The sequence below is a fragment of the Mytilus edulis genome, chromosome 10 (assembly GCF_963676685.1).
Source record: "Mytilus edulis chromosome 10, xbMytEdul2.2, whole genome shotgun sequence".
NCBI lineage: Eukaryota > Metazoa > Mollusca > Bivalvia > Mytilida > Mytilidae > Mytilus > Mytilus edulis.
Genome location: NC_092353.1, coordinates 24,484,330 through 24,537,888, shown reverse-complemented (window position 1 = coordinate 24,537,888; position 53,559 = coordinate 24,484,330). Strand labels below are relative to the sequence as shown.

The 53,559-nt window shown below is 32.8% G+C and overlaps 3 protein-coding genes across 4 annotated transcripts; 2 read left to right on the top strand and 1 right to left on the bottom strand.

Annotated features, from left to right (window-relative positions):
* The first annotated feature begins 6,679 nt into the window (after nt 1-6,679).
* LOC139490696 (uncharacterized) lies at nt 6,680-14,841 on the top strand. Its single transcript, XM_071277622.1, has 4 exons — nt 6,680-6,738; nt 9,806-10,621; nt 11,930-12,073; nt 13,718-14,841. The coding sequence occupies exons 1-3, from the start codon at nt 6,711-6,713 to the stop codon at nt 12,070-12,072; spliced, it is 987 nt and encodes a 328-aa protein (XP_071133723.1). The 5' UTR covers nt 6,680-6,710; the 3' UTR covers nt 12,073; nt 13,718-14,841.
* Nucleotides 14,842-16,352: 1,511 nt separating this feature from the next.
* Nucleotides 16,353-19,060, bottom strand: LOC139490695 (toll-like receptor 4). Its single transcript, XM_071277621.1, has one exon. The coding sequence runs from the start codon at nt 19,039-19,041 to the stop codon at nt 16,435-16,437; it is 2,607 nt and encodes an 868-aa protein (XP_071133722.1). The 5' UTR covers nt 19,042-19,060; the 3' UTR covers nt 16,353-16,434.
* A 6,718-nt stretch (nt 19,061-25,778) lies between these two features.
* Nucleotides 25,779-48,629, top strand: LOC139490694 (dentin sialophosphoprotein-like). 2 transcript variants are annotated; one of them, XM_071277619.1, is made up of 4 exons: nt 25,779-25,889; nt 29,486-29,617; nt 31,452-31,636; nt 42,177-48,629. In XM_071277619.1, exons 2-4 carry the CDS (start codon nt 29,519-29,521, stop codon nt 48,400-48,402), a joined length of 6,510 nt encoding a protein of 2,169 aa, XP_071133720.1. In that variant the 5' UTR covers nt 25,779-25,889; nt 29,486-29,518; the 3' UTR covers nt 48,403-48,629. The 2 variants fall into 2 exon arrangements, with proteins under 2 accessions (XP_071133720.1, XP_071133721.1); XM_071277620.1 differs by having other exon boundaries at nt 25,814-25,867.
* The last annotated feature ends 4,930 nt before the right edge of the window (nt 48,630-53,559 follow it).

Sequence of the window (53,559 nt, the reverse complement as noted above, 5' to 3'; positions counted from 1 at the left end):
GATATTCATATGATGAAGACATAATCTTTCAATCAGTTTAATTGAGGTCTGGAGCTGGCATGTCAGTTAACTGCTAGTAGTCTGTTGTTATTTATGTAGTATTGTCATTTTATTTATTTTCTTTTGTTACATCTTTTGACATCAGACTCGGACTTCTCTTGAACTGAATTTTAATGTGCGTATTGTTATTCTTTTACTTTTCTACATTTGCTAGAGGTATAGGGGGAGGGTTGAGATCTCATAAACATGTTTAACCCCGCCGCAATTTTGCGCCTGTCCCAAGTCAGGAGCCTCTGGCCTTTGTTAGTCTTGTATGATTTTAAATTTTAGTTTCTTGTGTATAATTCGGAGTTTAGTATGACGTCCATTATCACTGTACTATTATGCATATTTTAGGGGCCAGCTGAAGGACACCTACGGGTGCGGGAATTCTCGCTACATTGAAGACCCATTGGTTGCCTTCGGCTGTTGTTTGCTCTATGGTCGGGCGGTTGTCGCTTTGACATATTCACCATTTCCTTTCTCAATTTTATGTCATACAAGTGAGAGAATAAGCTACCTATAAAATCAAGTTCAATCCTCCAATTTCTACATAAGAAAATGCCAGTACCAAGTCCGTAATATGAGAGTTGTTTTTATCCATTCGTTTAATGTGTTTGAGCTTTTGATTTTGCCATTTGATTAGGGACTTTCCGTTTTGAATTTTCCTCGGAATTCAGTATTTTTGTGATTTTTCTTTTTTATTAGTTCATTCAATACGTTTAATGTAAACTTTATATAGGTGAGTTGATAGGACCTTGTCAAACTCCTTGTTGTATTGTAAATTTATGACTTATTTCACCTTTCCATTTTATTTTTGAGGACATGTCTGTTATATCTTTGCCTATGGACCAAAGTTTGGAATGTATGCCACATGCACACAGTGTATCTAAAAAAATGATGTAAGAAACCACGTCAAATTCAGTTTGGCTATTATTGCTACCATATATAATAGTTTTAAAGTTACATATTTGGATTCTGCTTTACATTCTAATTCAAGAAAGGCAGCTATGAGCATAGAGAGACCTTCTGTAAAATCAAATTACATGTCTGCCGGAATAAAGGTTTTAATACGGCGTGGTAATAAAACATATTCAAAAAGATTGGTGATTGTTTGTGTCACTGTTATACCTCTGTAACTTTCTACCAATTTGGATCTTTCAACATTTTTAATACTGGGTTGGTAATTCCAGTTTTAAAAAAGTATTTGTTTTGTAGCTATGGTTTGATTAAAGATAGAGATGAAAATTGGTAAAAGAATATTTCTAGCAGTTTTGAGATGTTCCGTGGAGTTGTAGTGGAGTGACCAAACCAACAATTATTCAACTTTAATGGACCACCCTAACTGCAGGCTAAATTATGACTTTTTAGAAAGAGAAATGTTTATTCTTTAATTTTTGCCTGGTCGTAGAATTGAAATATAGTGCAATTTTTTTTTAAATAAGGTCAAAGGCTAGTGATTGAGTTTATCACTATTGTCAATTTATTTCACAAGAGGTTATATAAAGTCTCCCAAAAAATATCTGAATTGTTACTAAACAAGAAATTCATAATGAAATAAACTGTGACACTTCATTTTTAACTTAATTTGAAAATAATGAAACCACCAAATGCATATTTTACGGGGCATTCAGACTAACAACAAAATAGAAGACGGATCAACCGAATCTCAATTTCTTTTTTTTTTTTTTACATCGCATGTACTTCTAAAGATATATTTCTGGATTTTACGGCATTTATAAAAAAAAATCAAAGTCAATTTGGTTTTTGCTTTGAAGTATATTTATTGCCAGTCACAAATATTTCACAAGTCAATTAAATCAAATGAGTTTAAAGATGGACTAAAGTTTCAGCGTATATTCTAGCTCTATGAACTTTTAAGGTTTTATGTGCCTTTGCCTTACAAATTAAAAGCACACATGGACCCCTTAAAAAGAGTGGTTGTATGGGGTATGTTAACAAACAAAGGGCATGACAACTTTCGAAAAACTGACATCAGTCATCGTTTTCATCGTCGTCTTTCTCCAATATTGCTCGGTGAGTGAAATAATTTCTACAACCATCAGACCCTTCACATGAACAAATATTGGCAGACGCAAATTTAAGTTGGTTGCATACACAGTTGTTATTGCAAGCTGTTTCTCTTGTCCGTATACGTACACACAAGGTCTTGAAGGAAATCTACTGATATATAAGTCCCTCAAAAAAAAAAGAAGAGCAAACCGTTTTAACCCTCTTACCAACCAGAGTCTTTGGAAAGTATGATCACTGGTTTAGCAATATGAGAGTTTATTCAAACTTGCGTTTGAAGCATTGCACGTGGGATGTGCTGTAAAAACGTGTTTTTACATGGGGGAATTTTCACAAGACTTGCATCCTTTGTTGCGGCAAACTCCACCCTTAGCTTGTTTAGATCATCATGAAGATACCTGAACTTAACCTTCGGATCATACAATGGGGCGATTCATGCACTTCAAATGTTAACGACGATTCCTAATCTCCCGCTTGAAATGCTCTTCAACTTTATACTTGTTTGGTTTTGTAACTATTTTGATCTCAGCGTCACTGATGAGTCTTATGTAGACGAAACTCGCGTCTGGAGTATCAAGTTATAAGCCTGGTACCTTTGATAAATATTATCATAACTTGGAAGATTGAATCAAGTGCAAATTTCCTCTTAAAGGAGATGAATTATATCACATTTATAACATTTCCTCATGGTACCATCATCATGGAACAGAGCTGAAGGTATGGGAACAAGAGGATATGCCAATATCCTGACTATAGTCACATTCTCACGAACATTGACAAGAACTAAAGCACGACAAACTATTTTACTGGGTTTATATGTGCCTTAAAAAAGTCACCTAATTTACATTTGAGTTTTGAGGTCTTGGTCGTTTCACCGAACGTATTGAGAAGAGACCTCGACATAGGACTGTAGGAGACATGGCTTCCAGACTCATTAGAGCAGCTTACCACAAACTATTTAACCATCTAGTTGCCACGTTGAAGATATTTAAGAAGAGAATCATGAATATTTATTGAGGCTTTCATTTCTGTAGAAATACTAGTATTTATCAATGACTAAGGATGATCGGCAACGTTAATGGATCGGTCATATTTGAATGCATATACCCTATCAAATCAGAGACATTCTTCTTGTCTAGTGTCAATGCCGTTGGCTTGTTTTCTTCGTGTTCAATTTCTGCATCAGTGGCTAATCCCGATCTTGATCTTATTTCAGACCTAAAATGCGCAAGGATGTGTCTTGTAAGCATCCATCGAAGTACTGCAGTTTTTTTCCTTGTCAGTCCGATATGATGCCTCTTCAACATTTAGAATCTTTAATAATAGTTTTATCTGTAGCCATATCACTCCAGATACTATTTAAGGCTCCATGTTTATGTCTGATTGAAAACTCACCAGACATTAAGACAGTTGATTTTACCGTTTCAGACGGATTCAAAATATCCAATATGTAGGCTGGTGTCCACCTAGCATATTCGTCCGATTGGTAATGAAAAAGCATCGCAACATTGCAACAACCATTTGCAGATGTAAAAGTCACTACCCATTCCGTTCAGCCCTAATGTTCTGTAACAATATCTCAACTGTACGAAGAGAAACATATCTCAAAATGCGAAGTTTGGTGATAGTTTACAAGAGTGTGTTCTGAATTCTCCAAACAATGGCAACAAATGATCTTTGAAATTAGAAAAAAACTGTGCAATACTTTCAGCACTTTTGGGTGTTTCAGCAAATGAACTGCGACATACATTTGGTTCAATATTAATTAACGGTTTTCGTCTTAACACCAATTGAAGAATGCTTTAAATTAAACAAAAGAGCCATCTAGCCTCGTATACCAACGTTCATCCCCCAACACGTCTGGAATATACCATTGTACATTTGGGCAACATCATACAATTAATTGTCAAATGTTTGCACTGCATATTGGTGAACGGCGTGTTTTGACATATCTAAAGATTGTTTCATAGTTGTAAATACTATTGTCCTGTCGAGGCTTGGCATCTATAACCGGAACAAAGACGAAATTTCAGATTAAGCCTTTTGTAAGAACCGGTCCAAAATGGAACAATTTGTTCAGTGCTTTCTGTAGAAAATTGAATCGAATCTAAGTTTTTTTGTCTCGAAAGAAGTCGCAGAAATATCAAAGACAGGACAGATATATCTCGGTTTTCGATGAAACAAGACACAATCTCCCATAAACATAAGAATAACGAGGAGGACCATACCGTTCTGTTGTCTTGTCGAAAGGTAAACATGCTATAAGATTGGTATTCGAATCATTCAACGGCAAATATCTTTCTAGTCCCCGTTTAACCTTTATGGAACTCATGTGGGCGTTTGATGATCCGTTTTGGTATTTAAATACAACTCTAGCCATGGAGTGAAATGTATTTTTACCATCGATTGTTTCAGCATTTTAGTCAATATTATCTGCTCCCTCCTGTATATTACGACCACATTTTCTTAATACAGCAATACCATTAGGTACAAAGGACATGTCTTGGATTCTGTCTATTTCCAAACTTGCTAAACTAGTCCGATATCTACGTACTTTAGAATAGGATGCACCAAAACCCTGAGTTTAGATTTTCAATAAAAATTTGAGAGCCAAACTCATGGTGTACTTGTAATTCCAAAGCAAAATGAAATGGGGTTAACAGGTTTATGTTTAAAGCAAGTATGCATTCTGTTATTGTCAGGACTTTTCGCAGTTTGTCGACAGGAAGTTTAGAAACATTACTACAATCTTTAAATTAGCATCAGAATAACGAGGAGGTCCATATTATATGCGTTGAACTATAATGCAAAGTAAAAAATCCTCATTAAAGTTGATTTATAAGAAAAACAGACTTTGAATGGCTTCGAAACTTTACAATAGGAAGTTTATAGATATAGGAAGATGTGGTGTGAGTGCCAATGAGACAACTCTCCATACAAATAACAATTTAAAAAGTAAACCATTATAGGTTAAAGTACGGCCTTCAACACGGAGCCTTAGCTCACACCGAACAACAAGCTATAAAGGGCCCCAAAATTACTAGTGTAAAACCATTCAAACGGGAAAACCAACGGTCTAATCTATATAAACAAAACGAGAAACGAGAAACATTTTAATTCGGAAAATCATGAAATTATCGATATAATATATGTTAACAAATGTTATAACCACTTCTTTAAAATAATACAGAGTGTGCTTTCGCTAAACTTAGTGAAGATGGACAAAAATTAGAGAAAAAAATAAGGAATCCTAGTTTTACATTATGAATAAACAATTAAACTCTGTATAAAATGCAAAATCATATGTCTAAAAACAAAAAACGAAATAGCAAAATTCTAATTTTTTCACATCGTGAAATTTAAAAAATAATCCAAATGTCTTTTTTCTTTCCATTTTATGCAAAACACCGCATGAAATTCTACGACCAGGCAAAAAAATTAGCTTAAGATATTGGCTTTGCAAAAAAAACAACGTTTTAAGCCTGCAGGTATGCCGGTTCATTAAAGTAGTTAAATAAGCACCTTTTTCTTGATTTGTCACTCCACTATTGCAAATTCATCCATAATTTTGCCTGTGTTTAGTTTCCCTATAGCTTCAAAAATTCGATTTCTGATAGTTTGTCTACTTCAGTGTTCAGGTTTTAATAGATAAGACAAATGGCGTAAGTTCTGACAGTACTTATTTCTAGAAATGTATTCTCGTAACTGTTATCTTAACATTTGAATTAACTTGAAATTATTATTAGATTAGAAAAAAAATAGCAGAAACACAGCTCATCCTAAAACCATTCAACAGTTACACTTGTTTCGTCTATTTCTAAAAGACCTATACACAATATAGGTCAGACACTATAGAAATGTATTTTGAAAATCCATTAACGATCATTAAATGTAAGACTCTTTCAGAGTTTTTAGACAAACAAGATGTTGGAAGATGCAAACATATGAAAACCCTTTAATTTAACTGTCAATTCAATAAAATTTCTAAAATGACAGAAAATAACAGAGATTTTGTTATTATTCCAACAATTTTCCAAAGGTACATTTATTTAATATTTTCAAAGTATGACACTTTGTAGTGTAAAATTGTTACACATCATAAAAAAATAACGAGCAAAAGACCATAGGCAACATGATGGCAAGGAAATGTCTTCAAAAGACTCATCATAACCACGTTTACCATTCGATTTTTAGGGGGGATTGGGGCAAAGATAAAATTGGTGGGAAAATGACAGGACAGTAGTTTTTGAGCCCATAAAAGGGAAGGGTGGCAATTTTTTTTTAAAAAAGGATAAAAAGAAGGCAAGAGCGAATAGATAGAAAAACGAAAATGCAGGACATAGATTACAACTAAAAATGCAGAACATGCAGAGACTAAACAAAAATGCAGAACATATTTTTTTATCTAAGCACCCCCTCTCTTTCCCGGCCCGCCTTCCCACCATAAAAATTAAATTTTAGCTCCATTATGATATCAGCATAGTGAATGCAACTGTTAAGGATTGCATTTTTCAAAGCGTACGATTTCCGAAAATCAAATATTATAATACCACTTTCAGAAATCATATGTTCTACGGGACTTTCCTTAATATATTTTTAAAAACCAATCACAATATCACTGTGACATCACTTGACATAGTATGTATACGCCATTTTCAACAGAATTAGGTAAACTTGTCAATAAATATATTGTCCGGTTTTTCTGATTACCACACTTTAAATTAGATTATTAAGGTTAACGAATTACTGAAAGATAGTTCTATCTTGTTTAACACATTTAAAATAGAATCTTTCAAACGGAAAGTAACCCAAAAGTCTCGTTCAAAACCGGAAGTTATTTTTTAAAATATATTTATATTTATTAATATGTATCTTATTTATCTTGTTACAAAGACAATTGCTTCCGTTAAACGGTAAATTAGAATTGCTATTTTGTTTATATTTTTTGCATTATTTTTTGGTAGTCTTTATCGTGTGAAACCCCGAATAAATGAAATATAATGTTCACCTGAAAGTACACTTATTTTAAATATAGAACACAGAATCAGTAAATGTAAACATTGGGATAAAAATAGTTCAAGATTAGAACAAATCGATTTTATATCTATATATCTTATGTATCACATCAACGAATTGGACAACAACTGTCATATTCCTGACTTGGTACAGGCATTTTCAAGTGTTGAAAATGGTGGATTGAACCTGGTTTTATATCGCTTAACCTCTCACTTGTTTGACAGTCGCATCAAATTTCATTATATTTACAATTATGCGTGAACAAAACAGACACAAAAGGTAAAATTGTCAAAATAGGTGTACAGCACTGTGTCAAAATCTCAATTGAAACAAAAACAAACAAATATTTAACAAAGAAGTATGAGACCGAATTTAATTTGATTAAATAATTTGATGAAACTATATATATGTTGGTAAGCAAAGATGAAGTCATAAGAAAGTATAACACTAGACAATAAGGTTGACATGGTTAAACAGCAATTGATAAAAAAAAAAAAACACCAATACATTCATATTGAACATGGATATCGAGATGGTGATAAACTCATAATCTTAGAAATGTTAAATCCTGTTGAGGGGCGGATCCAGACATTTTTTAAAAAGGGGAGGGCAACCCAGGATAAAAAGGGTCCAACCATATGTCCACATTCAAGTGCATTGATCGTCCTAAAAAATCCGTAAAAATGATGAACACTAATCTAAAAAAATAGTATGGAGAATGATATACAATAATTTTTATTGCAGTTACTGTATCGTTTCAAATATTTGATCGATACTACCGTTTTTAAACATTAATATATGCTAAAGAGATCTAGAAGTTCACATATTCAGTATTTTGTCATTTATATTTTTTTTAGATCTTTCCAAGGCAAATTCCATTAATACAGAACTGCTTACACTTGACCTCAAATTCCATTAATAGGTCTTGTAGTAGTTCAGTTATACAAACATTTGACAAATGTAAAAATGAATTCAACAATTTATCAAAATTATTATCATCAGCATTTACATTTTTATACGGTAGATATTATAATTTTTATTACTATCTGTTAACACTAAATTCATTTTGAATAAAATTTCCCAGAAATATTCATTTGATATTTTAATACAAGGCAAATAGCTTATTATGTTTAAGTACAGCTCTTTATAAGAACCAGGCAGAGTGCCATATACATGTGATATATGGGGGGTTCCAGATTTTATCTATAATTGGACTAATAGAAGCAATAAATGAATAAAGCTCAAAAAATAATTTTGAGTGTGAAAATGTGAGTGGTTGCCATGGTAACGGACACACTATTTTTGGGTTGTTAAGCATTGTAAAATCATTAAAAAATCAGCTAAATCACCACATTTTAGAGCCTAATTATGAATAGAATCATGCATTTTTCATTAATGTTCATATGTAACATTTATACAACTTGGTTTAAGCTTCATTTTAGTGAAGATTGCATGTCAACCAAGTTTGTATATTTTTTGAAAAATTTTGCGAAAAAATGCATATTTTCAACATTTCTGAAATTGGGATTTTTTCGAAATTATCAAATTTTCTCAGGTGTTTTTAAAAAAAGTGCAAATGTGTACAGAATAGTTAGCACTGTAGTATTAAAATACTATAAAATTAGAACTGATGTTCAAATCTTGCAAATCAACTTAGAAGATACAATCTAAGGTCACGAACAAAACTAAAAGTGATCATCGCATGAACTCAGAAAACCAGAGACATCGGGTACGTCGACACGGATAGCGTCTCTGTGTTGTGTTTGCCAAAATGGGTGTCTTCCTCCATTTTGGATTTTGAAATACTAGAAAACAAGGTCTAGATCTTTGATGAAATGTTCAAATTTTTATAGTAGTAGGTAATTCATGTGTAAGAATTTTCATTATAATATAGAAAATGCCATGTTTGATCATATTTATGATTGTATTTTACAAAAATAAGAATTCTTTTGTTTGATTCATTTTTTTCCAACTTTGTCAAATAAGGGGAGGCAACTCAAATGCAAGGGCAGATAATTCAGATAGTGTTACTTTTACAATAGAATGTGTTAGGAATTTACCCATTTTTACATGTAACAAGAAAACGAGTCCGGTGACCCCATTTTTTCTTTTTCTTATCTGAAAGCATAATATTGAAGCTATCTTCTCATATTTTATCTCAAAATTCTATGATGTGGTTTGCGTTTTATGGCGGGAAAATGGGTTTTCCATGCATAATCTATACAAAATCTTGACAATTTTGAACAACCTGTAGCATGAAAATAAGTCCGGTGACCCATTCTTTTTATTAATGTTTTTAAACAAGCAGGATATGAACTACATTTTGGCAAATTATTTAAAGATTCTATGGATTATAATTTAGACACCCCATCTACCTTAATCACCATGCGGTGAAACTGGAGAAAAAAATCAAACTTAAAGCATCAATTCATTCATTCATTCGAGTTATGCAAAATATTACTCAGACATGTAGCATCTTAATCTATCTATAAGCAAAAGTTTGGGAAGGGAGAACTGTTCGTGTTGATTATGGTATTCGTAATTACAAGAGTCCTCGTTGAAAAATGTTCACGGATAAACAAACGTTGTAAAAGGTTACAGTACTCAAATTGCACCGAATACCTAGAATTTATTATATTTGTAAAGAAAGTACTTGATCTTATTCAACATGTTCAATAGTACTAGTACATTCTACAAAAGAAATATTTATTTTTTATAGGTAAAAGAGCAATGTCTACACCACTTCAAAGAATCTGTAATGTGTGGATGTTAGTGTATGTAAATTTAAAATTATTTTTCAAAAGGGTTTTTAACTTTCGGAAGACATCAAAATCAAACAATCAAAAGATCAGACCGGGATATGTTGCATCAACTAACAGCTTGCTACGACCAGACGAATTCGAAGGTAGACTTAAGCTATCTTCTTTCATTTTCATACCAAAGTGTCAAATTGAAGTACACTGTAATAAAGGCTCAACCATATGCATTTCCAGGCTTATATCTTTAGTGTTTAACCCAACATGTATACGAAAGCAGTCAAATCCAGGTAATGATGTTCATTTATTGGGAACTAATTCAAACAAAACACGGTATTCCAATCAGGTTATGCAAAGAGACTTTCCGTCGCTATTTCAAAGGGAGTACATAAATGAGAGACATTGTGGGAATATAACCACCGACAAATCCGATGTTGATGCCTCTTCTTTTACAAGACCTTTACATGGGCATGCGTTTAGGCTACAAAGGCGACAGTTTTGTCCAAGATCGCATAGACCTTTTCAGTCTGTTCCGGACGATTTCTTTCATGAGAAAAGGAACATTTTCCAAACGTTCCAAACTGATAACAATAGTCACTACCATTTTAATCATGAACAAATAGTTGATATATTAAAGGAAAGACAGTTTGAACATCCTGAAATGAAATATACATATCGCCGAAGGAACACATTTATTAGTTGCATTGATTGGTATTATCTACAATTCAACACATATTGGTCTGTAGATGCATTTATTAACGCTGGATTCTATTTGAAAGGTAAGATGTAAAATGTTCATGTTCGCATAAAATAAGATATTGCTTGTATGCAATGACTAATAATGTTTTATACAAACTTTATCAACGAAGTAAATATACAACCTCATGAAATGAGTGTCCAAAACATAGCGACACTAGTTCGTTTGCATACTGGTATAATATAAAGGGTTTTGAATTTTACATCAATTTAAACTAAAAGCTGGTAATCGCTGATGAATATGAGTTACCAGCAATTACTGCCAAGAACAAGAGTCTAGCTGTTACATGTGTACATTAGTTTACTCAAGGACTGTAATATGTTAAATGCCTGTACCAAAAGTCAGGAATAGGACAGTTGTTTTCCGTTCGTTTCATGTGTTTTAGATTTTGATTTTGCCATATGCTTTCGGACTTTCCGTTTAGAATTTTTATTTGGAGCTCGGTATTTTTTGTTATTTCTTTCCCGGACTATGAAGAAACAACTTTAAAAATGTGGTGAAGACTATATAACTCTCCTAGCAGATTTTTTTATGATTCTGCACCACATTTATTTTTATGTAGGCTATTTCGATTCTAGACAGAAAATATATTACAGTCAATCCTTATATATTTTAATCTAAATTCTATTTTTGAGGAGTTAATCATAAAAAAACTTTTGATGATTCACGGTCACATGTAAAAAATTATGTCTGTGACAAAAAACAGCCAATCAGATGACGTGTTACGTTAACATAAAATCCACATTTAAATTATTACCTGATATTGCCAACATCAAGATGTTACTTTTACACGTGTTAAATATAAGCTATTCCCAACAATTAGAGTCACTATTTGGAAATAGACAAACCAAATAAACAGTCATAGATCTTTAGCAACCAGAAAATTCGTCTTATTTTATATTTTATTGAGTCTGCCTTTTTCTCAATGGTGACATTTGCACTAAGTGTTGATTTCCTTTGCAACGGATGCATCAATACAAGGAGACTTTTACCCTTTCGACTCGTATGATTTATGAGATTTAAACATCGGGCAACTACTGTTGCATTTTTTGTAAAAAAAATGTCATTCGTTGAATTCGACTAATCGTATATATCAGACTGTTATTTTATAATCAGGGAATGTTTTTATTTTTAGTCGATCGGGATCTTAGGTTAATAGAATTATATATTATAATGGTTTTATATATGTCCAGCGACTAAATTATTTAAACTGCAAGTTTTTGCCACAGAGCGTCAACAGTTTAGAACCTTCTCAATGGTTATCATAGTATACTTATGTTTATTTTTTATTTTGTAAAGTTAGTGAATGACATTTACATAAACATTTTAGACAACCATGGAAATCTGGACTGTTTTAGTTGTGGATTGCAGATAAGACATGACATTGACGATAATCCGTACAGATTTCACCAAAACTATTCTCCACATTGTTTAGCACTGGCGAGAGTTGACAAAGAGGTTGTCATGAAATAAGGTACTAACATCTTTAAACATATAACCTTTATATATATGTTTGGACTGCTTGTTCTAGTGCATAGTAATTAATAAATCCATTTTTGTCATTATAGACCTACATTTCAAAAACAAATGCCATAATATTATTTGCACCACTAAAGTTTTTACATAGATATCTTAAAAGGGTTCACTTCTACTATTCAATGTTTTTGATGGCGTTGCAGCTGAATGAGAGCGGGATTAATAAAAACTGTTGATTACTCTTTTTTACTCCCATCATTCAGGGCCAAAATTCATACATGTTGAACAGATACCATACATATATTAATTAAATACAAATGCCTAACTAACACATGAACAAATAAAGGCTACCCACTTAAATGTTGCATAAGTTATCACCTTAAGATTTTTTTATAAGGGGAAAGTGATGGCTAATTGAATAATTATTCCTTGAACTTACCTTAAAATAAACACTTCCCCTACATCTACTATAAACCTACAATTCCAATACTAAATTTATTTTTTGCAAGACTCGAATTGTACAGCTCCAGCGCAGGACAAAAAAATCTTTAGATTCCTTTTATGTGGAGGCTGGGATCAATGTCAATGTCCTAACATATTTGTATATATATTGATGCCTAGAACGGATTGATAATAACAGTAGGGTTTTTTTTTCTTCTAAAAACCGTGTCAACCGAGACGACTTGTGGAATTTATGTATGCTATATAGTAGCAGATATTTTGCCTCACACTAATTCATTTATGAACTCATTAAAGTGTTTTTGGCCTGCAGAGAAAGTCATTTCACTGAATGCAAATTCTCAATTTCTTCCTGATGTGATTGCCTATTCAAAAACCCAACGCAGCATAAAGAGTTCCCGAAAGTCGGAGATGCCCATTGCTATTTCCCAGAATATCTGAGATGTGACGTTGGAACAGATAACATCAATTAAAAAATGTATCATAAAAAAGAAAATGCGGTCTGATGCCAATGAGACAACTCTATTCAAGAAAACAAATGACACAGATATTAACAACTATAGGTCACCGTTCAGCCTTCAACAATGAGCAAAGCTCATACCGCATATTCAACTATAAAAGGTCCCGAAATGCCAAACCTACAACAATTCGAACGAGAAAACCAACTGTCTCATTTATGAACAAAAAATTTACGAAAAACAAATACGAAACACAGCAACAAACGTCAACCACTGAATGACAGGCTCCTTGCTGCGGACAGACATATATATACAAAATTTGGCGGGGTTAATCATGAACGCGGGATCAAAACCCTCCCCTTACCTAGGACAGTGGTGTAACAGTACAACATAAGAACGAACTATAAAAATCGTTTGAAAAAGGTTTTAACTTATCAGATGGATACAAAAAGAAATACATCTAATAAAAACACATAGTGGACGAGACCGGGTACTTGTACGCCCCAACAACTAAAAGACACGTATTACAGATCTGAGAGTATTGGCAGTAACTGACGGCTAGTTCGAAGCCACTTGCAACTAGTAAATAAATCATGCATCTAAGACTAAATCAATTAAAATTTATACTAGTTTACCCTGATGCTCAGAATTATCTTTTCATATATGTTAACTTCCAGTAACTAGTATATATATCTCTCTCTAAATGCATGTATTCTCTCTTACAGATAATACTACGCCTTTGTGGAAGGATTTGTCGATGTACATATGTATATAAAAACAATATCTTATTTTGATAATGATGAAATATTAAACGAAAAATCTGTATTTTGAATATTTTGTTGTACATAAGCATTAAACGAAAGTTGAGTAATCTTTTACTTTGACTGGATGTTACAAATCTATTTCTGGTTTTTCCTGTTGAAAAAGAGGGATTGTTTTGGTCAAAATGAAATCAAGGGGGAGAGGTCTCATCATGAAATTAAGGTACAAACGTGTAGCTGGAATTTCAAAACCACCACCATTGATATATATGCTTAAGTCTTGTGAATATCACGACCATAAGATGCATTTCATCGCAAAATCATTAACAATTCATTATTCACGATTTCATCTTCTACATCTTAATTTGGTTAAACCCGATAAAACAGAATAAATATACGTAAATCGAATCAAAAGATGACAAATACTGACCAATTGCAGTCATTCATTATATGTTAAACGTCAGTCGTTTATTAATAAGTATTAATTTATATTTTGCAAAGAAACATTATAGTATTGATGTATATGAAAAATGTTTGAACCCATTCCAAAACAATAAATCTATAGAGTATGATCTAGATTTTAGAGCAAATTTAACTGATGTGTTCTACTTTGTTACATGTACTTATAAAAGATTATTATGTTTGTACATAAGAAGGTAATGTACGTCACTACGTGTGTATGCGAGTAAGAATTATATTACTGTACGTGAGAACGAGAGAAAGCAAAAGTTGATGTAAATGGTTTTTGTTTTGTTTTTTTCCTATTGCTTTTGGTAGTGCCTGATATTCATTTTTTATCTATATTGTTCCCTTTTCTTTTTTTATTCAGTTTTGATTAAAAAATAATTGTGGGTGTTTTGGTTGGTTAAAAATTAAATATTTTTGCTATTAAAAGGAAAAATTCAAAAGAAAAAAGAAAAAAAGGAAAGAAATAAAACTATTCTGAATTTATAATTTCTGTTATTAGATTTCGTAAAGTCGGATGACGATTTCAAACATCAAACTTCATGAATTTTAATAAGAACTATATACAATTTGTGTATTTGAACATCTGTATATTTGTTATATTAAACATCTATGTTGGCCTATCTTATCTATAAGCATCAATCATGGTATTATTTACATGTTGCTATATATTATTGATGTATATTACTAACTCCTGTATATATAAATGTGATTACTTATGTTAACAAAGCCAGGATAATGTATCGATATTCGATGTCTTAGACTACATTTGTACAGATTTCAGAGGGGGATTTAGGGGGGTAAAATACCCCCCCCCCCTTTTTTGAGAAAAAAATTTGGTTGACTATATATAGGGAATCACTGAGGCGTGACGGGAGCGGGCCCTCTCTTAGGCAGCCAGTGGGCCCCACTTATGAAAATTTCTAGATCCGCCACTGGATTTCAATAAGATATATAACAAAAAACAAATAAATAAACACACAAACAAACAAACAAACAAACAACAACTTTTAAATGAGTTAATAAAGTTCTTTTTAAATGTTAAAAAAAGGGAACAAGATACATAGTTGTATTCAATAAACGATATAATCAATTTGCAAACCGGGGGTGCTCGAAAACATTGATGTGTTCTAAACACAAATTCATGATTTTCATTTCATGTTCGCCACAAGTTGACCCAGTTAAAGCAGACTATAATACAATATTAATCATCGTTTGCTAAGTGTATGTGCATAAAATAATAGAAAACAAGACGTTTAATCACTTCTTGCGTCCGAAGCGCTTTTCTAGATTTACCATCATCAGGAACGCTCAAAGCCAAACATTTGAAATCCGAAGATGTATAAGTACCGAAACCGTTGAAGAGCTATATGTCAAAAATACCTTAAATAAATAGCCTAAGATGCTTATCATATTTGTTTTTTTATAGTGATTACGATTGTAACACAATGTTGACTACTGTACCCCTATGTTTGACATTTTTACCTTACCATGTATGTTTGTTTTGTTCACATATTGTTGTCAGCATAATGGATTTGTTTGCGACTGCCATAAAAATGAGAGGTTTAGCTTGCTATAAAACCAGGTTTAATCCACCATTTTCTTCATAAGAAAATGCCTGTAGCAAGTCGATCAGGAATATGTCACTTGTTTGAAGTGTTTGAGCTTTTGATTTTGTCATTTCTTATCTGACTTTCGATTTGAATTTTTCTTTGAGTTAGGTATTTTCTTTGTAATGTGCATTTATAGTTATGTCCGCTAGTATATTATAACTGATACCTGACACAAAAATTAAATTCGCCATTTAGAAGAATGAAAACGGTTGATCAATAATAATTGGGATATTCTGGTGTTATTGGGTCTATAAATAGCCTCATCACATTAATTACTGTTAAGACACAAATAAAAAAAAACCAGCATGCACGAAAATTCATCATTTCTATCACAAACATATATAGACGAAACGCACGTCTGGCGTATTAAATTATAAGCCTGATATCTTTTGTAACTATTGATACAGTAAATGTCTTTAATTCGCCTGTATAGCTTTTATATACTATTGTTAAAAGTCTAATGATCCATACCATGACCTAATCATATTTCTAAATCTAAATATACATTATAACACCATTAAACAAGTGATAAAATAATTAGTTTATTTCATTTATAAGATATTTTTCAAAACTCCGATGGATTATTTCAGATATCACAAGATATTATGACCTCAATGCGGTTATGAGTTGGTTCCAGAAAACCTCATTTCCGTACTCGTCGTTTGGATATTCTATGTACGACTGTGATTGAACTAGTTCTAGGATCTGTATAGGCAAGTCACGTGAACGCATTTGTTCATAAAACACTAGATAAAGTATATTCTCATGTCTTCGCTCGTATATGCTTTCCATTTTTGCCATATTGAATTTGTACATACCCCAATAAGAGTTCAGGAAGTTATGGGACATAATGATTACCGTTTTACGACTGTTGTGAATTGCCGATATAATGTTTGTTGCAATGTCATTTCCAGGCAAGAAATTGCGACAATGAAGGCACAGTTCAATTCCAGCTTCTTTCTCCAGTTCTTGTAACAATGTAGTATGGACGAAAATTCTGTCATCATCTGCATATGCTACAAATACGTCATACATGTAATCTTCACGATCGTCGTCCCACATGTTTGGTCTTCGTTTGTAATGCCTGATTTTCACCATGTGATAGAAATATCTAATCTTCCACCTGTATCTATAAACCAATCCACCACATAAAATGCTGATGAATATCAATATAGCGCCAGAAATGCCAACTGCCAATAAATCATAAGAGTAGCAAGCTTTTTCAAGTCCCAAATACACGTCCATTACACTGACTAAAATCTGTTTCTTTCCTCTAGAAGTTTCACATTCGTAGAGGTGTACGTTTTCTAAATGCCTCTCTGTGGAAACCATCCATTTCACAAATTTTATATAATCACACGTGCACTGTAGTGGATTATTTTCGAGATTAATTAAAAAATCAGAGTGACTTTTCAGATAATTTAATTGGTTTCTAGCATATGAATCGATATGCAACAGTTTGTTATTGCTTATGTCCAACATTTTCAGATTTGTCATGTGACTTATGCGAAATGCAATCGTCTCCAATAAATTGTTTTTTAAATTCAAATATTTCATTTTGGACTGTGCCTTGAAAAAATTCAATGGTAAGGTCGGAATTCTATTTTGAGATAAGTTTATTTCTTCAAGGTTATGCAACGTACCAAGAATTTGTCCATCAATATCATCTGATAAAACTGCGCCCAACATATTGTTTTGCACATGAAGTGTCTTCAAGTTCGCCGAATCGACACTAAAGAAACGTGGTGACACAAAAGAACAGAGGTTATGTGAAAGATTTAAATGTTTCAAATGATTTAAATTACTTATAGGTCCTATCCATGAAAAAAAGGCATTTCTACTAACGTCTAAATATTCAATAATATTGTTTGTAACATTTAAATGAATTATTTCATACCTCATTCCACATTCTTTATAAACAATAGTTGTCACGTTTTCAGGAACCGGGATAACCCATGTATACTTGGGTTTTAATGGAACAGGAATAAACCATGTTGGTTGAAATGATAAATGATTATATCGTGCAAGATTTGATGATGTTAAATGGTATTTTTCATCATCAGTATAGCTACTTCTTTCCTGTGTTGCTTGTTGTGACGGACAATGAAAAAAAGATTCACCTGGATTATTAAACGAGTACATCAATGACAAATCAGCAGATTTAATCGAAAGATTAAAAACGTCTTTCATAAATGGTCCAAACGAGAGCTCATTCTTTTTCAAAGAAATATGCTGTAAGGTATTCGGTAAATACGTTAAAGCACCTGTTTCTATTATTTGTATTCGGTTAGCGTCACAGTAAAGTTCCTTTAATGTTGTGTTTATCAACGGCTTCAGAACATCGGTTGGTAAAATTGTATTAAGATGATATGCAAGATGAATCTTGTTTAACTTTAAAACTTTTATAGCAGAGAACTGAAGATCACGTGTAACATTACCAAATCCCTTAAACTGCAAGCAAAAATTGTCTGATATGTCTAGATCTGTGATATTCTTCATTTTGATAAATGTTCCCCTTTGAATTGTTTCAATGTTGCAGCTACTCAAATCAAGTTTTTCTATTTGAATAAGAGATTCGAATGTTTCTGTTATCAAGTTGTGGATACTGCATTTTCCTGTTGATCCGGATACGTCTAGTATAGTGAGATGTTTCAAAGCAGAATACTCTTTCCGAAAAACAAAAACATCCTCTTTATCTGCAATGATATCTATTCGAAGAGATTTTAATGACAAAAGAGACGAAAAATCAATCTGATCTTCGGTGGGTTTGTTTTTCTTCAAATTCAGATGTTCTAATTTTCTCAGAGGAGAAAAACATCCATTTTGGTAAGATGTGTTACCGCTGGACAAATTGTTGCTAGAAATATCCAATGAGTGCAATTCGTTTAAACCCTCAAATGACCGCATCCTTAATACACAAATCTTATTTTCAGATAAATCTAAATTTCTCAAAAAACTATTGTTTTTAAATGTGCCATTTTCTATTTCGGAAATTAAATTTCCCTGAAGAGTTAGGCTCTGAATTACATTTGGGAAACGTGGTATTTTCGTAATGCCTGTAGAGAAACAATTGACGTTGAATAAATGTGTTATATTGTCTTTTTGACATTTGCATGATGGAAAAAAGTCACATTTGTCATAACTCCCTTGGCAAAACATGGTGCAATATCCAGCAAAAATGACGAGTCTTCTCAAAAAGATAACCGCCATTTCAATATACACGTATTAACTACCTACAATATATAAAAAGAACATTTTGAAACGTCTCATTTAATAATTGATCTTTGTTCACCATTACGTTTCAAGTTCAAATAGGGAGGTTATGGTACAGATTTCAAAGACCTGTCCTCATATCCAGACACATTCTTCTAACTCCGAGTTCTTACTCCTAAATACTGTGCGTTTACCTTAGAAGTTGCAAATATTTGTTCTCAAATCTGTGTTGACCAGCCTTGGTTTACACTCATGACCACCTCTTGGAGTCGAGGCACGTGATCACGACAATATCAAAGAGATAATCTCAACCTTAATACTGTTTGGAGCTCTTCATTATATTGCGTACTCTAGTGAAATTAGCGCATACATGAATGCATTTACAAAATGTTCGATTAATTCACCCTATACTTCAAACCCCTACATGTATTGTACCTTCAGTAAATATTGAAGTCTCTACCGCAGTACGTCCGAGGCCAACCTATCGGGGGCTACCACGGGTCTATACTGCGGTACGTATGAGGCCGACCCATCGAGGGCTACCGCGGGTCTCTACTGCGGTACGTACGAGGCCGACCCATCAAGGGATACCGCGTGTCTCTAGTGCGGTACGTACGAGGTCGACCCATTCAGGGCTACCGCGGGTCTCAACTGCGGTACGTACGAGGCCGACCCATCGAGGGCTACCGCGGGTCTCTACTGCGGTACGTACGAGGCCGACCCATCGAGGGCTACAGCGGGTCTCTAGTTCACCCTTTACTTCAAACTCCTAATTTACCTTCAGTAAATATTGAGGGTCTGTATTGAAAACAGAATGTAAAACAATAGACGAAATGATAAGGACTGGAGAATTAACGATTACAAATACAACAAGTATCAAATTAATAGGCAAATAAAGATTGAAATATAGAGTAATACGCATTGTATGAAAATTGAAAAATACAAGAATGAAAACCATAAGTAGACCTTCTTTAAATACAATATCTATAAGTTTTTAAAGGAATTAATTGATCTCTATTCCACTCATTAAGATTCATGTACATATGAATAAGGAAGAAACCGTTTCGTGTCGTCGATAAAACATGGGAACAAAAGTTAGATAGCACCAGTACAAAACGTCACAATGCATTTGTGTCATCTTTACTTAATCTATTGTTACTTAATACTTGATTTATTTTATTCTAATTGTTCAAATATTAATAAAATAATAACTAAAAGTAAAGACCCTGATGATTTAGCACAATGCTTATTTTTATTCAAATTTTGTCATAATACTTTTTTTTTCAAATTCTATTCAATATAAAAAAAATATATTCTATCTTTTTATCTTATATTAATTGAATGAAGGCAAAAATTAGTTTACAGATTACTCGTTTGATAAGGACATTTTTTGGTTCAAATTGCAGTGTCATTACAACATTAAAGAAAAATGTCAAAAGTCTAAATTTGTAGGGAGTTATTATTTCTTTTCACTTATAAATGGAGTATATATTTCCCAGTTGATGCTATATTCGAGGGTTTGCATTTCTATCCGGATTTCCTTTATAGACAGTGGTCGCTAACAAGGAAGCTATTACTCTGATTTGTCAGATCCATTCCAAATAATTCTAAAACTGTTTAACGTTGTGTTGTTACATTTATCACCATTTGATTGGAGGGCTGTGCCATCACAAACATATAGAATCCCGCACATTATGAACAGTTGCACGTTAAGAGTCTTGAACATGTAATCATTCCGTTCCGTGGTCTAGTATAAATCAGGGTATAACATTTTGATATGTTCCAAATTTCTCATAATGGGGCTTTTTATAGATAATCATACAATATGGGTTTTGCCCATTGTTTAAGACCGCATAGTGATCCGTAATTGATCACATATTGTCGTATACAAGTCGGTTGTCATCAGTGAAGTATCACAAGAACTGTTGGTTGGTATTACAATCATGTCAAGTTTCTTTCATTCAGACATCGCTATAATAAGGTAGAAATAAAAGGTAACATTAGGTTACCGACAATTTTATCGTGTATCTTTATAAATTTATGTTAAATAGAACAATCGAAAGAAAAACAATCTGAGCGCTACATGTTCGTTGATAGGATTATAATAATCCTGCGATTTTAGCATAGAGAGATATAAATTAATAAGGGAACGACCATTAAACTTCAAAGGAAGCGGTATATGGTGTTTTTTTCCTAAAAACATTATTGTGAATACATTTGACTTACAAGAAATCGTCATTATCTTTAGATTCGTAATGTTTACACATTTCTGACAATCACTATCATTGACAAGGACCCAATACCAGAACAACCTTAGTGACCGTGAGCTGGACATTGAAGGATATGTGTCTTTCTTTTTTATAATATAAGGTAGCCTTCTTACAGCAAACAGATATACAACTGTCAATTATAGATTGATACAACCACATCACACTTGATAGAAGATTAAAGTTAAATAGAAACGCGGATTTTAAAAAAAGCAAAGATTTTTGTGTATCCAAAAAAATAGCATATGTACAGGAATCGTGAAGGCAACTTTAGAAGAGCGAATATACATCTTGATACATATGTATCTTACAACTTGGATAATCAGATTTACACTTTAAGTCCATTAAACATGACAATACAAACAGTTAGAATATATAAGTGTATCATCCAACGGAACGAATGAAAAAGTAATGACGAGTTGGCTTGTAAAAACATTGCGGAGTATTTTTGAAAATTATTATATGCTTTGAATTAAATTGCCTCAGGAATATTACCCTTGCTACATTTGTGATACATGAACCGTGGTAATTTATCCATGCTAATAATTTGTGTACAAATTTCTATATTTTTCTTTAAATTTTTAAGTACAATTTAAAACGTTTACCTTTTCAATGTTTGTCCAACAATCAGAAGCCGTATACGTTTGTGTAATTAACGTGAACTATGTGGTTGAAGGAAGCTGATGGGGAAGTCGTCACACCTCTCTGATTTCTTAATTATAAAAATATGTTTATCTTTTTATCATATGCATTGTTTAATCATATTCATTGCATGTAAAAATTCCAAAAATGACAATTCATTAGTATAAAATTTGCAAATATATCGTGGATATCACAGTAGAACATTGTAGAAGGAAGTAATAGTTTCTTGTTTCCCTTGTTCTCTCGTATAAACAGTATAACAAAAATAACGAACTCCAAGGTTAATTTAAAAAAGGAAGTCCGAAAAAACGGACAAAATCAAACGTTATCAGCCAACGGCCAATTGAAAAACAACTGCTATAATATTGACTGCTAACTTGGTGCAGGTATTTATAGAAGAAAATGGTGGGTAATACCTGGTTTTATAGCTAGCTAACCTCTCACTTGTAAAACAGATGCTTTTAGTTATGTTATATAGACAAACTTATGAGAACAACCCAAACAGAATTGTTAATGTGCCTATTATTGAGATTCAGCAATCAAACCTGTATAACACATATACATCACAGTCGTACAACACAACTGATTTGAAAATTTAAGCAATCATACACATTGATCCAACAAAAACGCCACCAAAAACATTGTTGTAGTTGATAGTAAATTTGAAAAAGACGCCTACAAAATCTTTTTTTTTTTAGTTGAATGTAGATTGACAAACTGTACATAGTATACATTTTCTCGATAAAGTAAAATGTATCCGTAAAATACACTGATTAATACAAGAGTAAGCAAAATAAAAACACATATAAAGTCTGCCTCATATCTTGACTTACATCTAGAAATTGACAATGAGGGTTGTTTAAAAACAAAACTTTACGACAAAAGGGGTGATTTTAGCTTCCCAATTGAAAAATTTTCAATTCTATGTAGCAACATTCCAGCAGCGCCTGTATACGGAGTATACATCTCCCAATTGATACGATATTCCCAAGTTTGTATTTCCTATCATGCTGCTCACATGGAAGCTATTAAAAAGTTGAAATCATCCCTTGATAAATTATACGGACGCCATCACGAGTTGGTTGACCGTTATGGAATACCCGTTTCACAGATGATATCGGATATGTTCCTATGTCGTAACTACAATCTCGTTCCCTTTTCACAAATGTGACCTACCAAGTTAGACTTTTTACCGGTTTTGTAATAACATGAACAACACGACGGGTGCCACATGTGAAGCAGGATCTGTTTACCCTTCCGGAGCACCTAAGACCAACCCAAGTTTTTGATGGGGTTCGTGTTGCTTAGTCTTCAGTTTTCTATGTTGTGTCTTGTGTACTATTATTTGTCTGTTTGTCTTTTTTTCAGCCATGGCGTTGTCAATTTATTTTCGAAATATTGGTTTGAATGTTCCTCTGGTATCGTTCGCCACTCTTTCATATACTTACGGACTATAACAAAGCAACACTAGAATATTTTTTTTTAATTCCGTTTTCAAACAGGCATTTTTTGTTAAATAAATGTAAAAACATAAATTGTATCCATTTTTAATTGTCTGAAAAGAGTTTACATATTCAAAAGCTAAACTGATGAAATCGATTTGAAAGTTCAAATCATGCGGTATGCAATGACTGCTTGCAACCAACGCCAAAATGATGGTCAGAAAGCTCAAGGCTATTAGTTCTGTTTTGTACCTTCTGATTTTTCCTCTGTCTCATGCATTGCATTGTGTTTTAGCATTCAATAAACTCATCATGGATGCCAGGATTGAAATTTTATACTTACGCCAGAGCGTTCAAGTGGTTTAAACTTTGGTGCTTCAAATGTTTTACTGCAGTCGATTCTTTGGCATTTCAGTATACGGGAAACATTTTTGGCATTTTTTTTTACATGAATCTGTCTGCCATTCATTCGTGGATGTGTTTAGCAGTTGACGTTGCTGGTTATTTACTGGTTTCATTCTTTTTATATTCATACTAACTTTTAGCAATTACTTTTTATATAAAGGACAGTCTAAATTTGACAAGTGCACGGAATGTCACGACTAGTCAGTTTCACTGATATTGAAACATGGTCTTATATATATATATTAAAAAGCAACAGCTATCCAAAGGAGTTTAAACTGACAAGCGTACTAAAAAAAACTATCCGGGAAATAGTTCGCGGTAAGAAGTTCGGAGTGGCTATTTGTCCGGCTAGCCGGACGAATAGTGCCAGGGCTATTTGTCCGGCCATTGTAATGCGCATGTCATATCATGTGCGTTCGGAAGTGCGTGTAATATTATCTTCAGTAACACCAGGGGGCCGCGTGTAATCCGATCACTGATTTTCAATTTTAAGATCATGGCTGAAATCGGCAATATCAATAGTTGTGATAAATTTTGCAGTTTTTCGGAATTTGACAATGGAATACGAGTTTGAACTTCAAAGAATCAGTAAAATAATCTTATAAAAGGGACTCAAAAATAATTGAAATCTCAAGGAAAACGGGAAACTAGTAAAAGTTAATTGATAGGAGAACTATAGTTTTACAAATTTATTTGACTTACTACAGCTGTTTAAATGGTGCATGGAAACGACTTTTGAAGCAAGAGGACTTGAGAAAGGCCTTTACAATAGCATGTCTAACTTAATAAAATTTAATTATATTCCGAAAATGAATCTTGCATGCAGCCCTTGAAGCTCGAAGCGGGATAAGAAGGGAAAAGGGGGTGAGGGAAGGGGGGGTTGAGGTTAAAAAAAAGTGGATATATGATTATAAAAAGCCACGGTGGGGTAATGAAATATAAAAAAAATGCACGAGTCAATCACGACCCGGCCGAGTTTGTTTTACAAGTAATTTCTTCTCTCGTCTTACAATGTTAAGCCATAGATGAAGTAATGAATATGGAATATATAATAATGACTATCATATAACAGTAATATGAAGAAAACAACAATGATTTCAATTACCAGTAACAAGATTGGGCCCTAACAATAAAGATAACAAACATTTGTTACCCCCTGGTGCTGCTGAAGATAATATTACACGCACACACATATATAGTGACATGCGCATTGTATTGGCCGGACAAATAGTCCTGGTAATATTCGTCCGGCTAGCCGGACAAATAGCAACTGCCTAAGAAGTTAGTTTCAAAGGTTCAAACAAAAACCCATTGACGCTGCACTTTGAAAATAAAAATGTATAAATTATAACAATTGATATTCTGAAACCTAATTTATTACAATAACAGTGGCGGATCCAGAACTTTTCCTTAAGGGGGGGGGGGGGGGGGGGGGGGGGGGGCGGTGACTGACCAGTCACCTAAGGGGGCCCGCTCCAGTCATGCTTCAATGATTCCCTATATAATCAACCAGGCCCCCCTGGACTCGCCTATGAATAAATTATAATAAATTAATAGCATGTATTTCTCTCTTTGTCAGTTTTTAAGGTGGTGTTTTATATGAATTTCATGTAAAAAGTGAAATCACAAAAATACTGAATTCAGTGAAATTCTTATGTAAAAATTGTTAGATTAAACCAGAGACATATAATACAATAAATATGTCTCTGATTAAACCTAGTTTTATAGCTAACCTCTCACAGTAGTCTCAGGTTTAATGATTTGTTCATGTTCATGTGTATAGTTACACCCCGGGCACCTAATTTGTAAAACAAATATTTTTATCTTTATCTTTATTACTTATTTAGCTCTTCATATCATATGTTTATTATGGAATTTTTCTAACAATCAATACATGCACTGTAAGTAAACTGAGTTAATGTTTCAGTCACGACTTTGTTCTGCTGATTTGCCGGAGATTTATATCCTACTTCGACTCGAAATTTTTATTTTCAAACCAAAACCAAAACATGGCGGTAACAAGAAAAGTAAAAACAAGGAACGAAGTCAAGATAATCAACATGTTTGGTAACACAAATTGATGTTAATGGTAAACATACAAGAATATTTAATATTATGATCCATACATTGCAAAAGATTTACAATGAATATATCATTCCTGATCATTTGAAATTGCTGAAGTGGGATTTCCAACAAGTTTTAAAATTCATCCTGCAGTCTTCTTCGTATAAATTATTCACTTTTTAAATTAAAGTCCAACAGGCATGACAGCTTGATTCGGCTTTATTACATCGATTGAGTTATAAGATAATCTCTTTTATCCTTTCTTACATAAGAAATTCTACAATTATTTGAAGTGCAGCCTTCGCATTCATGGACAGTTATTGAATTGGCATTTCTAGGCTACACGTCCCCACATCTGTTTTTAATAATAGAATTTCATTGGCTCACACCACACAGCAAGCTATTAAGGGACCCAAAAATTACTAGTATAAAACCATTCAAACAGGAAAACCAACGTTTAATCTATATGAGAAACACTTACATGTATGAATCACATTAACCCTCTTGCTGCCAGTTGTTTTTCAGGTTTGCATTTCATATAAAAATACGACCGCTCGACGTTTGTGATGTGACATGCCAAACAATGACATCATTCATATATATGACGTCATGTCCAAAATGACTGTTACATTTGTGAGATATTGAAGAAACATACATGTACATGTATCACACTTTTTTATTTTCGATCTTTTATTAAGATAAAGCACTGATGAAGCTTACATAAATTAAAACATGGACATGTGTGTCCCTCCGGCAGCAAGAGGGTCATACCTGTCAACTGACCCGTATTCTGCGGGTGTGACCCGAGATTTTGAGGGATCACCCGGAACACCCGCCGGGTCATTGAAATAACCCGGGAATTCCGAAGATGACCCGATTTCACCCGAATTTCTTAGCCTTGAGATTGATTTCATAAGTAATATTCCTTTGAAATACCGGCAAATTCGTAATTCTTCCATGAACAGGAAGTTCATCTAGCTATGTAAACTGTCAAATTAAGTGACCCATTAAGTGCATGGCTTCACTTGACAGCTTTGGTGTCAAACACACGGTTAATTAACACCAATTACCTTAGCTTTAGGTCGTAAATAAATTGCACCATCGGTTACAAACTGAACTAGAGTTACTTTCCCTTATATGTCACCGTTTCAAAATTATTCCTTATATTTACGTTTTATGGGTGAAAAAGATTAAATCATTCAAAATATAAAATTCAAATACATTTGTACATATTGAAAAATAACTATTCATTATTTTTATACTTTTATACAATTTTTAAAAAAAGTTGAAAATTATTTTTTACATTTATACTTCCTTTAACTGTATTACTATATTTTATCATAGTCTAATTTCCTTGTTGAAGAAAAACTATTATGGTTAAAGGCTACATAGTGAATAGTAGCAAACATTGAAGAATTACATTAAATTCTAGTGTTTGCTGATTGTATTATTTTTTCTCAAAAAGTAAAGCACATAAGACTGAGTTACACAAATTTATAAAAATCTTGAAAAGTGCAATGAAATAACATTTAATAAGATTTAAAATGACTTAACAAAGTGAACATGCATTGATGTTTTGGTATCTTTGATATACATTATAAGAAAATGTACCATAAATACTGAAATTCAGCTCGAAAAAGTTCGTACACGTTATGACCTGAGATTTGATTCTTCCAAATTTGGAGCTGAATCCAGCTTGAATGTTGTGTCCATACTTGCCCCATCTGTTCAGGGTTCAACCTCTGCGGTCGTATAAAGCTGCGCCCTGCGGAGCATCTGGTTAAATACTGTAAATGTTGTGAATTTCCTTGACTGTTAACTGTTTATTTAATTCCCCCTCACACTGATTTCTCTGGTTAGTACGTCCTTCATTTGTTATGTAGCTGTCCATAATTACTGATTTTTCTTTTTCCTCGACTAAGTAACCGTAACTGTTGGTGTGAAATCTGGGTGGTCCTGTAGTTTTGATATAAATCGCTTAGTCATCCGAATCTTCCGATTCACTTATATATATAGGTCTTCACTGAGGACTGTAATTTCTTCTTGTTTATTTTCACAATGTGGTTTGGCCAAATTTGGGTATATATATTTTGATGGTCCTGCTACTATCTTGAATTTAGGTGTTAATTCCATTTTTGTTCAAGCTTCAACCCATGGTGTCCACTTGACAATTGGTGTAGCTGCTTCTTTCGATGTTGCCGTTTTCTCCATGTAATCTGTATCTAGTTTGTCTTGATGCTTCATTGCAATATGCTTTTTCGCTGCATGTTTTCTTGTAAAATTTGCTGGGCAGTGTAGACACTCGTAAATTGTAATGGTGGGTTCGTGATAACAACGGTTATGTGCTGACACTTACGAATTTTTTCTCACATTTGAGGCATTTTATTTTTGTCTTTAAATTTTTTCCACTGGAATTTCCAAAACATTCTGCTTGTCTTGGTGTGGTCTTTGTCTTTGCCATCTCAATTTCTTCTATTTAAACCCCAGGGTTCAGCGTTTCCTAATTTGTGTATGATGCTTTCTTCAGTTCGTAATCTTATGTTTTTGTCTTTTTTCGTTGTTATGATTCCCTTAATACATGTAGTGACGTTCTCTGTATTGTGATTTTCAGACGTGAAATGGTTTGATGCTGGTTTGTACTCGTTGTGTACGTTGATGTCATTGAAGTGGCCCCTAAATCTTTCTTTTAAGCTGTTGCCTGTTTGTCCAACATATTGTTTTTTACACCTTGTACATTCTATTAAATAAATCACGTTGATGGTTTTGCATGTTATTTCATCCCTATTTTTTATATTGTATTGGTTTGACGTGCTTTAATTTTATACTGTCAGCAGCTTCTTATTTTGTATAAATATTTATAAAACTTCTGAGTAGTAATCAATTTATTCACTAATTGCCATAATGACGTGTACATTTCACATTTCATTCCTGATATGATGGGATTTTATTATGAAACCCAATGCAGGGACACATAGCCTATCTATGCCAATTGACTACTCGTCCCCACATGCTGGGTTGTCATGGTTGTGCAGACACTTCCTTAAAAAAAGTAAAGAAAAAATATAATCATAGTATAATACATGTACAAACAGATAAGAATGTTTATAGCATGTATTGTCATAAAAAATTGCTGTCATTCATGATCAGTATTCTTAAATTTAGTAAAGATACTCTATCATCCTTGTCAGCGGGTTTAAAGTCGGTGCAGTAGTTACAATATCATGATTGTAGTGATTTTGATATAACCCACAATTTTATTTCAGAATCTATATATATTTTATTTTCATCTTTTAAATAAAAAAAAACAAACCAGAAAGCTTTTTTCAACATGGTCGAACTTTTGCAAACATATTATTCAAGAAACAGGAACTTTAAGATTTTTTTTTTTTTTTTTGTTATTTTGGCTCTCCATAGCTAAAATATATTCATTTGTCTCCCTTTGATCGCAAGCAAATGGTTTTCTTCAAAGTTTAAATATATTTTCAGAAGAGACTGACAAGGAAGTATACGGGCAAGGTTATTGGACGGGCTGAAAAACTGAATACAACTGAGTGAGATCTTTGTATGCTTAATTTGCTAGTACAAAAATGTAATTGTTCTTTGTTTTTTATCCTAATGTAGAGTGCATAAATAATTGAAGTTGCTGTTTAAATCATGGATATAGAAGAAGAAAGTTCCAATTGTGGTATTCTAGATTTGTATGGTGATTTGATCACAGATGAAAATATTCAAAAGCATGAAGACTTTGAAGAGGTAACCTAACATTTAAAAAAATATATATAAATATATAAACACTAGCTATAGATCCATCACATGAAGCAGAGGATAATTAAGAACTACATGTATACTGCACATACATAGAAACTTCAAACTAGTGTAGAATGTACTTGTACTATAGTGATTTGACATACATGTATGTATTATACATTTTTGTGTAAGGAATGCGACATGTATACATGTGCATTTTGTGAGTGCAGTGTATGAAATTATTTGATGCAGAAATTGGTTGAAAATACATTCACACAACAGTCAGTGTAATTAAATTTCATTGTATTGCATAAAAAAGTCAAAGGACAGCATCATTTGTGCAAATAAGCATACTGGTAATCTAAATTATAAAATAATTTAAAAGAAAACTGCCACCTCTGATCTTTTCTGAGAATCTGGGTAAAGGGGAGGTGAGACAGACATTTAGTTTTTTGTCGAGCCTGCAACTTTTGTTGCAGAAAGCTCGACATAGGGATAGTGATCCGGCGGCGGCGGCGGTGTTAGCTCACTTCTTAAAAGCTATATATTTTAGAAGGTGGAAGACCTGGATGCTTCATATTTTGTATACAGATGCTTCATGTTATGAAGTTTACGTCAGTCACATGTCCATTGTCCTTGACCTCATTTTCATGGTTCAGTGACCACTTGAAAAAAAAGTACAGATTTTTTGCAATGTTAAATTCTCTCTTACTGTAAGTAATAGGATAACTATATTTAGTATGTGCGTACCTTGCAAGGTCCTCATGCCCGTCAGACAGTTTTCACTTGACCTCAACCTCATTTCATGGATCAGTGAACAAGGTTAAGTTTTGGTGGTCAAGTCCATATCTCAGATACTATAAGCAATAGGTCTAGTATATTCGGTGTATGGAAGGACTGTAAGGTGTACATGTCCAACTGGCAGGTGTCATCTGACCTTGACCTCATTTTCATGGTTCAGTGGTTATAGTTAAGTTTTTGTGTTTTGGTCTGTTTTTCTCATACTTTATGCAATAGGTCTACTATATTTGTTGTATGGAATGATTGTAAGGTGTACATGTCTAGCGGGCAGATGTCATGTGACCTTGAGCTCATTTTCATGGTTCAGTGGTTATAGTTAAGTTTTTGTGTTTTGGTCTGTTTTTCTCATACTTTATGCAATAGGTTTACTATATTTGTTGTATGGAATGATTGTAAGGTGTTCATGTCTAGCGGGCAGATGTCATCTGACCTTGACCTCATTTTCATGGTTCAGTGGTCAAAGTTAAGTTTTTGAGTTTTGGTCTTTTTATCTAATATTATATGTCATAGGTCTACTATATTTTGTGTATGGAAATATTTTATGATCTATATGTCAGTCGTGCAGGTTTTATTTGACCTTGACCTGGTTTTCAAGGTTCATTGCTCAGTGTTAAGTGTTTTGGTCTGTTTTCTTAAACTATAAGCAATAGGTCAACTATATTTGTTGTATGGAAGCATTGTTAGCTGTACATGTCTGCCTGGCATATGGTTCAACTGACCTTGACCTCATTTTTATGATTCATGTTAAGTCTATGTGACAGTCGACGTCGTAATAAAGCTTTAGATTTAGGAGTATCAACATAATATCAATGATTAGTAAAGAAGGCGAGACATTTCTGTGTGTGCACTCTTGTTAATGATAACCTAAATTTTAAATCAAATGTAATAAAAAAATAGTTGCAGAATTATTGACTGTTACTGTTACCAGTCATGCCAGTGGTGCAGTATAACTTGCAATTTTAGAAGTGTTTATGAGCATGATGATATTAACTAGTATTTCTACTACAGTTCTTTATTGTGTTTAATTATATTTTTACAGCTTGATAAAAACTACAAAGAAGCTTTAGATAGAATAACCAGCTTAGAAAAAGATTTGGATGAAAGTCGTAATACTGAAATGGAGTTAAAGAAGAAGATAGAGACACTAGAGAAGAATTCGTCAGCTTTATTAATAACTGCCAGAGCAGAGCTACAGAGGAAAGACAGGGAACTAGCTAGTCTTAGGTACCAGTAATCCATAGATAATGGATACAAAAAATCTTACAAAAAGAGTCTGCTTTTGTTTGTACATGTATTTGGGTATAAATAACCGAAAGACCATTAGAAAAGTGGGTGTTAAAATTATACATGTCAAATATTCATTGGTATATATAGCTAGAAATAAACAGGTGTGGTATGAGTGCCGAAGGAGACAACTCTCCATCTAAGTCACAATGTGTATAAAGCAGACAATTATCAGTCAAAGTACAGTCTTCAACATGGAATCTTGACTCACACTGAAAAGCAGTTCAAATAGGAAAACCAAGGTCTAAACATTTTGATTGGTACCAACCTTAAATAGCAGTGTAGCATTACAACACAGAAAGACACACTATAATTCAGTATAAGATATTAATTGAAATGGCTTAACTCATCAAAAAGACATTTTAACAAAAAAAAATACACTTAAATTACATGAATGAATGTTAATCTTGCATGGTATGAAAAGTTTATCAAGGTACAAATTTCTTTAAAAAGTAGTCCAACCTGACAAGAACTTATAAATGAAATGTTTGCCAGTAACAGAAAAACTTCAAGAGGAGTTTATCAAGTCTATAATACCGGAGTCCCATTAGGCCACGATCGCACTACAATCTGTGAAAAAAAATGCAAATTTTGATGATCGTAGTACGATTGTGTAGATCGCAGTAAGGTTGTACCACGGTTGTGTTGAGGTTTTCAAGATCGTCATGAGCATGGCCAACTTTGAACTTGTTCCAAAAATCGTGGTAAGGTCGTAGTGAGAGCGCACTAAGGTCGTGGTAAGATCCCAAAGGTCACTGTACCATGGTAGCGAAAGCGTGATTCTTTTCGGAGAGACTTTGCTACGATCTCACAGCGACGTTATTACGACCTCGCTATGACCATCAGGTTCTCATCCAAACCCAACTACGCTTCCACTACAACCATTCCACATTTACACCACGCTGTTCAAGACCACAGTACGATTCTAGCACGCCCTTGCTGTCCTCATCTAGCTCTTATAGCTATAAATATACGTTTTAATCAGAAAAAGAAGGAATGGAACTATATTGATATGAAACATTGACATTATTGCTGAGAACGTAGTAAGATCGCGGCATGAACGTAGTATAATCGTGGTAAGAACATGCTATAATTGCAGTATAATCCTGGTAAGAACATGCTATAATAGCAGTAGAAGCGTGGTAAGATCGTGTTGCAATCGGATAACTCGTGTTATGGTCGTAGTGAGAATGTGATGATCGTAGAAAGATCTTGATAAGCGTAGTGAGGTCGCAGAATAAGCGCGGTGAGAACGCGATTTAATCATAGTGGGATCATTGTAGAAGTGTAATGTGAAAGGAATTTACATTTCTTGCTGCTCATACTGCAACCTCACCACGATCTGAATTTATTGTAGATCGCGGTGAGCGTGATGCGATCGTGGTCTAGTGGGACTGGGGCTTAACATATTTAATTTACAGTCCAATGCAATTGATTTGTATATTACATTAACTTGAGAATAAAATAAAAGGTACATTATCTCAAATAGAACAAAAATCAATTTACAACAATGTGTCAAAGTTCTAGAGCAAGAAAATTTAGAAAGAAAAGAATACGAAAATTGTCTTAAATTTTAATATCACAGTAATATGTGCTTGCTTCAAATGAGTTTTATTAAAAGTAATATTTTTTATATACGTTGAAAGATAAAAAGATGTGATTTCTGCTAATGAGACAACACTCCAACAGAGACCAAAGGACTTAATCGTTCTAAGTTTAATCAACTTTAAGTCAATTTATATGGTCTTTAATTAGGGAGCTACCATTTGATTTTTATGGGGGGGGGGGGGGCTAGGATGAAAAAAAATTTCCTGCATTTTTTTTTAGCTGTAATCTCTGTCCTGCCTTTTTATTTTTCACTCTAATCAGTCCTGCCTTTTTTTTTTTAGCTTATCCTGACTTTTTTTTACCTAAATTGTCGTCCTGACTTTTTAGCTCACCTGGCCCAAAGGGCCAAGTGAGGTTTTCCCATCACTTTGCGTCCGGCGTCCGTCGTCCGTCGTCGTCCTGCGTCCGTCGTCGTCCTGCGTCCGTCGTCGTTAACTTTTACAAAAATCTTCTCCTCTGAAACTACTAAGCCAAATTTAATCAAACTTGGCCACAATCATCATTGGGGTATCTAGTTTGAAAAATGCGTCCGGTGACCCCGCCAACCAACCAAGATGGCCGCCATGGCTAAAAATAGAACATAGGGGTAAAATGCAGTTTTTGGCTTATAACTCAAAAACCAAAGCATTTAGAGCAAATCTGACAGGAATAAAATTGTTTATCAGGTCAAGATCTATCTGCCCAGAAATTTTCAGATGAATCGGACAACCCGTTGATGGGTTGCTGCCCCTGAATTGGTAATTTTATGGAAATTTTGCTGTTTTTGGTTATTATCTTGAATATTATTATAGATAGAGATAAACTGTGATCAGCAATAATGTTCAGCAAAGTAAGATTTACAAATAAGTCAACATGACCGAAATGGTCAGTTGACCCCTTAAGGAGTTATTGCCCTTTATAGTCAATTTTTAACCATTTTTCGTAAATCTTAGTAATCTTTTACAAAAATCTTCTTCTCTGAAACTACTGGGCTAAATTAATCCAAACTTGGCCACAATCATCTTTGGGGTATGTAGTTTAAAAAATGTGTCCGGTGACCCGGCTATCCAACCAAGATGGCTGCCACGGCTAAATATAGGACATAGGGGTAAAATGCAGTTTTTGGCTTATAACTCAAAAATCAAAGCATTAAGAGCAATCTGACATGGGGTAAAATTGTTTATCAGGTCAAGATCTATCTGCCAAGTAATTTTCAGATGAATCGGACAACCAGTTAATGGGTTGCTGCCCCTGAATTGGTAATTTTATGGAAATTTTGCTGTTTTTGGTTATTATCTTGAATATTATTATTGATAGAGATAAACTGTAAACAGCAATAATGTTCAGCAAAGTAATATTTACAAATAAGTCAACATGACCAAAATGGTCAGTTGACCCCTTTAGGAGTTATTGCCCTTTATAGTCAATCTTTAACCATTTTTCATAAATCTAAGTAATCTTTTACAAAATCTCCACTGAAACTACTAGGCCACAATCATCTTTGGGGTATCTAGTTTGAAAAATGTGTCCGATGACCTGGCCATTCAACCAAGATGGCCGCCACGGCTAAAAATAGAACATAGGGGTAAAATGCAGTTTTTGGCTTATAACTATGAATTCAAAGCATCTAGAGCAAATCTGACAAGAAGTTAAATTGTTAATCAAGTCAATATCTATCTGCCCTGAATTTTTCAGATGAATTGGACAACTGGTTGTTGGGTTGCTGCCCTCCAATTGGTAATTTTTAAAGAAATTTTGCCGTTTTTGGTTATCTTGAATACTATTATAGATAGCGATAAACTGTAAATAGCAATAATGTTCAGCAAAGTAAGATCTACAAATAAGTCAACATGACCTAAATGGTCAATTGACCCCTTAAGGAGTTATTGCCCTTTATAGTCAATTTTTAACAATTTTCATTAATTTGGTAAATATATGTAAATTTTTACCAAATATAGTTCTCTGTTACTAATGGGCAAAGTTCATTATAGATATAATTGTAAGAAGCAAAATCGTTCAGTAAAGTAAGAACTTCAAACACCTCACCATCACCAAAATACAATTTTGTCATGAATCCATTTGTGTCCTTTGTTTAATATGCACATAGACCAAGGTGAGCGACACAGGCTCTTTAGAGCCTCTAGTTTTTTAACTCAAAACTCCTGTCCTGCCTATTTTTTTCAAATTTCATCCTAGCCCCCCTATAAAAATCAAATGGTAGCTCCCTTATGAGCAAACCTGCCAGCAATCATGGCAATCATGTTCATTAGTTGTTGGCATCTTTCATGTAGTTTTAAAAGATCCAGATCAAAGAGAATCTATGGAAGATACAATTCTGTAAATTCTACTATGTTTCAAATGTTTTTATCATTGCAAAGATTTGTCAGGATTCACTTCACTAAAATAATTCACATTATTTCAATGGAGCATTTTCTGATTATAATTGATTTGGCTCCATTTTATTCATTTTGTACATAGAACTACCAGTCTTGTAGGCATTCTCAAATGTACAATTCTCGCAAGATTTATAATGATTTATAGCATAGATTTATATCACTGCAGTGTCTTGGACTAGTTGGAAAATCAGTGCCAAAAATAACTTGTTTAATAGTTATACTCCTTGGAAATAATGATGAAATGGAAAAATTGCATTGTCAGTGACTGATCTAACTTGTACAATTCTTTACAGATTTTTATTAGCTCACCTGTGCCGAAGGGACAAGTGAGCTTATGCCATCACTTGGCGTCCGTCGTCGTCTGTCGTCATAAACTATTTCAAGAATCTTCTCCTCTGAAACTACTGGGCCAAATACTTTCAAACTTTAACTGAATGTTCCTTAGGGTATCTAATTTATAAATTGTATCCGAAGTTTTGATCTATCAACAAACATGGTCGCCATTGCTAAAAATAGAACATAGGGGTCAAATGCAGTTTTTGGCTTATAACTCAAAAACCAAAGCATTTAGAGCAAATCTGACGTGGGTAATATTGATTATCAGGTCAAGATCTATCTGCCCTGAAATTTTCAGATGAATCAGACAACTCGTTGTTGGGTTGCTTCCCCTGAATTGGTAATATTAAGGAAATTTTGCTGTTTTTGGTTATTATCTTGAATATTATTATAGATAGAGATAAACTGTAAACAGGAATAATGTTCAGCAAAGTAAGATTTACAAATAAGTCAACATGACGGAAATGGTCAGTTGACCCCTTTAGGAGTTATTGCCCTTTATAGTCAATTTTTAACCATTTTTCGTAAATCTTAGTAATCTTTTACAAAAATCTTCTCCTCTGAAACTACTGGGCCAAATACTTCCAAACTTTAAATGAATGTTCCTTAGGGTATCTAATTTATAAATTGTATCCGAAGTTATGATCTATCAACAAACATGGTCGCCATTGCTAAAAATAGAACATAGGGGTAAAATGCAGTTTTTGGCTTATAACTCAAAAACCAAAGCATTTAGAGCAAATCTGATGTGGGTAATATTGTTTATCAGGTCAATTTCTATCTGCCCTGAAATTTTCAGATGAATCAGACAACCTGTTGTTGGGTTGCTGCCCCTGAATTGATAATTTTAAGGAAATTTTGCTGTTTTTGTTTATTATCTTGAATATAATTATAGATAGAAATAAACTGTAAACAGCAATAATGTTCAGCAAAGTAAGATCTTCAATTAAGTCAATTTGACCAAAATTGTCAATTGACCCCTTAAGGAGTTATTGCCCTTTAAAGACTTTTTTCACAATTTGTTCATCATGTTGACTTACTTTAAAAAATCTTCTCCTTTGAAACTGCTGTATCAATTTCAGCCAAACTTAGGCTAAATGAGTTTCAGAGTATCTAGTATAAATTTTATATTTTATTTCCTTGTATGTCAAGAAACATAGCTCCTATGGCTAAAATAGAACATAGGAGAAAATGATTATTTTTTTTGGCTTTTGAAGAAAATAGGACGATCCAAAAAACATTTAAATAAATTGAAAAGCCAAAATAATCATTGATGAGAGATTTAACCAAAAGAATTAGGGTGAGCGATTCAGGCTCTTGAGAGCCTCTTGTTGTATTCATATCAGCATTGTCGATGAAGAAATTTGAAAAATCAGTGTTGACCAACTACTTTTAAGAGTTATGACCCTTGGTAACATAAATTTTTTTGAAAATCAATTGCAAGTTCTCTCATGCATGGTACAATTCATGCTAGATTATGATCAAATTGATTAATGTTTTTATAAGCAATGTCTTGGAAGAGTTCAAAAATCAGTGCTGAAAAACTTGTTTTTAGGAGTTATGCCCCTTGAAACAAATGGTATGGAAAATTGCATTGTGACAGTCAACATGTGTGAGGACTATAGATGTTCAATTTTTTTCCAGAATTTTATCAAATTATATTACTTGTTTATATCATGGAAGTATTATATTGACAGGAACTACAACAATTAATTATCACTTATTTATAACCCGGGTAGCCCTGTAGAAAAGATATGGAAACTGTCTAATTAGTACACTGTCGTTAATCATGTTAATTTCTTTTGTGACTATCTGCGATGCCGCAGTCATCAATTGACCAGAGATACTTCTTATCAATCACATGGTTTTTATCTAGACAGCTTAACATCATTACCTGTCGTAAAACTCCTTTACTTATTTCAATCGCGTACGTAGACCTTTCTTCGTAAACAACTTATTTAAAAAAATCGACTGATGCATAAAAAATATAAAATCAGCCCAGAATTAATTATTCTACAACGATTTGAAATAGTGAGTGACATTATTTTATTAGTTTGTGGGTTAAGTTTAAATCGTGGTTAAGGTATGTTTCCGGTTACCGCCGGTTAACAATAAATATATTTGATAAATATTAAAACTGTGAAGTTTTGAGTAATATATATATATGGTTTAGTTACTGGATAAACCTGGAAAGTAGAAATTTACAGTTTAAAATACGAAAATTAATCGAAAAGTACAAAGCAACAAAATACAGCAGAAGAAAACAGAGATCTAATAGCTATTTATATGATACATCTCTGTCCCATGAAATATTTTATCACTATCTGTCCTAATGATACTGGTAAATATTATTGAACAGTCGCAGTACTAAAAACATTTCAACACATCAGGGTTCAGCTGAACATTCGTATATACCAACCAATGATCTTACCCTGGATTTAGAGCGAAGCTTAATAATTCCTAAATTTATCTTAAATCTCTTTTGTCTTTTGTTTTTATCAGAACAATCATTTACCATCTTCTTAAATAAGCAAGAAATGTGTGCCACTGAAGTAAACAGTAGTTATGTAAGTAAGTAAGTAAGTAAATTTTATTTAGAGTCGGCATATATATACATAATAACAGACAAAACATGAGCTCTGGTGAGCTCTTTAACCGACTATCACATAAAAATCATGCAGCATCATGCAAATACTACCAAATAAAAATGAAAAAACATGCAATATTAATATTATGTAATCACAACTTGCGATATATATTACACATAGTGCAATTTCTACTGAAAAATAAATCAATAATAATGGGGCATTTATTCAATAAAATTGGTACATATTTCCATTGTCAATGTGTTTTTCTATAGAATTAATGATGACTTGCATTAATCCATCAATCACTCAATGGCCACACATATGCAGATGTAGGGTAACTGAATCTGCAGAGGTTTGACGATTGCTGTTTCCTTTGAATTTATCAAAACTATTGATTTCTTCGTTTATTTCCGTAATCCCGAAAGCAACTGAGAATGACAATATTGTAGGGCGCCACACGCTGGTGTGTAAATAACGTGCCATGTTCCAAGCTTATTAACATGTCATTAAATTGTGCGCAGCATTGCAGATGAAACGTTTGAAGTTGTGAAGTTAGGTCGTAGTAGTTCAATATAATACTTCCATGTTTATATCAACAATGTCTAGAACAAGTAAGAAGATCAGTGTGGACCAACTATTTTTCAAAAGTTATGCCCTTTGAAACATTAATTATACAGAAAATTGCACTGTGATCACTCTCATGTCTTCAATTCTTGCCAGAATTTTAGGAAATTTATTTCATGGGCTTTGAAAGCAATACGTCAGACAAGTTCCAAATTAAGCCTATATCAAATATTTTTCATTTTTTTTTTTTTTTTTGAAAGAGTTAGTTTGAAATATCGATTAGATTTAAAATTGGATTGAACTAGTATTTGATACAAGTATATTGGAATTCTGTTCTTTTATTTGAAAATTGAAATAAAAATATTTCCAATCTCCCACAGCTAGGAGAAGTGGGTATTGATTGTGATCCATAATTCTGTCTACCATTTTTGCTCTGCACTCTTCAATTTTCTTCATCTTCATAGAATTTGTGTAGCAAGTCACTTACTGTAGAGAGTTGTGTGTGCCTTTATAACTCCAAAAACTGCAATTAGTTTTTCATTTTGGCACTCTAACTTAAGTTTGCCTCTTGCAAATTTTGTGAAATGCTTATACAGTGCTGACAACCAAACCTTGTAGACAGAGTTCTATTTTTGGCAGTGAATTATTCACCATTTTATAGCTTTGTCACTTTGTAACTTTGAAAATTGCTATTTTATTCCTTTGCACACTCTAACACAAGTTTATCTTCTACAAATTTGATGAAAATCATACACAATGCTGAGAACCGAAACTCTCAGACAGAGTGCAATCTTTTGAAGCAAGTTGCTTCACAATTATAGAGCTATAGCTTTTTGTAACATGAAGATTTCAGATTTTTCCTATCTGTAATTAGAATAGATATAAAGAGACTTGGTATAAATGCCAATGAGACAAGTCTCTACAGGAGACCAAATCACATAGGTACTAACAACTATCTGTCACAGTACAGCCCTCAAAAGTTAGCAAACCCAAACAACATAGTCAGCCCAATGCAATTTTTATACAACCCCAAAATTTAAAAAAATTGGTCGTATATATTGGTTTCATGTCGTCGTCGTCAGCTTAGTACAAAGAAGGATGGTTTTCGGATAATAACTCTAGTATAAGTGAATAGAAATCATTAAAATTTTAACACAGGTTTATAACCTCTAAAGGAAGGTTAAGATTGATTTTAGGGGGGTTGATCCCTACAGTTAAGGAATTAGGGGCCAAAAAGGTGCACAAATCATCATTTTTCTTGGTTTTTGCACAATTACTTTAGCATAAGTAAATAGAAATCTATGAAATTTAAACACAAGGTTTATGACCACAAAAAGAAGGTTGGGATTGATTTTGGGAGTTTTGTTCTCAACAGTTTAGGAATTAGGGGCCAAAAGGGTCCAAAATTAAATTTTGTTTGATTTAATAAAAATTGAATTATTTGGGTTCTTTGATGTGTCGAATCTAACCATGTATTTAAATTCTTAATATTTGGTCCTGTTTTCAAATTGTTCTTCATTAAGGTCCAAAGGTCTAAAATTAAACTTAGATTGATTTTTACAAAAAATGAATTCATGTGGTTCTTTGATATGCTGAATGTAAACATGTAAATTTTTGATTATGGGCCCAGTTTTCAAGTTGGTCCAGATCAGGGTCCAAAATTAAACTTTGTTTGATTTCAACAAAAAATGAATATATATCATGTATATGGGGTTTCTTTGATATGCTGAATCTAACCATGTATTTAGATTTTTGATATTTGGGCCCCTTTATCAAATTGGTCTACATTGAGTTCTAAATAAAGGGTCCAAAATTGAACTTTATTTGATTTCATCAAAAATTGAATTCTTAGGGTTCTTTGATATGCTGAATCTTACCATGTATACAGATTTTGGATATTGGAGCATAATAGGTAAATGTCCATTTAAATTTTTAAAGTTTTTAGACCACCTTGATTCTGTGTCAAAAACCTATTCTGTGTCAACTATTTAATCACAATCCAAATTCGGAGCTGTATCAAGCTTGAATGTTGTGTCCATACTTGCCCCAACTGTTCAGGGTTGGACCTCTACGGTTGTATCAAGCTGCGCTGTGCAGAGCCTCTAGTTATGATCAGTATACTCTGAGCTTAGAACAGAGACTTGCACAATAGAGTTTCAAAATCAGGCAGTGCGTTCTAGAGTTATGCCCATTTATAACTTGGAAAATTGAATATTTTTTTGTTTCAGCACTCTTAAGTTTGCCGCATGCAAATATTATAAAACTCATATACAATGCAGGGACTCAACTTAACAGTTGTCGCATGCAACCACAATTTGGGCTGGGCAAATATATTCTTTCATCTTGATTGTCCATTTGCAGTGAATCCCATTTCAAACTTTCCCCGTGATATTTACAAAAAATTCCTGAAAAGAAACCTAATTGTCCAATCAAAGTGGTAAAATTATAGAGAGAATATCAGGAAACCAGTAAATTCATTTTGATATTCAAAACCTGGTAGGATAACTTTTTGATGCAAAGTAACAATTTGACTTCTTCAAATTTTCTAAACATATTTTTTTATCTCTCTAAAATTTTCATGAAGAAATGAAACACAAAATCATGTAAATGAACATAGAACAAAATGTAGTATGATATATTCTGTACATTGTTCAGTCAGTTATTGCAGATTTACATGAATAAAATGTGGGAAAAACATCCATAGTCCAACAACACATATATCTCTAGTGCATTGGTTCTATATTTTATAGCAACTTTACCAAATGATGTAGATTTAAAAAAAATCTATTCTGCAACTGAATGTTCAGAGTTTGATTTGATTTATTTTGTATACTATAATTTGTCCTGGTGCTTAAATGAAAGGGAGGAATATTGTTATGATGATTTAGATACATACATATTTATCATAAATCTCATCTTCTAATTTCATTATCTAGTTCATTCATTTTTCGTATGCTTAAGTTTGTTCATTTTTCCTGTCCCATAGTTTTGACATTTGTCTATTTTCAGGAGAAGTGAAGGAAATGATGGGGTGTCCTTATTCAGAAAGAGAATGCATCATCAAAATTTCAGACAAAGGCGGGAAAGTAGCAATAGCCCAAGTGACAGTGAAAGACAAAGTATGGATATACAACCTCCTTTACATGGTAGCAGTAGAAAAGATAATACTGCCGCAGAGGGTGGTATTCCAGATCTGTATCACTTCGATGATAAGGAGAACATTGAAAATGATCTCAAACAGTCACGCAAACGAAAACATAGCACAGAAATGGAAAATCTTGTTAAGAGCGATTCAAAGAAATACAGATATGAAAATGCTAGAAATGAAAGATTAAGGGCTAGTAATGAGAGGAGTAGAAGGCATGATACAGATCAAAGATTAGCCAGAGGGTCTTCTGTAGTACCTCACTCAAGTAAGCAGGACACTGCTAGACGTTTATTGCAAAAGAGTAAAAAGGATCTTCGTAGAAAGTCTGGTGATTTAATGAAACATGTGTCTTCAAAATCAAATCTTAAAAGAGATAAGGTGATAGAACATGATACCAAACATTCAGAGAGGGAAAGTCAGTATGAATATGATAAGAATAGAAAATCAAAATCACAATCAAAAGAAAAGGAAACTAAGCAAAGCTCACATAACTCAAAGGACAGATCCTCAACTCCAGATAAGAGACCATTAAGAGTTGATTCACCTTCCATTAAGAGGGTTAGGAAAATTGATGAGAGATCACCAAGGAGATTTGAAAGATCTCCAAGAATGAAATATGAGTCTTCATCAAATAACAGCAGACGAAATAGGAGTGAAAGTAGAGAAAGTTATTCAAAACAACAAAGTAAAAGTCCTCGTGAACGTCATTCAAGGAGGGACAGACTCCCATCAAGAAAACGGAATTATTCAGATGAAGAATCAGACAGTGATTTGAAACAAAGAAAATTACGGGAAACACCTGAAAAGTCATATTCTATGAAGAAATCACCCAAAAAGATCACTGATAGTGATAAAGGGGAATTAAACAACAAAAATCAGGAAGATAAGTTTATTGAGAAAAAGTCAGTTTCCAGATCCCCAGATAAACTTCAAAAAAGTCAAAAAAATGAGAAATCTAAATCTACCTCAACTTCTAATTCTACAGAAAATGCTATTGAGAACAAGGATAAGTCTTTGTTGATATCCCAAGATCAACTTCAAAGAAGTCAGAAAAATGAGAACCCAGAATCTACATCAATTGCTTCTTCGGAAAAGGTTTTTGAGAAAAAGGATAAGTCTGTTTCAATATCACCACATAAACTTCAAAGAAGTCCAAAAACGGAAAAACCTAAATCTACCTCTACAACTAATACAACAGTTGGAAAAGACATCAATGAATTGAACATTACGCAAGGTAAGCATTCCAGAAGTTTAAGTAAAGAAATAATGGAAGACAAGAATAAAACTGAATCCAAAAATTTAAGCAGTAAGGATAAAAACCTTGGAAATAGTTTGAAAAGTTCACCAGTGAAGAAATCATCTGATGGTAAAAAACAGTATGAAAAAGAAAGTAAGTTAACATCTGATAAAAGTAAAAACGAGGATTTTGATGAATGGAATGCTATGAACTATAGAACAATCACACCCGAAAAAAGATCTGACAAGAAAGACAAAAGTCAAAATAAATATGTGAAACCAAAGAGCAGTAGAAATGATGACAAGGTTTTAGAAGTAGAAAGCTCTCCAAAATTAAAATCATGTGTTGTAATTACTTCTAAACACAAATCAATTGATAGAGATCTTAGTCATTCATCTAAACATTTAGATAAAAGTAAATCACTAAAACTTTCAAAGAAAGAGTCATCTCGCCAAAAACACACTGAGAAAGATAAAAAACATGAATTCTTAAAGAAGGAGAATACTAAAGAGAAAAATATAAAACGAAGAAAGGAACAAAAGGCTGATCAGAATGATGAATATATTGATGATGAAGATGATAATGAATTGGATACTGAACATTTATTTGACCTTCAAAAAGACAGGGAGGCACTCCTGAAGGAAATTGAAATGTTAGCTCAATTAAATCCACAGATAGAAGAATCTGATAGTGAAATACATCCAGATATGATTGAAGACCATGTTAATTTATCCAGTAAAAATTCTGAACAAGCATTAAATGAAAATAGTGTTTCAGAGGTTAATGATTCCTGCACAAAGAACCAAAATATTTGCCACAAAGATAAAACAATTAGCCCATATAGACATGATGACTTAAAATCTAGAACATTGGATAAAGGAAAAGATGATAAAAAAGAATCTGACATCAAAATTGAAAATAAATCATCTCGTATAATTGAAAAAGATAAAGAAAATGATAAAAACGCTAGTGTTTTGAAAAAAGGAATCAGTAATGATTCTGCTGAAGTTAATAGTGATGGAACAACTACAAGTTCTAAAACCAGGCATGATTCATTTCTAAACAAAGATTTGGAAGATTATGTTAAAAAACCTGACAGTTATAAAGAAAGTAAGAAAATGTCACCACAAATTACAGAAAAAACACATAAACATAAAAAGCAAAAGAAACGTGACAAAGATAAGAAAAGGAAAAGTGATGTAAGCAATGAGTTAGAAAAGAAAGAAGAAAGCAGGAGTGAAGGAAGAAAGCGCAACATTAAGGAAACCATTTCTCCTCAGCAAGATAATAATATCATAGATGATATTCAAGTGGTTACAAATACTAATAATGTTGAAAAGGTCCAAAACATTTCTAATCTTGATACTTTTAGATCAGTCACCTCTACTACAGAAAGTGTTCTGGATATAAGTTTCAATCCTCTTGATGATTTTTTTGTGACTGAGACAAACTCTCAACGTGTTTATTCTAAAAATAAAACATCTGATATGGATCAAGTGCTTACTAATGATAATGAATCTTCAAAAAATTGCAACCTATTAGAAAAAAAGTGTGATGATTCAAATGTTCTAGATAACACATCACATTCAACCAAGAACCATTTGGTAACAACAGAAGAAAACGAAAAATGCCAAAACCCAGATGAAGAGCAAAAAACCACAGAGAATAATGTGAGAGATGATGAGAAATGTAAAACTTTACATGATATTGAGAAAACTGACAATGAGGTATCTGACAAGGTTAAAGTGCTAGTAAAGGAAACTCTTTGTGATACCAACATTGAATTACCAAATGAAGTTAATAACATAGACCTTATAAACTCTACAACAAAAATAGGAAGTAATGTAAGTGATGCTGTTTCAAACCTTGAAGGTAAAAAAAATAAACAAGAAAGCCAAGTTTTAAACCCTGATAGTATGAAAAATATACAAGAAAGCCAAGATACAATTCAAGAAACAAGTGCTAATAAAACACTTAAAGCTGACGAAGACGACATAGAGGAAGGGGAAATAACAAGCGATTCAGAAGATGAAATAAAAGAATGTAATAAGGAAAAATTTAATGTTAAAGATAAAAACAAAGTAAAGGATGAAATGAAATGCAGAAATGATCAACCGGATGAAACACAACACCACCTGTCAAGAGATAAACTTGATTCTGGTGTTAGGGATAGAAAAAGACGTGATTCTACAAGTCACAAAGATGATAAACTTGTTTCTGGTGTTAGGGATAGGAAAAGACGTGTTTCAACCAGTCACAAAGATGAGAAACATACAGAAGAGAAATCAACAAGCGGGAAAAAAATAACAGAATCAAGATTGAGCATTCATAATCAGAGTGAATATTCCAAATGCAATGATAGGGAGCGAAATGTCAAAGTGCTTAATGACAGAAAAGAACGTTTTAGTAAGAAGGATGAAACAAACTTGAAGGATAAAAAAAAGACAAAATGTGATAAATTAAGTCATGAAAAAGACATGAAAGAGGAAAAAAGAAAAGATGGAAAACATTCTGATGATAGAAGTAGAATAAGAGGAAACAGCACAAGTAAACATAATGAACTTAAAAATGAAAACGACAAAAAGAAAAGTGAGAAACATAGAGATGATAAAAGAGGTGAAAAGAAGTATATCAGTAGGAGTAACATCGAAGACAAACATATTAATAAACATAAGTATGAAGACAAAAGTTCAAAAACCGAGGAACGGAGGAAGAAAAATACTGATGAATTACAAAAATCTAGTGACAAATATGACAGTAAAGAACAGTCTGATAGCCATTCAAATACAGCTAGGAAAAGAAGGAAATCCATGGAGGGAGAAAAACATAAACTTCAATTTACAATCAGAAATGAACATGCAATAAATGATAAAATACAACCAAAAAGTGCTAATGACATACTACATGAAAAAGACCAAAGTGTATTAAAGCATGATTCTTTACAACCAGGAGGCAAATGTAGTTCTCAGGGAAACAGTGTACAGTTGAGCTATAAACATAGCAGTGATTTAAATGAAGTAGAAGATATTCAAGTTCACAAAAAAGAGAATTCATATAGTGCTTTACAAATAGACTCAAAGGATGAAAGAATAAAATTCAGGGGAAAAGATACTGCTGAAAGTTTAGCTCATTTGAAATCTGATTCTGTGCATAAAAAATATAAACAGTTTGATATAGAGGACCATGAAATGCATGAAGATGTATTTGAACATGAGAAAACATCGAAAGAGAAACATGATCATAAGCAATATCAGTCAGACAACGAAAAGGAATTTGGAAATATTCAAGATGATAATGAACTGTCCTTAAAGAGGAATTTTGAAATTAAGGAAATTACGGGTACTAAGAAAAATGTAATTGTTGAATCAGATAGTTATTTTAAAAGTAAACCTCACATTTCTGCAAATAAAGAGGATTTGCATCTGAATGGAAATGAAAAAGAAATAGTTTCAGATTCTAATGAAAATATAAGAAAATCGAAGGCAAAACAGAGACATAGACGAAAATCTTCAACCACAACAGAGAAAGGATCAAGGAAAAATAGAGATATGTATTCAGATGTTGAAATTAAAGAAAAAGCCACATCTAGTACAGAAGAAATTCAAGATGGGAAACAAATAAATGAAAATTTCATGGACAACATTCAAAATCATAAAACTGTATGGAAAGAAAAAGACATTGAAAAAGGAATCTGTGAAGAAAAGCACGATATGATCCCTGAAATCAAATCTATTATTGCAAGGACAGATATTGAATATAAGGAACTCAAAACATATTCAAAAGATACAAATACCTCAGATATATCTTACCTGAAAGCATTAGTAACACCAGAAGACACAAATGTCATAAAAGATTCTCGTACAAGTCAAGAGAGTGATGAGGATATTGATATAGATATAGTGGACATTGAAAACCTTGATGAAGATAATTGTTATGAGAAACAAAGTGATCAGTTGAGACAAGTTTCAGAATCTATGTTAGCCTGTTCTTGTGCTAGAATGAGAATTTGGCATAGACAGCCAAAACATGGTGAAACTAATATTACAATTGAACATTGTGAAATACAAAAAGAGGGAGTACAAAGACAAAATTCTGGTGATGACATAAATATAGATGAAATGCATACAAGTGATGCATCAGAAAGTGTAAGTGATTCTCAAACTTATGATGAATCTTATTGTGCATCTCGAAGAGGTCATGTATCTATAAACATTGCACCCAGAGTAGTTGACTATGAAAAACAGGCTCATAACAAGCAGGAAAGTTCTGAAAGTAGCACTGATACTGAAAATAATAGATTAGATATTTATAATAAAGACACTACAACAGTCGGTACAGATTCTATTGAAAATGTAACTAATAAAACAGTTGAATTGCTTCATTTAGATCTCAAGCATCTTGATGAATCTGAAAGTTGTCACCAGGGCTTGAAGCAAGGATATAAAATTCCAAAAATAAAACCCTCTGACAAAAAACATGGTGTTAGGCACAAGGAAGACAAAAAGGAGAAAAGGTCTGAAGTTAAAGAACTAAAACATAAACATAAAAGCAGAAGTATTGTACTTGACTCAGAGAGAACAAAAGATGATAAACATGATAAAGAAAAAAGATTTGATGAAAGAAGTAATGAAATAAGTAAACAAAGGACTGTAGATGAATTAAGAAAACTTCATAGATGTATTTCACTTCATGATGATGAAAGTTCTAAAACTAAAAAAATAAAAAGTAGAAGTATATCTTCAGACAAAAGACTCATTAAAAAATCAGATTTACAATATCAAGGTGACACACGTACTAGCCAAAGACAAACAAGTCATAGTACTGAGTTTAGAGAAAGTAAAAGAGAATAAAACAAGGGTGAAAGTTGGTACATAAACAGACTGTTAAAAAATACACTATAGAGCAAACACCTGTAATTAGATATGTAATTTTGAGACGTGGAGGTAACCACATTTAAGGTTGAATTATTCTTCTATTTAATATCTTATTTATACTGAAGTATTTCATCTTAGTTTATCTTAATAATGATAAGTTGAAGTATACTTCACTAATTTCATATTATCTGGCAATGCTGAAAGAGACTCTGTATCACTTTTATTCAAGATATGGTCACTCAGTCATGATGCTAGTTTGTTTTTCTTATTTATATATCTTTATAAATTTATTTGAACACATAGTGAAGTAAAATCTAAATAATATGTAACACTGACTGGGACTTTCTTAAAGAATGTGAACTGTCGGGCAGAACCTTTTTTTGATAATCATGACTATTGTTTGATATAGATGAGACAGAAGTTGTTATTTTTTCTCCCATTTTAAATAAACCTTGTTAAGCGTTTGTAAGGAAACAAACTTTGGATGACTGTTATAAATATCACAGATTCATAGACAATACCTGTTATAATTTTTTATGTACTTAATTGTTTTACCAAAAACCAAAACATAATGAATCAGTCTGCAATACACAATTTATTATTATAGAATTATATATGAAATTGATAAAACTTAGAAATAGATATCTAATTCTCCATAACTATGATAACCAAGGTGCATGTGGGAACTGAAGTTGTTTAAACATATCAAAGAAAACCTAAAAACAAATTTAAAAGCCCCAAATATTGTGGAATACTTGCTGAGTTAATCTATCAAATGGAAATATTATTATATTCCATGTAAGAAAAGAGATTGTTTCTGCTATGTCTATTTTATTAAAGGTACAAATAGCTTAAGATTTGTGAATAAAAGTATGTTAATTAGCAATGATTAGATAGCATTTACAGAACATATGATTTCATATATAGCATGTATAGGTATACATATTGTACTTACTTTTTATTACTAGCTGAAAACACCTAACCAACTAATGTGTTCATTCATAACAATGTTATTTTTAACAGTTATGTGTACGTTGAAGAAATTACTGAATTAGTCATGTTATATGATTGTATTTTTTTCTGTGTTAATTGTTGTTTTGAATTTTAATAGTCTTAAACTTTTCTTCATTGAGAATTACAAAAGTAATATGAATCTGTTATATAGGTAGCAAAACTTTTAGGAATTTTGGTCTTCAATGCTCTTCAACTTCGTACTTTATTTGGCCCTTTCAACATTTTTGGTTTCGAGCGTCACTGATGAGTCTTTTGTAGACAAAACCCGCATCTGGCGTATATACAAAATTTGGTCCTGGTCTCTATGATGAGTTTATTTATATAGGTAGACTCAATTACAATGTACAATCATGAACAAAGGAAGATAACTTCATCTCAAATTTATAATTTGCCTAGCTTATTTATTTTAGATGAAATTTGTCCTTTCAGTCCTTGCAAGCAATTTTATAAAAATTGATATGTACAATAACCACAGTTTTCTTAAGTATCTAGAGGTTAAGGAAAACAAGTGTTTAATACAGTGCCATTGTAAACATTTAGACATAAGAGAGTAGTAAAACAAATAATCTGTATTAATAGTAATAAATTCAGGCAGCTTAAGTTTTTGCAATACTGTAAATACAAGATAAACAATTGAAAGTCTTGAGAGGGAACAATTTTACATGTTTAAGTGCTTGCTGGAGCATGGGCATATGTTGTATATATCTTAATGATCACATGATTAATAAAAGAAAATGTATAAATGCTAATAACCTGACAAAGTTAGAATGTAAGGTATACATGTGAGTTTAACATAAGTCATCAAACCTTTTTGTATGAATACGTTTTGAGTCTAAATTTTTGGATTAGTTTTTCATGTACTATTATTAGTAGACAAACAGTTTCATTTTATCTGTAGAATGGCAGTAAGGTGTACAAACCCATCTGACAGTAACATGACTGATTTATTTTCATTTAAGTGATTTTTTTGCTGAGAGAATAATGCATTAAAACCCCTTCTGTCAGTCTGCTCCTGGTAATTTTAATGTCACCATTTGATCAACGATTCACTCAAGAGTCTTTATGACTTTGAAAATTAGACATTGTTTAGGGGAGAAGGACTTGTAAGAATCATCCATAGAGAAATGACAAAGTTATCAGTGTACAAATCTACTCGGCATGTGATAGGGGGAACCTGACTAGTTATTGTTGTTGGTATTTGTGTTAAGGTTAGTTTTAAGTAGAAAATCAACTGACATTGATTGAAAGAATCCCTGCAAAGTGTATGTTTCTATCTTATAGGAGTCATCTGACCTTAATGTCATTTTCATATTTTAATGAGCTATTTATATCTCTAAGACTGCCAGCATATCATTCTCTTAAAATCAATAAATCAGACAGACATTTCATGCTCTCCTTTGTTGTATATAATTGGTTATTGGCAACCTTAAATTACATATGATGTACATTTTATTTATTTGAGTATCTTATGTTAATCTCATGCAAGATGTAAAGCCTAAGTCCCATTCAATTACAGTTTACACATTTCAAGTTATGCTATTTTATACATACAAATGTTCATTATAATAAACTGTTTCAAGAAAGAATAAAAACTTTTTTATTGTTGACAATTTTCGGAAAAGTTTGACAGTTGCTTTTAATTTCTGGTTTTCTGAATATTCTTGGTTTAGTTTGTCATTTTATTCGATATTATAATGTTTTAATGGTATTAAAAAGAACCCTTTTTGAATATTGCGATTTGCTAAAGGAATGGCGAAAGACACGAAAGGTATATACAGATTCCAAGTCGAAAAGGAATTGTCAATGGCCTGGCAAAACAAAAACCAATAAGTCGACAAAATACAACATATAAAACTTAAAGACTGAATAAACATGAACAACTCAAAAAATAAAGTGTATTCTCATATGATCACTGAAGGATTATCAGCTCATGTGACATCTGTCCAGAAGGGTAAGCAGATAACTGTTAAAGACAACCAAAAAATAGATTTCTCAGAAATAAAAACCAACTTATTTGTTGAACGTTAAAAAAAAGCACTGTTATGTTGCAATATTTTGTATCAACAAGGGATTTTGAACAGATAAAAATGGTTGAAATGTAAAAACAAAAACTAGTCAGATTGCAATAAAATTTAAACAAAAACTAGTTTAGAAAAAAGTCTTTACTGTTTTTGAAAGAAATTTTGACGTTAAAGCATACTTTTTGTTCAATATAACATAAAAATAAGGAAATGTTTAATGATTGTCAATGAGACAACTCTCCGCCAGAGGTCAAATGACGAAGATATAGGCGACAAAAGGTCTCCATACATCCTATCGGAATACATTTTTCGCTATAATAAGTTATCAAAATTACCAGGATTATAATTTAGTACGCCAGACACGCGTTTCGTCTTCATAAGACTCATCAGAGACGCTCAATCAAAATATTTATAAACCTAAACAAGTACAAAGTTGAAGAGCATTGAGGATCCAAAATTCCAAAAAGTTGTGCCAAATACGACTAAGGTAATCTATGCCTGGGATAAGAAAATCTTTAGTATTTCGAAAAATATAAAGTGCACATATATAAACATGTGAAACATTAAAAAGTAAAGTCCTTATTGACGAACAAAAACAATTGATGAGAAAAACGTACATATGATGGACACGAACCAATGATTGCAAACGAATTCAAATTGATGATAAACTTGATGTGAACTTGTCGCCTACACTGTACAAAATCGTTCAAAAACATCAGAATATTATACGCCCTATACATTTGCATATTGTGTCCTATGCCCAAGTTTACAGTTAACGCCTCTGCAGGTGGAGGTTTTGTGTCGTCTCCGATAGTATCACCATATTGTATGGAAGGATTGTACGCTGTCCGCGTCTTCCTGGTATGATTCATCTGACGACCTTATTTTCATGGTTATTGATCAATGTTTAGTTTTTCTTGGTTAAGACTTCTTAGAAACTATAAGCAATAGGTCAACTATATTTAGTGTATTGAATCATTGTAATGATTTACACCAGTTCTTTTTGGGGGCCCTATAAGGTTGTTGTCCGGTGTGAGCCAAGGCTCCGTGTTGAAGACCGTACCATAATTGGCATATAATGGTTTACTTTTATAAATTGTGACTTGGATGGAGAGTTGTCTCATTGGCACTCATACCACATCACCTATATCTGTATTTCTCCTTCGGTTTATATGACCTTGACCTCAATTTTTTGGATCATTTTAAGTTTATGTTCTAGTTGTAGAAAAGCTTTATATTTAGTACTTTCAACATACTATCAATGGTTAGTAAAGTAGGCAAGACATTTCATCGGGTGCACTGTTGTCTTAAACGATAACCATACTACATTTGGTGTATGGAATGATGGTAAGATGTACATGTCCAACTGTCAGGTTTCATCCTACCTTACCTAATTTTCATGGTTCAATGGTCAAAGTTAAGTTTTTGAGTGTTGGTCTTTTGTTCTAATACTATATGCAATAGGTCTATTATATTTGGTGCATGGAATTATTTTATGATGTACATGTAAGTCTCGCAGGTTTTATTTGTCCTTTACCTCATTTTCACACCTTATTGCTCAGTGGTAAGTTTTTGTGTTTTGGTCTAATTTTCGTAAACTTTAAGAAAAAGGTCACATATTTGTGTTGTGTAGAGGAATTGCACGCTGTACCTGTCTACCTGGCATGGTTCATCTGACCTTGACTTTGACCTAAGTTTCATGGTTCGTTGATCCATGTTTAGTTTTTCTTGGTTAAGTCTGTTTCTTAGAAACTAAAACAATAGGTCAACTATGATTAGTGTATTGATAGATTGTAAGGTGTACATGTATTTCTCCTTCTGTATATATGACCTTCACCTCATTTTCTTGGATCATGTTAAGTTTATGTGATAGTTGAAGAAAAGCTTTATATTTAGGACTATCAATAATAGTTAGTAAAGAAGGCGAGACATTTCGGCGTGTGCACTCTTGTCTTAAACTATAAGCAATAGGTCAACTATATTTGTTGTATGGAAGGATTGTAAGTTGTTTATATCAGGCAGGTATCATCGGAACTTTACCTCATTTACATGGTCCATTGGTCAATGTTAAGTTTTCATAGTTAAGTTTGTTTCTTAG

Bases quoted from the DNA above. Each gene is read 5' to 3' on its own strand.
- LOC139490696 (XM_071277622.1), top strand. From the start codon at position 6,711: ATGTATACGCCATTTTCAACAGAATTAG. The intron at 6,739-9,805 runs GTAAACTTGTCA...TATTTTTTATAG, and splicing joins GCCATTTTCAACAGAATTAG to GTAAAAGAGCAATGTCTACA. The intron at 10,622-11,929 runs GTAAGATGTAAA...TAAACATTTTAG, and splicing joins CGCTGGATTCTATTTGAAAG to ACAACCATGGAAATCTGGAC.
- LOC139490695 (XM_071277621.1), bottom strand. From the start codon at position 19,041: ATGGCGGTTATCTTTTTGAGAAGACTCGTCATTTTTGCTGGATATTGC.
- LOC139490694 (XM_071277619.1), top strand. From the start codon at position 29,519: ATGGATATAGAAGAAGAAAGTTCCAATTGTGGTATTCTAGATTTGTAT. The intron at 29,618-31,451 runs GTAACCTAACAT...ATATTTTTACAG, and splicing joins AGCATGAAGACTTTGAAGAG to CTTGATAAAAACTACAAAGA. The intron at 31,637-42,176 runs GTACCAGTAATC...GTCTATTTTCAG, and splicing joins AGGGAACTAGCTAGTCTTAG to GAGAAGTGAAGGAAATGATG.